Genomic DNA, 72,089 nt, shown 5'->3' with positions numbered 1-72,089 from the left:
TAAGAAATTTTTTGAAATAAAGTATTTGATTTTAGTGTTAAGGGGATTCACCTTTATGCACCTTCTAGGATTATGTACCAGCGTCTCACCTCGGTTACCATGCTTGCGCTTATATCACATACTAGTATAATATGGCATGTAGTAGCTAAGGTCTAATACTTCATCCTACCTTGTGGAAACACCAAATTACTTTCCCTACTTGGTCCCATATTGCTTGATCTTGGCCAGGGATCCACCTTAATTTTGCATGCTCCTTAGAATCATTGGTAACAATGTAATTTGTGTTGAAAAATGCAACAAGAAATTATCAATTTGATTTTTCCTTGATTATATTGAGAAAATTCGAATTTCCACATTAGTAGACAACATGGATGATATTAAATTGTGTGACATGGCTTGTGTCACCCAATTTCTTTAGTAAATTCAAGTTGGAGGAGTTAGAGTTTAGTTAAGCATGTGTGATTTTTAATTTGTAGCAATCAAAGTCATTTATCTCAAGTTGTTTTCAGTTAAACTGGTTCCAACTGTTGAAGGAACTGGTGGAAGGTTAGTTCTATAGTGAGACTTCAGTAAATATCAATCACCATCCAATTAACTAATTAGTTAGCCCAAAATAGCTAGTGCATGCAGAGAATTAGATTTCCCCAGTTGTGGTGGAGATTCCAAGGTAGTGTAACATCAGTTGTAGACTAGTCTTGAGTGTACAAGTGTTGCATGCAGTCAGATGATCAACCATGGGATTTGCACAATCAATTTCAGAGAAATTCCTAAATAATAGGGGCCTAATTTCTCAAGGAATTATGCAAGGTAATAGGGGCTCAAGCAGAGGTATAAATTGACTAAGTCTAGGTCAGAGCTTCTTAGTGAGCAGGGAGATAGGTTATTCAATTGCAGGTTGTTCTTAGTTGAGAAAATAAATTGTAATACATCTCTATTCATCAAATTAATGCAAGCATTCATTGGGGTTTTTAGTAGATTGCTTTACTCAAGAAAATTACTATGTGTATGTGTGTTATTTCTTATTTCATGTATGGAATTTTTGTTCTAAATTGTGAATTAACTTCCACAGAGAAGTAGAGTAGGTTTTTTTCTTGTAATTTTGATTAAAAATTCATGAGCAGTTGCAAATATACACCATAATTTCTACATGGTATTAGAGTAGGAATTTCGAAGTTGTTTATCAGGAGGTTCAAATTTTCAGTTCAATGTAACATGATTTCTTCAGAGTTGAGACGATGACCTTCAATGAGAGGATGCTAGAGTATGCCTTGGAAGGTAGATCTAATTTCATCACATGGAAGCAGTATTGGATGACAATGGATTGCTAGAATACATCAAGACAAATTTTGTAAAACCATCAGAATGGGATGCCCATAACCTTGCTCAGTGGAATAAATATGTACCCAAGGCGAGAAGAATAATCTTGGAGAGAGTATGGGATCACATTGTCTCAAATATCCATGGAAAAGAAACTTCGTTCTCAATGTGGAAAGCACTAACAAACTTTTTTGAGGATAGTAGTGACCACAGGAAGATGGCACTCAAGGATAAACCTTGAAGTATCAAGATGTAGAATAATGATAATATTCCACAGTATCTGAGTAGGTTCACTCAATGTCATGATGAAATTGGCAGGGTTGGTGTTATATTCTAGAATATGACTTGGTAAGCCTAACCCTTATAGGCCTTACCAAGAGTTGGCACAACTACCAAGATTCAGTGAAAGAGAGGGAGAAAATATCGAACTGGGAACGCTTATGGTCTAATTTGGTATAGGAGATAAGGTGGAAAACCAGAGATGGGACTTCATACAAGGGTGAGGATGTAGAAAATATTGCATTGGTTAGAAAGGGAAAGAAATGAAAAGGGAAGAAATCTCAATCCAAACCAGAGTCCAACAAAGGGGGCAAGAAGAAATATTTTTCCAAAATTAAATGCTTCCAGTGTCATGAATTTGGGCACTATTCCACAAAGTGTCCGAAAAAAAGGCAAGAAAGGACACCTCAGGAGGAGTAGGATGACCATCACAGTTCGAGCTTGACTTTATCCTTATCGCATGCATGGCCATCACAGTGATGGGGAGCATGTGGTACATGGACTCAAGTGCATCATTCCACATGACAAGGTGTAGATACTTTTTTAGTGACCTAAAGGAGAATATTTGGAGATGCACATTGAGATAGGGGATGACGAAAGGTACAACACAACCGAGATTGGTAGAGTCACCTTTCAGAGGGAGTAGGTTCCCCTCTCAAGCTCAAGGATGTCATGTTCATTCTGGGCCTAAAGAAAAATATCATCTCTATTGCAATTTTGGAAGACCATGTTTATGATGTGATCTTTAGCAAAGGAAAAGCATTCCTAAGACACATAGCCATGTAACAGGTGAATCATATTAGGGTTTGTGTGAAGAACCTATATAAGCTAAATGTGGAAGATTGTGTTGCATTAAGCACCAAGATGGAGAAAGTACAGGGTTGCGATGTCAGTGAACTTTGGCACAAAACAATTTGTCATTTCCATCATGGTGCCTTGAATATTATGCAACAAATAACCACTGGCCTCCCCAAAGGAACACTTGAGAAGCAGGATGTATGCAACAAATGTACTTTGTGGAAGTACACAAAATATACATTCTATGACCGGGACAACAAAGCACATCTAGTCCTAGAAAGGATCCACTCTGATGTTTGTGGACCTTTCTCAATGGACTCTACTACCATACACAAACATTTTGTCATTTTTATTGATGACATCTCAAGGAAGTGTTGGATATTCTTCATGTAGAAGAAAGATGAGACATTCTCCAAGTTCGTATAATTCAAGGCACTTGTTGAAAAAGAAACTAGCAGGAAGGTGAAGGCTCTCAAAAGAGAAAATGGAGGTGAGTACGTGTCGAATGAATTTCAAAAAAATTGTGCAAAAGAAGGCACTCGATGAGAATTGACAACACCACACAACCCATAGTGGAATAGCATGGTTGAGAGAAAGAACCACAACATTGTGGGAGTAGCGAGGGTGATGTTTCATGACCAAGAGCTACGTTTGGATTTGTGGGTTGAGGCATACAATGCAGTAGTCTATTTGTAGAATTAAAGTCCTCATCAGATTCTGGGCATGATTACACTTGAGGAGGATTTCTCGAGGAGAAATTTGGATGTGTCGCACTTCAAGATTTTTGGAGCCTTTGTTTACCATGTCTCCAAAGAATCAAGGAAGATGCTTGAACCGACAACAGATTCGGAGGTATTTGTGGGTTACACAGAAACTCCTCACAACTATCATGTGTACTTTCTATCCCTTAGAATGACAGTTGTATCAAGGGATGTAAACTTTGATGAGGAGAAAATGATGTAATGCTCTCTTTAGAGGGAGCTTCACATCCCACCAGAAGAGGAGCTTTTAGCTCCAAAGGAGGAACCTCAAGAATTTGTGGAGAAGCCACAAATTGAGGAGCAGAGATTGGAGATATCGACTCAAGTAGAACCATCCAGAGAAGGTAGAAAAACAAATAGGGAAGCTAAGAGACTTGTGCAGGATGCAAGGGAAATGTGGGTGGTCCTTGAAATCAGCACAAGAAGAGAAGGTCACATGATCAGTACACTGGATACCTGGCTCTAATGACTAATATTGTAGAGACTGAGCCATCCTCTTTTTAGGAAGTGGTAGAGAAAATTTTATTGGTTGATGCAATGGTCGAGGAATATGAATCCATTGTAAAGAATAGTGTTTGGGAAGTGGTCCCAAGACTAGCAGATAAATCGGTAGTGAGTTTGATATGGATCTTCAAGGTAAAGCAAGCAACAAACAGAAGCATAGAGAATTATAAGGCCACATTTGTGGCCAAGGGTACTCTCAAGTTGAGGGAATCGACTATGAGGAGACATTTGCTCCTGTAGAAAGGTAATCATCCATTAGATCAATTCCTTCTCTAACTGCATAGATGGGGTGGAATATCCACTAGATGGATGTAAAAACATTGTTTCTCAATGGGGACATTGAGGATGAGGTTTACATCGAGTAGCCATAAGGTTTTGAGACATTTAATCAAGCGTTTCATGTGTGCAGATTGAATCGAGAGTTGTACGGTCTCAAATAAGCACCACATGCTTGGTACACCATGATTTGTAGTTATCTCACTAGTTTGGGCTTCACCAAAAGTGAAGTAGATGCAAATATCTATCACATCTTGGTAGAAGGTAAATTGATTATTATTTTTTTATTCTTGATGATTTAATTTTAACTAGTGATGAGAAGTTGATCAGATCTTGTAAGGAGGACCTTGCAAGGGAATTTGAAATGAAGGACATGGGTCTCATGCACTACTTCCTCAAGTTGGAAGTATGGAAAGGAAATGGTGAATTTTTTGTCTCTCAAGACAAGTATGAAAATGAAATACTACATAGATTCTTCATGGAGAGTTTCAAACCCATGGAGACACCTCTAGTGACCAACTAGAGGAAGGAGGATGCCACTTTAGGTGAGGAAATGGATGTTAGCATTTATCAGAAGCTAGTGGGTTCACTCATGTATCTTGTGAACACAGGGCTAGACATGTGTTATGCAATCAACCAATTGAGCCATGATATGGTTAGGCCAACAAAATTATTTTGGAAGGAAGCTAGGCATGTTTTAAGGTACCTCAGAGGCACTACCCAGTTTGGACTATGGTACAGATGAATAGAGGGAGTGAAGATGTGTGGCTTCACATATGCAGATTGGGCAGGGAGTCCATCAAACGGAAAGAGTACATCAAGTGTAATTTTATGTGTTAGGTCCGCAATTGTTTCCTAGTACAAGAGGAAGAAAATATTTGTGGCACTCAGCTCGGTAGAACAAGAATACATGGCTGCAAGTCAAGCAACATGTGAGGTGATCTAGATGAGAAGATACTTGTTGGACTATTTTGTCAGATAATGTATCCAACTGTGATCTACTATGATAATAATAGTTTCATCAAGCTCTCTAAGAATCTTGTTTCTCATGATCAATCCAAGCATATAGATATCAAGTATCACCATTTACGGGGCTATGTTTTCAACATAGGAACAAGATGCTAAAATTTTGATGAAGGCCTTGTCAAGAGGGAAGTTCGAGTTCAACAAGTGAAAGATAGGGGTGGTTGTTAATCCCTTTCTTGGTGATAGGGAGTGTTGAAAAATGTACGAAGAAATTCTCAATTTGATTTTTCCTATATTAAATTGAGAAAAAGTGAATTTCCACATCAACTGACAACTTGGATGTAGTTAACTTGTGTGACATGGCTTGTGTCACCTAGTTTACTTAGTAAATTTGAGTTGGAGGAGTTAGAGTTAAGTTAATCATGTGTGATTTCTAATTTGTAGTAATCAAAGCCAATTATCTCATTTTTTTTTTTTTAGTTAAACTAGTTCCAACTATTGGAGGAACTAGTGGAAGGTCAGTTGTGTAGTGGGGCTTTAGTCAAACTCAATGATTGTCCAGTAGAATGCACAATCAACCAAAAATAGCTAGTGCATGGAGATAATTTGAGTTCCCCAGTTGTGGTGGAGATTCCAAAGCAGTGTAACATTAATTGTAGATTAGTCTTGAGTGCACAGATTTTGCATGTAGTCAGATGATCAAACTTGGGATTTGCGGAATCATTTTGGAGAAATTCATAAATAATAGGGGCCTAATTTCTCAAGAAATTTTGCAAGGAAATAGGGGCTCATGGAGAGGCAGGAATTAACTAAGTCTTGGTCAAATATTCTTAGTGAACAGAGAGATATGTTATTCACTTGCAGGCTGTGCTCAGTTGAGAAAAGCAATTGTAATACATATTTGTTCATGAGATTAATGCAAGAAGGAATTGGGGTTTTTAGCAGATTTCTTTCCCCAAGAAAAAAATTTGTTCTAAATTATGAATTAACTTCTGCATAGTAGTAGAGTAGGTTTGTGTCTTGTGATTTTGATTAAAAAATCATGACCAATTGCAAATATACACCACAATTTCTACAATTGGCATCAACAACAAGATGTGTACACAGATTTATTTATATTTTGGACCCATTTAATTCATTTGAGCTATTGTGAAATCTATTAGCACAAAATTTTATTTTATTTAGAGTTTCTACACAACGATGGAGCATTGCATGGTATAGCATAATCGTGTTTTTGGGGAATTATCTTTCAGGATAAATGGACCACTAGATTCCATTGCATTCTGGTCTAGCCATGTATTCTTGAAAGGTTACATAAAACATACATTAAACAAAATTATTTGAGTAGTTTGAAAAAAAATCATTAGCTATAGCCCATACAATCGAGAAAAAATGATTCAATAATTATAGGTGATGATCGCTAGAGGTTTTTTGGTATTTTGTAATGTAAGAGAAGGATATGGAACTTGGAACATAAAAAACATAGAGGAATAGAATGATGTGGAATCTTACATCATACAAAGAGTTAAGGCCACCTTAAACCATGAAGATAAGTTCAACACAAGTGAGAGAAATTATGTGTCTTTGATTTTGGATTTTTAATTCACAACATGTTCTATGAGGAAGATGCTCAAACCTATGACTTGGCTGAAGTACTACATGTATTTTTTTTAATTTTTAATTAGTCCCTAATTTTAAGGAATTCAAATCAATAAATATGATCAAAACACATGATTGGAAAATCTTGGGCTCATGAGAGTCTCCTATAAATCACATATTGAAATGGGTTCTTAGTATTGAAGTCAACAATTGATGCAAAGAAGGTGAATATTTTTTTGTTTTGTAGGAAGGTATGGAGTAGCACTATCAATTTTACTTTTGTTATGATAGATACCAATTATTTTATTATTTCAAAGCTATTTGATAGCATAAAAGAAGAATTGGAGAACCATTATGATTGAGCAAGCTACAGGTGCTGTAGTGTTTTCTTCTCAAACATATACCAAAAGTACCCACTTAAGATTGCGGATGACAAATAATCTCAACGATATAAATGGTTGCTAAACATTGTAGATCTACAGCAACTGGTAGAAACAAAACCTTCCAAGGCCCTGATCTATGCCACAATCATGGTTAAACAACAAAATGAAACAGTAATAACTCCAATCATCTAATGGAAACAAGATACACAAAGAATAATTTGTATTATAACACCTGTGAAGGGAAAAAATAAATGTTACCAGTCCCCCTCTATGGGATGGGTTCTTGGCTATCCTCAAATATCTTCAGCTTGTGTAGAGTCTCTCTCCTCTATAATGTGTAAACCCAACAAAAATATGGTGTGTGACAATGAAAATAATCAGAGTTACAATAGTGAGTGCAACAATGAAAATAATCAAAAGTGAATAATGAATGGAAAACCCTTCTATTTATAACAAAATATTGAATTGTCCTCAAATAATGAGCAATAATAAAATATTATTAACCCCATTCTTGGAATAACCACTTGGAATATTTTATTATATTTGGTTAGGAGGGAAAAAGTATTTAAACTTTTATTTAGAAATAATAAATAAATAAATGATTTATTTATCATCTCAAGGAATTGGTTAAGGAATAATAAACAAATAATGATTTATTTAATTATTCCTAAGGTATTTAGTCAAATTTGACATAGAATAATCATTAATTAGTGATTAATTAATTATTATTAGAGAAAAATAAAATAATTAACGATTTACCTGTTTATTTTTCTTGATTCGGTCAAATATGACAAGGAATAATAATTGAACAATGGTTTAATTGATTATTCCTAGAAGAAAATCAAATAAATAGTGGTTTATTTAATTATTCTTCATGGGTTTAACTATAAATTACTTAACAAAGGTGGTTTATTAAGTAATTTCCCACAGTGAAAGCAAATTTACTATGGTAAAATTGGCTTTACATGGTGTACTTCGATCCACCTAGTAAATTAGGCTAGATGATCAATTTTTTGGTGATAATAGATTGCCCCTAAATGTACGAGTGTTAGGAGAAAAACGTATGACCGAAGTACATTGTAAAGACACACTCACTAGACAACACAAGGGAGTCAGAGAGAGAGAGATAGACCATTAAAGTTGAAGCGAAAGAGGATAGGGACAGAGGGGGAGAGATCAACGCAAGTCTTCTTTTATGTTTTGCTACCGAATCTCAATGAGGCGGGGGAGGCATTCCTATACCCACCGAGATAACTTAGTACAAAATAATGGTGTGCCCAGAAACATAAAATAGAGAAATGAAGTACATGCTGAATGGTACATGACATGATGGCATAAGAGAGCCATAAAATAATACAATGTGTCCCATATACATAATGCACCTAGAAAAACATGAGCGAAGACTTAATACAATCATATCTGAGTACATGAGATACAAAGGCCCTTCCCTCAAAAAATGGGTGGGGGGGAGGATAAAATAACCAAAGAAGCCGAGCTGAAGAGGGAAGGGCTTTGCAAAACTAAATGGATCATCTGAAGGAGATGTGCATGCTATGAACACTATGATTGGTAGGAACTGAACTCGTCAGATATGTGGAACTACATCTGAGGATGTAGAATAATAAGAATGCATCCAAGAATGTGGGGGACTACCTGAAGGGCCACCCCCATATGAAGTCTACAACATCTCACACACACCCAAGAATCACTGGTACAATCTGTTGCATCACTGGATCATCAAGTGTATGGATCACGAATATGAAACAACCAAGTCAAAGGGAAATAATGAGTCCCTTTGCTTGATTCGAGGCACCAAATGAGAATGGAAGCTGGAACCAAGATACACTACCCTATAGGCCATTATTCTAGAATAAATGAGCTGATGTCGACATAATAGGGCCTGCGATAGGTGAGGCAATGAGGATCCTCAACTAAGGCACGAGGCAAAATAGTAATGTGACTGATGGACTGACACCAAGGGCAATGGAAAGTGTGGGACTGAGGGACAAATAGATGACTTCCATTGTTAGAGCATAAAGTGCATGGTTGACCTAGTAGTGACTCACTCAATTCTGGAGGGGATGTTGGACACTTTTACTGGAGGCCAACATGGGCAACACAGGATGAATGGTATGCAAATATGGATGGAATACTATGACATGATATAATGGGACGTGAAACAAACTCCATGGATGCAAGGGTGACTCATCGCGGATGCTTTGAACAAGGGTGACTCGATGACACTGCCACATAGAATAGGCCCGATGGGACCATGAAAACATGAGTAAATGATGGTTACTCATGACGAAAATCAACACATGGTATGACAAGTATTAAGAGGAGGTGGTCCTCAAAGTACAAGTGTCACTTTATGAAGAAATTTGATTTTTAGAGGTGACGAAGAGACCCTTTGTTATAGACATATTTTGGCAGTGCAACCCCAATCATATATGTCCATAAATCAAGGGCTTATAAACCCCTAAAAGTGTTGTTTCATACCCTAAAGGAACAAGGTCAGCTGATTACATCATCTCCCAAAAGTTCTCCATGAAAAACTACTTAGAACTAATCAAAATTGAACCATACAGACTGCTCCATGCATAGGGTGTGATGCATCTCACCTATTACACACGGGGGGTGCGATGCATACTGGAAATCCCTTCTATAGGGTGCGATGAGCGAGTGCAGACAAATGGCAGAAGAAGTTTGCTAGGTGGAAACCCAGAGAATCTTTTAGAAACTGCTCATATGACACTTGCCTCTGTGAATTCGCCCAGGGATGAGTAAGAGATCTGAAATATCCAAGTGGAACCAAGAACTATCAGTAAAATGACACTAATCAAAATCCCAAAAGCTGACTCACTCTCCTGTAAACATCTATATATGGATCCCTCATCCAAGAGATCCAGAGGCTGGAATTTTGTAATTTGCAAGGAAGTGCTGTTGGTTTCTCTTTGAAGACATTGTTGGGTGATCTTGCTTTGTATGACGTGAAGAGGGCTTTCATGCTGGGAGGATGATGCTGGATCAGACAGCTTGGTTGTAATCTTCTCTTCTACCACTTCTATCAAAAAAGTTATATGAGTTTTCCTCCATATGTTTGTATATCTCTGAATCTTGTATTTGTATATGCATTTATGTGGTTAATGTACATCTGATCCTACATTTCTTATGATTATAGATCTCTATGCTTTGATGGTATTTTGCTGCCTTGAGTCTACAGGTGTTCTTTGAAGTGGGACAAGCGAGAAAGGAGTGGCGAAAGCTCTATCAAAGGGGAGAGGAAACAAGCAAGGAGACTAGCGAAAGAATAAGGTTGGTACTCTCTATTTCTCTCTCATCTATCTCTCATAAAGGAAAACACAAGTAACTTTAGCTTGTTTGTTTCTAAGATAGCTACCTATCTTAGTGGGACTAGTAGCGCTGAATGGAAACTAGTTTTCCCAATAGCAAAATGGCAACTCCACCGGGGAGTGAATAGTTTGTTTGTTTTATTACTGTTGTTTGCTTTATAAACCATAGACGGAGCCTGAAGTTAAGCCAGGTAGCCTTTGAAATGATTTTGCTATGCAACTGCAAAGTAGATCAACGCTGCTTTAGTCAATCTCTGGGATGGTTTATGAACTGAACATCTAGCTTAAAAACATCCTAAGTGCCCTAGTGGTAGCTGAAATAACCTCATTAGATCAGCCCCTATACTTTGTGTTTACTAAAAATCATTAGCTCATCCTAAATCCTTGAACTTAGCTGCAAATTGTGAGTGAAGACCAAGCTCAGTCTTGTCCCTGATCCATCGCACTATCTCTTCTTGGAAAACTAGATGCATCACACCCCCCGTGTCTTACAGGTGAGATGCATCCCTGTTTCCTTGTGTTACAGGTGCGATGATTGAATGAGACTGTTTCTGCCTCCAAATTTTGGTTTTTCCTTCATTGTCTTAAGCTTTATTCAATAGTTTTTTTGTCTATGATCAATATATCTCTGTTGAAACCATCTTCCTTTACATTATTTTAGCCTCCATCAGAAGGAATTGTGAATTTTTTTTATGTATTTTTCATCATTTACAGTTCTCCTTTGTAAATAGTAGCTTAATCGAACTGTTGTTTTTTGATTTGAAAGTGTCACAAGTGTCATTTTCAGTCAAGAAAAAGAGTGTCACAAAGCATTCCTCTTTTAGATACTCGATTACACTTTTGCCATTGTATTTGATTTGAATCATTAGTATTTAAAGTGTCAAAAGCAGTTTTAAATTCAAAATCGCAAAGTGTCGTCTTGACCTTACTTTCATTTTTTTAAAAGAAAATTGTTAGTACTGTCGCTTTGAAAGAAAATAGTTCAGATCTATACTTAGTTTTCTTTCTGTCATTCTCACATTAAGGAAACTGAAAAACAATATATGCAAGTGCATTCGCATTAAGACTGCATGCTGAAGTTGATTTAGGAAAATTGCATCTAGTGTGTGCTCTCTGCTCTATGTTGAAATAATTTCATCTCTCTTTCCTTAGTAGCTAGGATTTTCATTGCAAAAAGAAAGTAAACAATTGTTTATCATCTTAGATTGGATATTTAGGAATTGTATATCTACATCATGCAGTGAACCTTAAAGGAAAACTTCCTAAGAAAGATCAACTGTAAAATAAACTTCAATGAACATAAAAATGCTTTGGAACCTAACGCACAACATTTAGAAGTCTAGGCTAGAGACGTATTCCGGCGTCATAAAGCCTAGTAACTATCAATTTTATCGTAGGTTGGGTGATTCCTCCTCTTTGAGACGACAAGTGCCAGTACGGACTTGTGCTCCCACGTACCGTCAAGTATATATTGGGAGACCACAATAGGCTACATCCTTTATCCTTAGGAAGCCATGTCTACCGCCCTATCGATCGCAATGCACTGAACACAGCATTTGGGAAGATTGACTACCATACCATAAAAAGTATTCTGTAGTTTTGCGATTGTTTTGGTAATCCCCTTTGTCTAGATTTCTAGAGTAGTCACTTTCGTTCCTTTTTAGACTCCTTAAATGAAAAGGTCCATTTGAGCACTTGTCACTTCAGGCTCATTAAAAATCAAAGGTGACTAGAGTCATCTTTAGCTTTTTCTCGACTCTTAAAAATTGAAAAAGAAAGTTGTGTCAAAGCGTCATAAAATTTATTTTAATCGAAATAACGTCATTGTTCCCTCATTGGTCTTAGGTTGAGAAAATGGAGTCTACTAATCAAGGATTTCCCCTTGGGGGAAATCCTAGTCCCTTCTCCTCCTGGGGGGATGTTGGTGCTCCACACATGGCCGCATTGTCCCTTCCAAGACACACAATTGGCCTACCAGTGTGGCTTTTCTCGACCTCTGTCATTCAAAACACCGCAATTCCTCAGCAATCCAATCAGCAACTAGATGAAGTTTCTCCCCAACCTTCTACTTCGTTTGTTTCTCCCTCTCCTTCTTCCTCTTCACTTGGTGAAGCTAGTCATGCTAAAAACCAAGTAACTGAGAAGAAGAAGAAAGGGAAGGAGAAGAAGAAGAAGAATCCAACAACAAAAGGGGGCAACTGTACATAATATGGTGAAAATCCACACACTGCACCTTCCAAACCTAAATATCCATGTGTCATTTGCAAGGGAGACCACTATCTTTGAGATTGTCCCTACATCCCACGGATCTTGAGGGACTGGTCTCCCTGCTTGCACAATCCGGTGTCTTCAATCATTGACGATCATGTTGAGAGCACATTTTCAACTAGTGAAAACAAAGTTAATGGACAAAAAGGAAGATCCAAATTTCCTTGTAGACTGTGTGAAGGCAATCATGCCCTCCACCATTGTCCCTTCCTAGACGAAGCTAAGAGAGTCTTGGATAACCGTCCTACTTCACCGCGGCGACTTCCTGCCAGGTACAAGAAACTCTTGCCGAGCCCATTGCTAGTTGAAAATTTGACTGACACACCTTTGTTGTCTTTTGAAGCACCTATCATTGAAGATAAACCCTCTGAGTCCTCACCGGACCAAATTCAACAGGTCGAGACAACAGTCAACCCAATCTTGTCTTCAGAGGGTCCACCTTCAGATGATACTATCACCAAGGAGAATTAGAACGACATCGTTCAAATTCTCTTCGTAAACACAGACTCCGATGAACATGGGGGAAATCTACCCATTCCTTTACCGCAGGAAGGAAGTTCATCAGAGATTTATCCGGCCGTTTATTTGGTCCCACCTCCAAGGAATCTAGTCATTTCCTTCGATTGGAATCTACTAGGTAGACCCTGCCTACCATTTAATGTACCATTCCAAATCATAGTACAAGCTTACAGAATGATCATGGTTGGTACTATCATAGATGAAGGGGCTTCTATGATTATCCTTTCGTCAACTGCTTGGAAAGCACTTGGCTCGCCATCGCTTCTGCCTGAGATTCAAAATTTGATAGGCTTCAACAAAGGAACCAATCGACCATTAGGGATCCTTCCAAATTTGCCTATAAATTTGAGAAGGAAAACCGTTCATCTAAACATGATGGTAGTCCAAGGACCTCTAGATTACAATCTACTCTTTGGATGTCACTACATTTATAGCATGGGAGCTATTGTTTCCTCACTCTTCCGAGTGACGTGTTTTCCACATGAAGGCAGAGTGGTCCACCTAGTTGACGAGCTTTCATTCCCTAGTTCAAACACAACTATTAGTCAAATGCCATCCCTAACTGGTATTTTTGCACAAGGAATGTCTAATCGATCTCCAGTCCATCCACCTGATGATCGCGAGTGATTCGGTGATTGTGACTAAAACCTAGGAGGCATGTGCCCTAGTCTGCTTCGGCAGAAAAACCCCAGAAATAAAGTAGGTTTCTGCGTAGGAATATCACTAGTTTGACAATCCTGTCCATTTAGGAAAATGGATCAGGCTGGAAAAATATTCCCTCATCAAAGGTTATGTGATTGGCACTGACAACAGTCACCTTTGTCCATTTCAATGGACATCGCCAAGGAAGTGTTTTGTCTACAACACGGATGGAACAATCTTGCTAATGCAAGAACTTCCATATGGTGACCTGGAAACTCTACTTTATACTTGGGGGCATGCAAACCTTTTGGCATGCAAGTGAAAAGCGACCATTTATTTTCTTAGTTTGTAGACTCTTAACCCTTTAAACTCATAGGTTGGTCGTTCCTAGCTTGCATAATGAAAGGCTCAGGAGCAAAGTTCCACATAGGGTAAGATCCCTAAAAAATGAACCTACTGATGAAACATCCTTATTATATGACTAGCACGAGCAGTTTTACGCAAAGTTCAAGCTCGTTAAAAAATAAACCTCGCCATGAGCAGTTTTACGTGAAGTTCAAGCTTGTTAAAAAATAAACCTAGCAATGAGAAAATGTTCCCATAGAGTTTAAGCTCATTAAAAAATGAACCCCACCTCTGGTAAATAACCATTGCAATCGCGTAATTATCATCTTTTGAACCTTGGTCATGTTCTTACCATCACCTCCACTCTTTTTTAGCCGATCATATGCCTCCATTTGATTGTTTACCCTTTTGAGGAACAACTGCGACGAGTGATTCTATTAGCCACCTTCTTTACACTACCGTGATTGAAAAGTTCCATACCTTACCTGGAACCAGTTGCTATCCAAAATCATCACTCGTTCCTCAAAAAACGAGTCTCCTTTAAGCTCTTTTCATTTGACTCGTAAAATATGAAAAGATTTCTGAGCAATTGGCCTCTCCAACTCGTTAAAGTGATTGGAAGTGCCATCCCTCCTCTAGATTCTAATCTTTTTGGACTTGAGGGATTATTACACAAAAAGATCGAGCGCTTGTCTTGTTCGGCTCATTAAAACTATTGAAAAGTCATCCATTTTGTATTATTTTACACTTTTTCGGACGTAAGGGATTACATTACAAAAAAGGACCAATGGAGTTGCCTTTACGTCTCTTTTTAGACTCTCTAAAATTAAAAAGGATCGAGTTATCTTTTTCATTAAACTCATTAAAACAATAGCAAAAAACTTGTCCAAGCAGACAAGAGCGAGTTTCACTATCGCTAGGCTCGTTAAAACATAGTGACAGGTTTTCCTGAAGGGAAATTATAGAACAAGAATATGTTATCCTCCTCAAGCTTGAAAAAAATAAAGAGGTACTGGTCAGCAATCACTGGGGAAAAAAGGGAAGAAAACTTGAATAGCTTAATTGGTAGCCGGTCGCTCTTGAACATGACAATTTCACTCCGTCACCATGATTAAGTCGGGTTGGGTTATTCTGTTCACTGGTCATATCACCATTGGTCCACCGTACCATCCATTTTTGGGGTTAACGCTACCAATCCATTTAAGTGTCATCGATATGTTCAAGAGAAGTCACTCAGATAATTCACCAACCAAGCTAATGCCTCATCCGATGCAATACCTTCACTCTCCATTTTTCATGACCACCACCCTAAACCTTGTATCATTAGATTGTTTTCACCTCCACAAAATCATTTGCTCCATTCCGTGTTGTAGATGTGGGATTCATTAAGGCCCTCCTACAATGGGTCACTTCTTGTTGACATCAGCTCATTATCTAGGAAGTTGACTTAAGGACAACCCTTTCAGTACTTTGAAGCTTGCATGCCTCAATGGCAAGTTTCTCACTTCCGGCGATAGGTTTACATCAATGGCCTTCGACCGAAATATTTTACGTGGTGTTCGAGATCAACTCATGTATTCACACCACGTGAATTGTACTACAATACCTTGAGGGTCATCATCATTATCGGTGATTCCTCTCGTGCCTGTTAACAGCTTACATCATTGGCTGGTAATCAGGCGATGTCTTTCCATGTTCGACATCAGAACATCTTTTCACATGGATCGACTTGTACTTCGGGCGAAGATTGAACGAGTTTGAAGACCCCGGATCTAGTTTCATCCATTCGGGCTGCGATATATTTAGGAAAATAAGAAATTAAGTGTACATCACAGCCGCACAAATAATCATCCAAACTAAAGGATGATGGCTCTACCAGAATCATCAGTCTGCCACACAGACGATTATCTGTCTTATGTACATGAATATGAATTTATAAAGTTGAGCATGGGAATGCCCGCCTCAGCTAGATCATGAAAATATTGTGAAGATAACGTATTGTATTGTATCTTATTACAGGTCACCTTCCAGTTCGAAAAACCTCGGATCCTCATTATAAAGCATTTCACCCCACATCAAAAGATTTACGACCTCATGCTTTAGGGGGAAACTGTTATAGACATATTTGGGCACTGCAACCCCAATCACATATGTCCATAAATCAAGGGCTTCTAAACCCCTAAAAGTGTTGTTTCATACCCTAAAGGAACAAGGTCAGCTGATCACATCATCTCCCAGAAGTTTTCCATGAAAAACTACTCAGAACTGGTCAAAACTGAACCATATAGATTGCTCCATGCATAGGGTGCGATGCATCTCACCTATTACACATGGGGGGTGCGATGCATACTGGAAAGCCCTTCTGTAGGGTGCAATGAGTGAGAGCAGACAAATGGCAGAAGCAGTTTTCTAGGTGGAAACCCAGAGAATCTTCTAGAAACTGCTCATATGACACTTGCCTCTTTGAATTCGCCCAGGGATGAGTAAGAGATCTGAAATCTCCAAGTGGAACCATAAACTATTAGTGAAATGACACTAATCAAAATCCCAGAAGCTGACACACTCTCCTATAAACATCTATATATGGATCCCTCATCGAAGAGATCCAAAGGATGGAATTTTGTAATTTGCAAGGAAGTGCTATTGGTTTCTCTTTGAAGACATTGTTGGGTGATCTTGCTTTGTATGAGGTGAAGAGGGCTTTCATGCTGGGAGGATGACGCTGGATCAGATAGCTTGGTTGTAAGCTTCTCTTCTACCACTTCTATCAATAAAGCTATTTGAGTTTTCCTCCATATGTTTGTATATCTCTGAATCTTGTATTTGTATATGCATTTATATGGTTAATGTACATATGATCCTACATTGCTTATGATTATAGATCTCTATGGTTTGACGGTATTTTGCTGCCTTGACTCTATAGGTGTTCTTTGAAGTGACATAAGCGAGAAAGGAGTGGCAAAAGCTCTATCAAAGCGAAGAGGAAATAAGCAAGGAGACTAGCGAAAGACTAAGGTTGGTACTCTCTGTTTCTCTCTCATCTATCTCTCATAAAGGAAAACACAAGTAACTTTAGTCTTTTTGTTTCTATGATAGCTACCCATCTTAGTGGGACTAGCAACTCTGAATGGACACTTGTTTTCCCGATAACACCCTTCTTGGAAAAATGACTTCTAGGTGAAGTGTCAAATCATCAAAAACTAAGGAAGACCCATTATAATACTCGATGAGAGCTTTCCGACGGTGCTAACAGCTCATCAAACTGAACTATGGTTTGTTCGCAATGGGCAATAGAAAAATTGTGGATTTTTATATGAAAGGACATTTTCCTTCCAATTTAGATTGATTTGCTAAGTGCGCTGTGGTAAATTTGGAGAGGAGGAAAATGCACTAAATCTTGTGGAGATCATAGTGGAAAAACCGACTGTTGGAATCAGGATATGCGACTTTTAAGTAAGTGACCTTACTCATCTCTTCAATTTTAATGGTTTATTTCTTGATTTTGGGCACCAGGAAGCTTCGTGAGAGAACCCTGCTCTTGGTCATGGATGCATTTCACTCTTTGGGCCCAGAAGTACAATATAGTTCATAGGAAACAACTGGAAACCTACGAGCTCACACTTTCTGTGCAAAAAATTGTGATTTGGGGTAGAAGAGAGGGTTGGTCTACTGGCTTGGTGGGGCCTATAGGCTGATCAATGTAGACCAATGTTTTCTTATCTGAACTGAAAAGGCGTGGTGTTTTCCGGGCATGGTAGAGCTAAAAATCAACTGGCATGAATGAGACTTGGACACCCTTCAAGCTGAGATACAGAGGGATCAGGCGGTTCGAGGGGCATTCGATCGTTATGGGGTTCTCAAGTTGGTAGAGAACCCATTGATGAGGGCAGGTGAGCCCTTGCTATCGAGAATTATTAGCTTTTGGGATCCAGACTAGGAGGTATTTTTCATACAAGGGCACAAGATTGTTCTCACATTACAAGATATTTGCTTCTTGACTAGACTGCCTCCCCTCAGAGTGGTGGGGGGTATTCATCTGGTGTTGCCTCATGGGAGGAACATTACTGATGTTGTGGAGCATCACTGCCCATGGGATGTACATGTCAAGGGTATGACTATCCCAATTGGTGATCTAGAGCGGTTAGAGATACAGGTTTTTGTCGTAGCTGTGCTATGGTTCTTGGGAAACCAGGTATTCCACCACATCACTGGTGGGCAGATGATGTTGGTAGAGAGTGTTTTGGTCGGGACCTACTATGGGTGGGCCCAGATGATGCTGTCATAAGTGAAATGACAGTTAAGTCTATCTAGGAGGTAGGTGAACTGTGACTATGCTTTTGGTACAATACTGTGTGCCTTCTTCTTTGAGAATATACTGACCATTCGTCCTCATATACAGATTCGAGATGGGGGCCCACAGGAGCCTAGGATGCACCGCTAGGGGCAACTACTACTGAGAGGAGGAGGAGGGGGAGTTGGACGGGTGTTCTGACCCAAGTTTTCCACACATTGGGATCATATGCTCCTCTATATTGACAATTACCCTTATAGCGGGATGAACTATTAGGGAAATCCTGACTTTCCACTTCCACCCAGGTGAGCATGGGGACTAGACAGTAAGTATTAAGTTTCTATCCTTATGGTGCATTTCATATTTTGGTCACATGTATATGGTACTGAGTGTAAAATATGTTGTATGCAGACATAGAACCAGTAAAACTGGCAAGATATGTAGGACGAGCCGTAGCACCTGGGGCTGTAGATCAGGGAACATCGTCATCATGAGAGGGTCCAAAGGAGAGTGTGCTACTCATTGATCTACATCATATATTTGAGGTACTTTTGACTTGAGTTTCAGATCATGAATCGCATGAGTTAGACGATCGATACACGGATGATTGTACTAGCCTTTCCTCAGAGTGGTGAGGTATCATGCGACAAATGGCTGGTCTGCCAATACATGATATTCATGCAGGTGGAGTAGAGCCTTTGGTGTGGGATTTGACAGACAATGACTAGATGCAGGGACATGTAGGTCCCTTTGATTTTTATTTTGTAACATGCTATGGGCATGCCGGATGTATTTAGAGCTATTGTCTCCAAACACTTATATGATACATAATATGATTATGCATTTTTATATGACAATGATGGTTCGCCATGTGTTATGTTTTATGGTTGTCTTTTGTCGTATACATGTGATAAGTGCCAATCTAGAATATTATTTGCAATTGTATCTACACATTTATTTTGGGCTCTAGGAACATGACTGAATGTAATGATTTCAAATTCATGTACGAATAACTTAACTCGTAGAATTTTCTAAATAGGACTTGGTTATGCACATGATACACACCATTCAATTGCCTGACAAGTATCAAGGAATCTAAATGAACATGAAGATGAAGGATGCGATGATAAAGGGAATCGACTAACAAACCTATCACTGCATCATATTTGGCCTAATTATTGGTGGTAGATCTAATGCACATGCCATTTGAAAGGACCAACGTATCCAAGGGGGTGAAAATGGCCAAGTATGTCGAGGCTAGATTCCAGGAGAAGTGACTCGGACCGTGGGCATGATCGATATACAATGTGGATGATGGATCCATCTGAAAGGTGCAAAAGACAATGGATGAGATGGTGCAATCTACCTAAATTCATGGCATAAATAAAGACATGAAAATCAAAGGGATATGCTATGAGCGAGATTTCTTGAGGTAGAGTGCACTAGGAGAATTAGGAAGGAAATGACTTTCAGAATCCTCTAAAAATATGTCGCCTTGCCTAGGTGCAAGGGTAATCAGGGGTAGACATAACTTCCATGATGTCCTCATGAGACTGGAATATGGACGGACGGGAGGAAGACTAACTACATGATGCAGCAGAATTACCTGGTGCATCAACCTGAGAAATAAGGTTCACATACACATTATCTTAAATGGTAGATGACGAGCTAGTAGATGGAGGATCTACGAATGTTGAGACCTGGGATTCTGTTGAAATAGGTTTGATAAAAGTGTGCGTAGAAACATCAGAAAGGTTTTCCTGTGAGGAATACAAGGATGACGACAGGTAAAGGATATGGCCTGTGGTGTCCATCATCTCGACATCGGGGGGAGGGATCACGATGGTGGGAGAAGAGCCCCCCTATTCTGGTTTAATAGTGGTACCAGAATCCATGGGTAGAGGAGTAGGTGTTCCACTACAAGTGGTATCGTATTTGCAAATGCTTCAAGGAAATCACGAAATTCATTGAGATGAGGGAAATAATGGGAATAGTGACCATGGTGATCACACAAGGCACAAGGGTGATTTTTGCACAATTTTTTGAGTTTCTTGGGTGGAACCTACAAGTTAACATGGACTTCAGGGATATTTGACTCAGAGAACATTTCATGAATCAATGGTTTGAGATGAAGAAGCTCAGGACAATTATTGGTGGCATGCCAAACAAATATACACAAAGTAGATGGAGGTGATGGCTTTGGGGACTTAGGGGCAGGAGGAGCTTGGAGAGCCTTGTCCTTCGGTTCTTTCCTCTTAGCTTTTGCCCCCTGTCCAGATGCTTGTGAAAAAGGAGTGGGTTCTTGTTGGGGTTGCGATGGAACTAAAGCAACAACAGCGGTCATAGGGACCAGTTGAACCGAGGTCGAATCATTATAAGGTCTTAGATGACCAGGAATAATTCTTGCGGGGGGATCATTGTATGATACTAGGACCCCCAAAGTCATGTTAGGAAGGACTAGTGAAGCCATGACATGGATAGAAAATACTCTCGGAGGGAGAAATAAGAAAGGCATCTGGCCTGCAGGGTAATGTCCTAGCAGAATAGCTTCTAGATGGTTGAGACCTGGAGGAACAGTTCTTGGTGTAAACATAGGAGTAACACCAAAAAATGGAGGAGGTCTTAGGGGGGTGGATCCAGAGGGCTCAGATGCGATGGTAATAGTATGGTGCTAAGAAAATGGTTGTTGATCGAATGTACTAAACTTCTTAAGAGCAGCCTATTATGCTTGTAACATGAAAAAAATGATAGATTTAGGCTCTGAGATGAGAGGGGGAGGACCAAGGAAAGCACCCAACAATGAGGAATCTTTATAGAATCGGGGTGAAACACCAGTTTGAGGAGTTGAGGACTGCTTATCTGACATCGATGAGATAATGGACTCGGGGGAGGTCACAAATGCCAGTGCGTAGTAATTCAAATGATCGATTGTGATGATCTCCCCTTCACCGGGGAAGCACATCTTGTAGAACACCATAGATGTGACAACTGACATAGCGTATATGTAACTACAACCTAAGCGAATATTTTAATCCAAAAGGGCATAAATAACCTCAATGTCGACATGGATAGTCTTGCCTATAAGGGTCACTGGAAAGTTGCGATACATGCCAAGAGGCTAGGAGGAGTGTTAGTACCAAGCACGCAAAGTGATGGTGGAGGGGGAAAAATTAGGTGACTTAAGTTGTTTCGAAATAGAAGCGAACATCACAAAGGTGGATGCACCTTCATCAATAATTCATCGGGAGATGATGGCGTTACGGACTCGAACTAGTATCTGGAAAGCAACGGAGGAAGGCAATGGGAGATGTTCTGGTGTTATAGGGAAGACAATCAAACGATCATCAAAAGGATCTACTACACCCAAAGCAGTTAGTAGAGTTTTATTTGGAGAGAGGCATGACTGGAGTACTTCCAACATCGACATGGCGGCAGGTGAATTCGCCAAGTCATCTACTATATTGTATGTATGGGAAACTTAGTTAGAAGTCACGATACGACATAATGGTCCCCTTGGGATCTTGGGAATGGCCTCAATTTTAGTTTGAGGGATCTGTAACAGACCATTTGGTGTCATAAGAGGCTCAACATATGCTTTGGTTTTGGACTCAGTTGTGCACAAAGTCGATGGCTTGTCATATTGACGCGACCAAGTTTGTAGGTTGATATCAGAGGGATTAACCTCATTAGAGTTCATCATAAGGATCTGGTAGTCACCAGGACCAGAAGGTTGGGGGGGATGGGATGCTTGACTTGGCTAAGGTTGAGCAACAACAAATCCTTGCTGAGGGAAAGAATTTGTGAGCACTGCCAGTTGAGATGGTGTAGGATTCTAAGGCGATTGTTGACCTCTAGAAGATGCTTGAGATTCCCACATTTGGCGAATCTAGGGTAAGAGAGGACACTCATGTGTATAATGGCCATGTACACCACAACATGCACAAGGCTTTTTCATACAAATAACCTTGTTCTGCTTGGGCTGGCTGCCCTGTTGCTGGTTGTTGGTGTTAGGCTGGTTCCTGTGGGGTTCACTAGGTTGATTACCTTGATTACCCTAGTTATCCTTGTTACCCTTCCCCTTATTGTTTTTCTAAAATTTTGGGGATTGGTTGCACTATGTTGTGCAAACACTTGACCCTGAGGGGATGGTGGTTACTAGGGCTGAGGATGGATGGGAGGCTACGATGTTAATGCTTGAGGGGCTGGAGCACTTAGCTATGCATAAGGAGGAGTAACGGTTTGGTAGACAAGTTGGGCTCCTTGAAATGTGTTGCTAGCAAGAGGGGCATAAGTGTTGGAGGAACTTGTGCCCCCTGCGGATAGACATAACTTTGTTGAGCATATGGCAAAGGGTTTGAAAGGGTTCCAATGATACCATCAATGATGTGAGATGCCCCTAGTGCATTGGCACTTCTAGGATGAGGGAAGTTTGGAATGACGATATAGACATAACCAGATTGTGCATAAATTAGGTCATATCATAGAGCGATTTGTAGAGCTTCTTCCTTGGTTTGAGGAAAATGGGATGTGACATCTTTTCCAACGGGTGATAAAAGGATCCTAAAAAACCAATCTAGGTAGACACGATCTTTGAAGGGCGGAGCACAGCATGTGTTTCTCCTTCGATGCCACCCTTCAACATGGTTAGAAAGGTGAGTGCCCAAGGATTGAAGGAAGGAGGTCAATAGCTCTCCACCAGTGTTGTATCGGAGAGGTAACTAGAAATATGAAAGGAATGCTTTAGCAAGCGTCATGAAAATAGAATGAGTTGCAGTGGGCTAGTCTACATACCATTTTGCATTATCTTCAATGAGCGTATGTTGGAATAGCTAAAGATGGATGGAGTCATCGGTAATGGAGGTGGACAAACACCACATGTGGGAGGATCAAAGATGGTTGGTAGGATCCTCTCCAGCATTACCCTCAAAATTTGGGATGTCTGAGGGAAGCTTAGTTGACATAGAAGGCCAACCAGCATTCATGTGTATGAGGTCATTTATAAACTCGCTAAAATACGGTAGACTTAACCCAACAATAAAGGGGAACATATGGGTTGTCAGAACGGTTCTTGAGACTATTTCGCTTGATGTGACTATCGAGATAGAAATGTTGCCAACACCAAGCTGGGTTCCTACACCAGCTATGGGTCTAGAAATGTTGGCGATATGTGGTGAAGGAGGCTCGGAATCAGATGAGGAATCGGATGAACCAGGAGAAGGGTCGATGTGGGGACTCGAAGGGCTATGAACTAAAACCTGATGGGGAGGGGTAATATGCCCAAGTCGAAACCGGGGGTGAAGGCCTAATAGTCTCTGTGACAAACGCCTTGGTGGCGCAATGTTGGTAAGACACATGTGACATGGAAATGGTGAAGGGAGATCAACAATATGCCTTTGTCTTGATGACAGGAGATAAATTTATTATGTTTAATCTTGGCTTGGTAGTGTAAACCAAGCGTGCTTCGCTTAAGGTGTGCTTGTGTGTACAAGTGGACTTATTGATTAAGCCCAGATCGTGTTTGTAAAAAAAGAAGAAAAAAGCTTACTAAAAATAAACTGAATTAACAACATAAAATGAACAACAAAACAATTAACTAAACCCCACCAAAATTGGGTTTGCAAACACTATGCCGGTTGGTGGCAAAATCAACTGAAAACCACACTAAAAAGGTTAAGAGATCTAATTGTCAGTGTGACTGCGATCAAGTGACACTAGGATATTGGAAAGTGGTGCATCAATAGCAAAATCCAGAGAGGAAGATTGCTGCAAAAATATATGGAGATGGGTGGAACACCTAGGAAAACCAATGGGACCCTAAGGGCAATGACCAAACAAGCTTGAATATGAAACCATGGATGGTGAAGCCTATATTTATAGATCTGAAACAAAAGGGTACAGATCTGGAAAATATGGCTGAAAGTGTTGTAGAAACTCAAACTACTCACTCAGCTAAACTCCTCCTATAAAGTTGGAAGCGTACTAGAAGCCCTAGGGGGGCTAAATTCCACTTCAACGAGTAAATGAGAGTAGATCAAGGCCTAAGAGGGATGAGTGTTGTGGGGAAAAGTATCCGATGTGGATGACCCTATCCCTACTCTAAAGGTGACAGTCTTTAGCAACAACTGAAAGTAAAGCTTTGATGTTTTCCTTTATGAAAGTACAGAGAGAAAGAAGAAATGATTAACCAACCTGGTGTCCTTCGCTTAGTCGATCTTGATCCTCTCTCTTTGTCTCTTGTTCCCAGCTCCTTACTCTCTTTGCCGTCCAGCTACACACAGATCCTGCACAAAACAAGAGAGGAAACTACAAGATACATGTACTCATAACTGATGCATGGATTAGAGTGAATCAAATATACATGTAAATACAATACATCAATGCAATACAAGTATATAGGAGAACATGCAAAACTTTATTGATAGAAGTAACAGGGTTCTGAGAAGGTTACAACCAATGATGGCTCCAATCCAGCAGCACCTCCCCAGCAGCAAGAACTCTCCTCTTCACCTCTAGTAAAACAATCACCCAATAGCTCTAACTGTAATCCAACAGCACCTCCTTGCTTTACACAAAATTCCAGCCTCCTTAGACCTCATAGAAGAGCTCTATATATAGGATAGAAGAAGAGAGGATGAGTCAGCTTGAGACTGACATGAAGCTGCCTTGTGTCCTCTCCCTCTTCAGTTAATCTTCAGTTCTTGAGTCCACTTGGAGATCCTTGGTTACACATGGTGATCAAGTACCTCTTACTCATCATAGGGCGAATCTTATGAACCAAGTGTCAGTTTGGAAGCTTCCTGGGCAGTTGACACCTTGCAGGATGACTGTGCCACTTGGCCAATCTCGCCCAGCGCAGGTAGCCTTCATTACTTTTGACTTCCAGCGCAGGTACAGAGTGGGACAGTTGCATTACAGCGCAGAAGCTCAGTTAAGCAGCTGACATGATCCAAAATAAGCCTGTTTTGAAGTGTTTTCAGGTGGAGAACTGATTGGAAGTGCTGTTGTTTGATGACCTTGTTCTTTTAGGGGTAAGAACAACATGTTTAGGGACTGAGGATCCCTGTAATTATTGACATTCCATGCTCCATGATGCGAGGCACAAAAATGTCTATAACAGTTGCCCCCTAAAGTATGAGGCCGTTTATCGGGTGAAATGCTTTATCTAGAGGATCCGAAGTTCGTTCCAGTGCTGAGGAGAGTGCCCTATAATACAATACAATATAATACATTATTTTTCATTCATCATTATTCTCATGATCTAGCTGAGGCGGGCATTCCCATGCTCAACTTTTTATAAATACATTTTGGTACATATGACAGACGATCGTCTGAAGATAGACTGATAATTTTCTGCTGAAATTATCATCCTTTGAGTAGGATGATCATCTGCTGCAATGATGTACATGGCAAATGCTTTTATATTTCCTGAATATATATCGCAGCCCAGATGGATGAAACTAGATCCGGGGTCTTCAAACTCGTTCGATCTTCACTCTAAGTACAAGTCGATCCATGTGAGAATTGCGCTGAAGTCGAACATGGAAAGACATCGCTTGATTACCGGTCAATAATGAAAACCGTTAACAAGCGCGAGAGGAATCACCAATAATGACGATGACCCTCAAGGTACTGCAGTACAATTCATGTGGCGTGAATAAAGGACTTGGCGTTGAACGCCACACAAAATCTTCTGGTCGAAGGTCATCGATGTATACCTGTCGCCAGAAGTGAGAAACTTGCCATTGAGGCATGCAAGCTTCAAAGTACTGATGGGGGTGTTCCTAGATCAACTTCTTGGATAATGAGCTGAAGTCGACAAGAAGCGATCCGTCAAAGGAGGGCCTTAATGAATCCCACATCAATGACACGGAACGGAGCTAATGACTTTAGTGGAGGTGAAAACAAACTGTGACATATGATTCAGGGTGGCGGTCATGAATGGATGAAGGATAATGTATGGCAGTGGATGGGACACGGTTGACACTTTCAGAATGACCCCTCTTGAACATATAACGACACTGATGCGATGGATCGGTAGCATTACCCCAAATGTGGATGGTTTGGCGAGGACCATGGTGATGAGACCGGTGAATGAAACAACCCAACCCGATGTGATACGGAGGAAAAGTGTCATGTTCAAGAGTGACTTGCTACCATTAAACTTTGAATGTTCTCCCAATTTTTCCCCAGTCATTTCTGACCAGTACCTCTTTATTTTTGTCAAGCTTGAGGAGGATAACATATACTTGTTCTATAACCTGCCCTTCGGGCAAGCCTATCGCTATGATTTAACGAGCCTAGCGATAGGGAAACTCGTTCTCGTCTAAAGACAAGTTTGTCGCTATTTAATCATTTTAACGAGTCTAACGACAAAGAAAACTCGGTCCTTTTCATTTTTAGAGAGTCTGAAAAGGTACAGAAAGTTAACTCCATGATTCCTTTTTCGTCAGCAAATCCCTTAAGTCCGAAAAAGTATAAAACAATACAGAAGGGATGGCTGTTCGGTACTTTTAACGAGCCGAACAAGACAAGCGCTCGATCCTTTTGTGCAATAATCCCTCAGGTCCAAAAAGATTAAAATTTAGAGGAGGGATAGCGTTCCGGTCATTTAACGAGCTGGAAGGCCAAAACTCGGAAAACTTTTCATATTTTACGAGTCAGTGAAAAGAGCTGAAAGAAGACTCGTCTTTTGAGGAACGAGTGATAAACAGGGATAGCTACCGATTCCAGGTACAGGTTGGAATTTTCCAATCACGGCAGTGTCACAAGGATGGCTAGGTGAAATCACTCTTCGCAGCTGTTTCTCAAAAGGGGTAAACACACAAATGGAAGTGAATGATCGGCCAAATGAACAGTGGAGGTGATGGATGAAAACACGATCAAGGTTCTTATGGCTGATGAATTTACGATCTCAAAAGGTTATTTACCGGTTCATTTTTTCATGAGCTTGAACTCTGAGGGAAACTTTTGCTCACACTTTTCTATTTTTTAACGAGCATAAATTCAGTCCTAAAACTGTTCGGATTTGCGTTTATTTTTTAACGAGCATGAACTATATGCTAAAACTGCTCGATATACCAGTCATATGAAGAACGCCTCTCGTAAGGACCAATTTTTATAGAGCTTATGCCTTACCACAACTGTGCTCACTTTTGGCAAATTTTACTTTTGCCCCACAGGCTTTCTTTCATGCAAGTTTGGAAACGGCTAATCTTAAAACCAGATAAATAACCGCCCCTAGCTTGCACTCCAGAAAGTTTGCATGCCCCCAGGTATAGGATAGAATTTCGAGGCTGCCCCTCCTCTCCCCTACTTCTGCTTTTCTTTGGGTGTTCACATTTATTTGTCATCTTGCTAATCTAATGCTAACGATACTTGTCTTCTCGTTATTTTAAGGGGTCTTACGCAGTACTCAGGCTTCCCGTCGGCCCACTTTTAACAAACAGCTATTTATGACAATAGAAGAACACTACTCAAAGATAAAACATTGGTATTATTGAGGGAGGCTTGCCTCTTTCTTATTATTCCAAAGACGGTTCGATTTGCTGCCGCAGATCAATCTCTTTCTTCGGCGGTGCCTATCATTGGGTTGTCCTAAGATGGTTACCCTCTGTCACAACAATACGGTCTCCTTCTTAATAGACTGCCCCTGCTTATCCTTCAAAACACATGTTTCGATGGGCGAGGCTTGAATTTAAAGATGGTGACTACTTGTTGTAATAAGGGAATTCCTACTCGGGCATTGCCCACTTTTTTAGACAAAGGTGAATGATTCCCAAACACATAACTTTAACAAAAGATCATTTTTCCAGAACAACCCCACTTCCTACGGACGGGGTACAGACTAGTCATGTTCTCCTGCGGAAATTCTGTCTTATACCCGGAGTTTCTTCTGCCCGAAGCAGACCAGGGTGCATGCCCCCTGGGTCCTAGTCTTTCTTTCCGAATCACTCGCGCTCATCGGGAAGGAGGACCGGGGGCGGAGGCGAATCTTGAGTGAACAGACCATTTAGGATTGGTATTTGACTATTTGCGATGCGAGATCCCGGAAATGAAAGTTGGTCTACGAGCTTGACCACCCTTCCTTCATGTGGAAAACACATTACTCTAAAGAGTTAGGAGACTATCGCTCCCATGCAATAAATATAGTCGCGTCCAAGGAGTAGGTTATAATCCAAGGGTCCTTGAACTACCAACACGTTCATCCTGACGGTCTTCCCCTTCAATGTAACAGGTACATCGGGGAGGATCCCTAATGGTCGACTGGTTCCTTTATCAAAACCTCAGAGATTTCTCAACTCAGGTAAAAGCGCCGGGGAACCCAGTGCTTTCCAAGCAACAGAGGAAAGGATACTCACAGATGCCCCTTCATCAATGATAGTACCAGCCATAATCATTCTATAGATCTGGACAATGATTCTGAATGGTACACTGGCTGGTAACCGGGGTCTGCCTAGTTGATTCCAATCAAAGGATACAACCAGGTCGCTTGGCGGTGGGACCGAATATACGGCCGGATATGACTCTGATGATGTTCCTTCCTGCGATAAAGGAATGGGCACATTGCCCTGATGCTCATCGGAGTTGGTGCTGATGAAAAGAACCTGGATGGTGTCATCCTTGTTCTCATCAGTGAGGGTGTCGCATGAAGACGACTCTTCGGCGACGGTGTCATTTGAAGACGGGTCTTCAATGACGGGGTCATTGGACGATAGAACCTCTGAAGGAAGAACCGGGCCAACTGCCGTATCGACCTTTAGACTTTCATCTAGTCTAGATTCAGTAGGTTCATTCTCAATGACCGACACTTCAGCTGACCACTTGAGTGGTTCAACCGGATTTTCAACTATCGAGGGATTAGGCGCGAGTTTTTGATATCCAGGTGGAAGTCGCACCGGTGACACCGGGCGATCTTCCAAAACTCTCTTGGCCTCATTTAAGAATGGACATTTGTGGATGGCATGATGACCTTCACACAATAGACAGGGTGATCTTGGTCCCCTTCTTCGTCCTTCACTCTCGCTAGTTGACGGAATGCAATCAACATGACAACCAGAGGTTGATGCTACCGGATTGTGCAACCTTGGGGACCAGTCCCTTAGTATCCGGGGAATACAAGGACAATCACGATGGAAATGGATCCCTTTGCAAATGACACATGGCGATTTAGGCCCGGTCGGTGCAGTGTGTGGTTTTTTGTCAGCTTTCTTCTGCTTGCCCCCAGTCGCCTTCGCCAGAGGCTCCTTCTGCTTCTTTTCTTTCTTCTTCTTTTCCTTCTTCTCCTTGGGAGGCTGACTTTTGCCAGCTTTACCTTGCGAAGACGAAGGATCAGAGGAAGTATCATAAGAAGTGGAAGGCTGGTGGGTAGTTCTAGATTGTTCTGACTGTTGATTCGAATGCTCAGGATTAGTGGCGATCTGGACTACATTAGTTGAAAAGAGCCATACAGGGAGGCCGATTGTCAATCCTGGAAGCGACAATGTAGCCATATGAGGCGCACCAACATCTCCCCAAGAGGAGAAGGGATTTGGACTTCCGCCAAGGTTACTTCCTTGGTTGGTGGGCTCCATACTTTTCAACTGAAAGATCAATGTGGGAATAACAGGTGATTATGTTCCGCTTTAAAATAAATTTTATTAACGACGCTTTTAGACACAAACTTGCTTTTTCATGTTTTAAGAGTCGAGAAAAAGCTAAAGATGACTCTAGTCGCCTTCGATGTATTAACGAGCCCGAAGTGACAAATGCTCGGTTGGACTTTTTCAGTTATAGAGTTTGAAAAAGGCCAAAAGAAACTGCTCTGGAGATCTAGGCAGAGGGTGTGCCAAACCTTTCGCGAAACCACAGAATACGTTTTACGGTACGGGTGGTCGATCTTCGTGAATGCTGTGTTCACTGCATCGCGATCAGTAGGGCGGCCGACACAGTTTCCTAAGGATAAAGGATAAAAACCTATAGGGGTCTCCTAATATACGCGACGGTACGCGGGAGCTCAAGTCCGTGTTAGTGCCACCGACTCTCAGGAGGAATCACCCACCTTCGTAGAGATCGACAGTCACTATGTTTAACGACGCCGGAACACGTCTCTACCTAGACCTCTAGATGTTTGCGTTAAATTCCAAAGCGTTGTTATGTAAATTGAGTTTATTTTAATGTTGATCTTTCTTAACAGTTTGCCTTTCAGGTTCGCCACGAGATGTATATATACAACTTCCTATATGCAATCTAAGAATGAGAAGCAAATCTTTTCAATCTTTCAACTTTGAAAACCTTAATCTACTTGAGGGAAAAGAAGGACACAACTTTTTCCACAGATCAAAGAACACACACTAAAATGCACATCTTCCTAAATCGTCAAGCATACAGTCAAATGCAAAATGCACAATGCATGTATTTCTTTTCGTTATCCTTAATGTTGATGCTAGACAAAAAGGAAACTGTTGTATGATTTTGAATCTAATTTCAAGTAGAAATAAACAAGCTTGTCCACAATCAAAAAGACACCTTATGATAGACTTGTTTAAAAACACAGGAAATGTATAGATTCAAACAATGAAATGCAAATCGAACAAACTCAAACAGCTATGAACAGTAATAAAACTAGCTCTTAAGATCACAAAGACACTTTTACAGTTCAGGATCTAAGAGGTCACAGCTATACTGGTTCGCTTTTCACAATGGGAAACTGTAACTGCAACAAGAAATACTGAAAGAACATTCACAGTTTCATCACACAACTGAGGCGGAATAATGTCAAGGAGAAGTGGCTTACAACAAGTACAATAACCAGCAAGCAATCAGCCAAAAACAAGTGCAAACAGGGCCAAGACACAATAGGAAGACTGAGCAAGACAAGGGCTAACTGGACCAGCGCAGGTTCTAGTCTGCCAATTCCACTCTCAGCGCAGTTCCCGAAGGGAGTACCTGCGCTGTAATGCAGGCTGCCTGTGTACAGCCTGCACTGACTCACGAGAGTTTCGTCTACAAAGTTTTCCGGGTCATAAAAAGCTCAAAAATGCACTGTTTTTGATGAAATAAAAAGCTATAGGTCAAGTACAGGCTAAGGTATGATCAAGAGGATGAAGATCTATCACAAAGAGTAAAGAGTCTTTTGTAGATAAGCTCTTCAAATCTTGAATTTGCTCAGCAAATGAGCAAGAGTAGCAGTCCCTCTACTTCGCTTTTGATATAGTCAAAAGCTTTTCGATTTGGTACTCTTTTCTTGAAGAAATGAATAGCAAAATACTACAAACACCAACAAGATACTAGGCTCCCCAGTGGAGTCGCCAGTTTGTTGTGGGGAAAAGTATCCGATGCGGATGACCCTATCCCTACTCTAAAGGTGACAGTCTTTAGCAACAACTGAAAGTAAAGCTTTGATGTTTTCCTTTATGAAAGTACAGAGAGAAAGAAGAAATGATTAACCAACCTGGTGTCCTTCGCTTAGTCGATCTTGATCCTCTCTCTTTGTCTCTTGTTCCCAGCTCCTTACTCTCTTTGCCGGTCCAGCTACACACAGATCCTGCACAAAACAAGAGAGGAAACTACAAGATACATGTACTCATAACTGATGCATGGATTAGAGTGAATCAAATATACATGTAAATACAATACATCAATGCAATACAAGTATATAGGAGAACATGCAAAACTTTATTGATAGAAGTAACAGGGTTCTGAGAAGGTTACAACCAATGATGGCTCCAATCCAGCAGCACCTCCCCAGCAGCAAGAACTCTCCTCTTCACCTCTAGTAAAACAATCACCCAATAGCTCTAACTGTAATCCAACAGCACCTCCTTGCTTTACACAAAATTCCAGCCTCCTTAGACCTCATAGAAGAGCTCTATATATAGGATAGAAGAAGAGAGGATGAGTCAGCTTGAGACTGACATGAAGCTGCCTTGTGTCCTCTCCCTCTTCAGTTAATCTTCAGTTCTTGAGTCCACTTGGAGATCCTTGGTTACACATGGTGATCAAGTACCTCTTACTCATCATAGGGCGAATCTTATGAACCAAGTGTCAGTTTGGAAGCTTCCTGGGCAGTTGACACCTTGCAGGATGACTGTGCCACTTGGCCAATCTCGCCCAGCGCAGGTAGCCTTCATTACTTTTGACTTCCAGCGCAGGTACAGAGTGGGACAGTTGCATTACAGCGCAGAAGCTCAGTTAAGCAGCTGACATGATCCAAAATAAGCCTGTTTTGAAGTGTTTTCAGGTGGAGAACTGATTGGAAGTGTTGTTGTTTGATGACCTTGTTCTTTTAGGGGTAAGAACAACATGTTTAGGGACTGAGGATCCCTGTAATTATTGACATTCCATGCTCCATGATGCGAGGCACAAAAATGTCTATAACAATGAGACATAGGTCAAATAGCCAAGCAGATAGATCTCGGAAAAACCCTAGAAACAGATCTGATAAAAACCCAAAAATGCAAAAATCGCAACTGTTGACCCATTTTCAGGTGAGATTGCCTTTTTGGGCTGAAAGGTGCACTTTGAAGTCCAGATCGTAATTTTTGGGCTAAGAAGTGTGATTTCTGCTCCATGAACCCCAGTCGACAAATCTCAGGAAAAACTACCGTCTTTGTTGTGAATGGTTCCTGTGACCTGTGGAAAAGACAAGAAACCTTGGGGAAGTCAGAAATTTAACAGATATAAGGTTAAAAATCTAGAAAGCAACATTAAGAGATTGAAAAAAGAAGAAACCCTAGGCTGAAAATTGAAGGTCACCCAGGTTTCTAGATTTGAAGTATAAAACCAGTGGAGTCGCCAATTTTGTTCTAGTGTGTGCTTCTCAAAGATGTACGAAAAGAACCCACTTAATATTGTCGATGACAAACAATCTCAACAATATAAATGGCTGCTAAACATTGTAGATCTGCAACAACTGATAGAAACAGAACTTTCCAAAGTCCTGATCTATGCCACAATCATAGTTAAACAACAAAATGAAACAGTAATAACTACAATCATCTAATGGAAACCAAATACACAAAGAATAGTTTTTATTATAACACCTATGAAGGGAACAAATAAATTTTACCAGTCCCCCTCTATGGGATGGGTTCTTGACTATGCTCAAATGTCTTCAGCTTGTGTAGAGTCTCTCTCCTCTATAATGTGTAAACCCAACAAAAATATGGTGTGCGACAATGAAAATAATCAGAGTTATAACAATGAGTGCAACAATGAAAATAATCAAAAGTGAATAATGAATGGAAACCCTTCTATTTATATCAAAATATTGAGTTATCCTCAAATAATGAGAAATAATAAAATATTATTAACCCCATTATTGGAATAACCACTTGGAATATTTTATTATATTTGGTTAGGAGGGAAAAAGTATTTAAACTTTTATTTAGAAATAATAAATAAATAAATGATTTATTTATCATCTCAAAGAATTGGTTAAGGAATAATAAACAAATAATGATTTATTTAATTATTCCTAAGGCATTTAGTCAAATTTGACAAATAATAATAATTAATTAGTGATTAATTAATTATTCTTAAAGAAAAATAAGATAATTAATGATTTATCTGTTTATTTTTCTTGATTGGGTTACATATGACAAGGAATAATAATTGAACAATGGTTAATTAATTATTCCTAAAAGAAAATCAAATAAATAGTGATTTATTTAATTATTCTTCATGGGTTTAACTATAAATTACTTAACAAAGATGTTTTATTAAGTAATTTTTCATAGTAAAAGCAATTTTACTATGGTAAAATTGGCTTTACATGGTGTACTTTGATCCATGTAGTAAGTTAGGCTAGATGATCAATTTTTTGGTGATAACAATAGGGATGAAAGGTGCTATAGGAAGTTGGATTGACATGTATTTCTCATGTTAATTTGATTCTTAAATTTCACCTATGACAAGTCAGAGATGTGTTAATGTGTGGAAAAATGATGGAGGTGTATCATTCACAGTGACAACATATGTATGCTAGATAGAAAGAAAAGTGAAACATTCCCAAAGGGTATGTTTTTTATTTGCATGCTCATCATTCCATTGAAAGCTTGAGTTGCAAACAATAGAAGGATTTAGTTTGGACCATGTAATAGAGTGAAAGTCAACTTGACATAAGGTATGAAAAAGGAAATTCAATTCCCAGTTTGATTTAACTACTCATGAAATTAGGGTATTTTTTATGTAAAGAGTTTTGGATATGTCATGAAGGTTTTATTAAGTAATAGTGAAAATCAAAGTTCAGAGGAAGCTTACTAATGTAATCATTCATAAGTCATAAGCCACTATGAGGTGGAAAGTAAATGTTAATGTATAATGTCAAAACTAAGATAATGCCATGATCAAGTTGAATTCAAGTTAAGAGTTTGAGCCAAAGTAAAGTGTAAGATAAATTAGTGCCATTTAGATTGTCATAATCAGAGTTCAAGTCATGTAAAATCATGACATTAGTGTGTCAATTAAGTGTCATATGAGTGTTGTTGGATGGAGATGTTCCTCCTACAAGAAACAATTTTATGTAGGTAACACGGTGAAAGACAACATGAATAATAGAAAGCAAATAAGAAGAATATATTAAGAATAAGATGAAAGAAGAAAAAACAACAGAAAACAAACCCATGAAGGACTACAACAAGATGAGTATTTTGAAAAAATATAATGGTCGAGGAAAAAGAAGGTTGAAGACTCTAGATGAAGAAGTAAAGCATAATTCATGTATGGTAATGAGATGTAAATAGGCCTATATTCTGGGCATATGATTACTACAACGGAGGGATGGTAACATTTTTGTTATTATAAAGACTTTTGTATATGTTTTGTATTAGAGTTGAAATGTTGCAATTGAGAATATGTGTTACATGGGGTTTATGATTGATTGTATCCTATACCCAAATATTTGCTCCATGTTGTAGAGGTCTAGCCATAGGCAAGTTGATCTCCCTTAGTGTTTTGAAATCCCTAATGATTTAGGCCTATATGAACTAGTGTGGTAACTCATGTATCATGTATCCCTCTTATGCATACAGATGATGTCACATCAATTTTTGGAGGAAAGAACTTGGTAGGTATGAGGGTCATAGGTGTAGTTGTAAGCTATCTTTATTTGGAATTGGAGAAGTTGAATCCTAAATTAAAAGGGGAATGTGAAATGGATAAATCTTAAAACATGGATGGTTGGGTTCAAGTTATGATTAAGAGAGAGTTTCATAAGTGAAAAAGATTCTTAGAGAACTTTGTAGGTATAAAAATGACACCCATTTATCTTGGTAGATGGATTTATTTTTATATGGGCATAAAGGATCAATTGTTTGCAAGAAGAAATAAAAATTTCATGTAATAATCAATTTTATGTAGGCCCAAAAAGGAGGAAGTGGAAAGTTTGATGATGAATCCCATGGTGAAGAAATCATTAACTTACATGTGTATATTTTAAATAAAATTTACATCATGATGGTTATTTGTCATTCAAGGACCCACAAAAAAATTGTGGCACTTTAAAACCCACTTTTTTTTACAGATAGAAGGTTGTGATCAGCTAGAAACAACTTGATGTGATGTAGGGTTCATGGAAATTAAAAAAAAACTAGAGAAATATAGGATAATTTATGACAAGAGCATGATATAAACAACAATACATCCAAACAAAAGGAAATCCATATGAAGACAAAAGCTAGAGATGAGGACATAACTCAAATGAATACCAAGAAAACAAAAATGAGAAAGTAAAAAAATATAGGATAATGGTGTACAAATAAGTTGAATTTTGTGAGGTGTGTCAAATAAAAATAGACTTGATCGTATTCTAATGTGAATCAAAATTTGTGTTTGTAGCAAGTTTAGGATCCATTAGTTTAAAAAAAAGTTATAATACTAGTATCTTTCTGGGACAGAGTACAAGAATTGTTTGAACTTGAGTCAATGTTGTTACAAGACTTGATAAGGAAAGGATAACCCTGTAATTTCATGTAATGTAAGGTATGTGGTAAGTTTAAACCACTTGATGGTCTATAGTGACCCAAAACTAGTTGCCATGACATAGGAAGATTCATGATCAGCGAGAAACTAGTTGATATGATGTATTGTTTGTGGTAAGTAGAAACTAATTGAGGCATGATGGTTGACAGTAATCCACAAAAATAAATAGGTGTAATGATTGAGGGTAACTCAAGAAAACCCAAATTATGGTTATATATAATCCAAATAAATCCATGTTGTGTTTCTTACTTAGCCAAAGAAAAACAAAGATAATGATTGATCATGATGGAAGGGAAGTGAAATTGTTTGTGATTGAAGATATGTTGTTGAACCATGTACAAGAAAAAATTTCCTAAATATCCAACATATATAGCAACTGGTGACCCATGTATTCTAGTGGATGATGAGTTTTTTTATATGGAATTCAACAAACCCAATGTTTATCTTTTGTAGAAAGAGGAGGAAAATGCTAGGTTGGACCAAATATAGAATTTGTTGATTAAAATTTTCTTTAGTTCATAGTGCTTGATGTGCTACAAAATAGAACATATTGATGAAAACCTCTACTAGATACTAAGAAAAGTAGTCATTAATGTGGATTGTTGGAAAATGGAACTGCTATGTGTCTTAAGTGCGATCATGATCGTGGATTGAAAGGATTATTGGTAATTATTTATCATTAATCTATATTAGAAAAATTTGATTATATATAATTGGTCTAATAAATATTTTACAATTAGTTAACATCATATGTTACAGTGTAGTTTAGATATTCCCTAAATTGGATTATTGTGTCTTCAAGATAGTTTTTCTATATTGGAACAAATGTTGTTGTATTTATATGTGTATCATTACATTATTTAATAGCAGTCATCAGTCATCATCTTTCCATAGGTAATAAAATATCTACCTTCCATGCTTCCTAATTGCCACTACTCTACATTAAATTTGTGTCACCACTCTAGTGGTGAATGTAGAACACCCATTGCCCAATAAGGTAGACGGTTGAGGAAGCATTGGTGGGTGAATATTGTAGCAAGTGTTTCTAACTTACCACACATGTATCTATGATCCCATTAACCATATTTTATTTCAATCAAAGGTGATAGAGAACGGTTTCTTTTCCATTTTTTTAAGATATAACCATAACTTTTTTACCTTGATAATCTTTGAAAAAGAATATTCTTATATATTTGGTGTATTAAAAGTGAAAATCTATCTATTTTCGAAAGTAAATATTTTTATTTTATCTTATACTTTAATGTATATCTGATGTTGACATATGTGGCTTTTATAGACGTGAGGATGTAGAGAAACCTTCTTATTATTATGCACTAGCACATAATAGACATGTAAACAATTTCTCTAGATTTATCACATAATGTTAATTCTTCTTACATAAGAAAATAGTTCGCCGTTTTTTTATCATACAATGTTAGTTTTGCATTGTTTTTATATAGAAGTCCAATTGGGTATTTGGTTTGAGAAATCTAATTGTAAGAAATTTTAATTGATTATGGTTTTATTAAAAAGGATTTAAATCTTATTAAATTTTAAAAAAATTGGAAAACGAAGAAGAAGATAATATAAACTTTTTAGGTGAAAGAAAAAGTTATATGACATAGGGAAAATAAAAATGAAGTTGAAAGGTGAAGTCACTGCGATAATATAAGTATTATTAATTTTAAAAGAAAATTGTGTCATATTAAAATAAATAAAAAAAATTAAATATAAAGAAATAGAAGAAAATGTAAAAGATATTGCAAAAAAATTATAAATATAAAGAAATAATATATATATATATATATATATATTTTATAATTATATTTATAATTTAATAGATATAGTTATTAAAAAAATTACATAATACAATGATGAGAAAGAAAGAAAAATGGAAATAAAGAAAAACTTGTTGATAAGCATTTTCTTTATAAATTTGGTGAGAAGTCTATATAAAAGGAATAGATTCCAAAAGTATTTTGAGGAGTATGTTTGATGTTGGCCTGTGGGGAACTCTAATGCACGAAAATTCTTGAAAATTCTTGAAGAATACAAAATTTTAAGAATGGGCTCAATTAAAGACCAAGTCATGGCATGGAGGGTCAAATATTTGGAAGGTGTTGGTGTCAGTGTTTGAAATAATTACAAAAGGTCTTGTTGGCAGGTAGGATATGGAAGAAAAATAGACTTAATAAATGATCCATGGATATGAGGTGATGGCCTCAAAATAATCTCATTGAATCCAGAAGTAGTGTTAAAGTACATATAAATTTATTTAATTTCTGAAGCGGTTGATCCCAATGGAAATGAGATGTCCTTGAGACCTTGGAAATCAACTAATGCTTTAGATCTGTTAGGAAATCTAACATGGGAATGGACACAACTTATCTTGTTAATTGTATATAATGGCATTAGATTGAGCAGAGACCTAGACAAACTCTTGTGGAAAATGAACAAATAATGTGGAGTGGTGATGGCGAAACTAGCTTATGAAGTGATGATGACTAAAAAGTAGATTCAGACCCTTTTCAGTGATATAAATTTGTTTGGGACTGGCATTGTCCTTTAAAGATACACCTCTTTCTATGGTTGGTGCTAAATAACACAGTCCTCATGTAGTATTGATCTAGATGGATATTGGTGACCACCCTACTATTCCACTTGGACCTCAAACATTGTTTTCTATCAATTTCTTATTTTTCAACATAGTTTCCTATTTCAGTAGTCTTCTAATTTTTGTAGTTTTTGGATCAGAAAATTATAGAGCCGTTTTGATGCCCTAAACGCAATTTCTTGGGGAAAAAATAAATAATAAGCCTTCAACTAACTATTGTAGTTGAAAGTTTTTGTCCTAAGATAGAAATTTCTAACGGTCTATTTTGCGTTCCAAACAAGGATCGTATGCCAAAGTTATGACCCCAAGAAGTTTACGTTCCAACTAACCCCATTGGGGCTTATACCTTTTGGTGCTTTATCTCTTAGGGTTAAGTTTTTGGATATTTAGGGTTTCTCATTATTTGTTCATGTTAAAAAGGCCTCCGAGCCTCATTATAACATAGTTCATAAGGCATGTAGCCCTCTCATCTCTTCTCAGAGATAAGCTACCATCGTCTCAGCTAGTTTCTTTTCATTCTACATGTAATCAGTTTTCAACATTTGCTATTTATTAATTGAAGTTTAGTTTCACCGAATCTCTATATTTCTACTTGAAATCTATATTTCATTTCATTCCTTCAGAAATCCAAATTAGTGGTATCAGAGCAGTCTTCTCTTTGTCTTTTTTTGTATGCATGTCCCCAACGAGGCCGAGGTATAAGGTGATGGGACTTAAATTACTTGAACCCTTGCAAGACCTTCCTTGCTAACCCCGACAACCTCCCATGGTAGAAGAAAAAAAATATGAGGAAGCAATATATCCTATCAAATTGTTGCTCGAAGAAGTCCTCGAGTGATAGAGGAACGAGATGATTAATATTTTTTCCCAAATCCTTCAACGGATACCAATGAGTTGTGATATCTTCTGGCTTGATTTTTTTTATGTAATTAATTTTGGATATGTGTGTTCCTTTTTAAATGTTTAAGTCTGAAATACATTTGAAGAATTTAGTTATGAGTAATTTATTATTGATAATAACTGATTATAAATCTGTAATTATGTTGTTTTGTTTTTTATAAATAAAAAAATATGGAAAATTATTTTTTTGAGTACATGTGGTTAAAAGAGATGAGGCTATAAAATATTGGTGAAATTAATTACCCATCAATAAGTCCTAGGCATATAATCTGGGTGATTATATTTATTGAGTAATTATGGAAATTGGTCAATTAATTATTTCCTAAAAGACAGGATGTTGTATTTTGGAGTGGGAAACATAATCTCATTAATGAGCTAGTATCTACTTTCCACGTGTGGGTAAGGTGGAGGAAGTTACCAACCACTAAAGAGTGGTAGATGGGTAATGGATAAAATTCTTTTTTTTTGCTTAGTTTTGTTTCATTCTGAGAAAAAGAAGAGAGATCGAAGAGAAGCGAGGGAGAAGAGATAAGAAGAAGATTTATGAAGGGTTACCCCCGCTTACACCCACAGTATGCATGTAAAATGCATAGGAACATTTTTCCCAGGTATTTAACTCACCAAGGAGTCAAATCTTCAACCATCAATGGTAATAATTCATAGACTAACCAACATAGTCTAACCCTCAGGTAATATCCACCTATCAGGACCTCAATTAACCCTCAAGCCTTCACATAAGACTTTATTAAAGCATTTAATTAATTCCTCCCTATTGGGACTTTAAAACCTTTCTAACTCTTCATTAACCCTTATAAAACCTTGCTAACCCTTTAATCGTATATAAATAACAATTCCCTTATGTAGGTTTTAACCCCGTACAGAAATTACCTACATACAAATTTTGCATACGAATTCCAAAACACAGAAAATAAATAATGCGAGAGCAGAACACATAAAACACATATACACAGAGATTTTCCCCTGGATCCCAAAACCGAGACTACTAGCTTGACTTTTTTCATTATGTTCCTTTCAATGTTACAATACATATTTATACATGCCGAAGCATCCAATACCATGGACCGAAAACCATCGCGTCCAATACCATGGACCAAAAACCATCGCGTCCAAAAGACATGTTCAAAAATCATGCACAAAACCATACGTGGGTCCGCCCAACCTAACATAGGGTCCAAAACCAAAATTTTCTGGGGCGCTGCCCCAGACCCGACAAAGTGGGTTTACGAGTGCCCCTCAAACCCCCTATTAACTACGTGGAAAGAATATAACACAACCCAACATTCTCCCACTTGTTGTTTTCTTTCCACAGGGGGCCACAAGAGAGCTTAGTCATTTTTCCAGCCCTGAAATGCCCATTGTCTCTCTACACCAAGAGAACTTCTCAGAGCTCTCAAATTTTGTCAATGCATCTACAGTATTCTTCAAAGTGTCCACCTTTACCAGCAACACCTTTTTGTCTTCTATCATATACCTCACAAAGTGATACTAAACATCAATGTGATTTGTCTTTGAATGATATGAGGGGTTCTTTGCTAAGAAAATTGCACTTTGGCTATCACAGTGTATCCTTATAGCTTCCTGTGCTAACCCCATACTTGAACACAATCTTTGAAACCAAACTGCTTCCTTGCTTGCATGAGTGGCTGCCATGTATTCTGCCTCTGTAGTTAGTTGATGGTCCCACTACATATTGTTTCTTACTCATCCAACTAACTACACCTCCAAATAGGTTAAACACATACCCACTTGTAGATCTTCTCTGATCCAGATCTCCAACCCAGTCTGCATCAACAAAGCCATGAATATCCAACACTCTGTCCAATCCTAGTCTTCCTTGGTAGCAAAAATCATAATCACTAGTGCCATGCAAATACTTGAAAACCCACTTCACAACTGTCCAGTGCTCCTTCCCTGGTTTTGACATAAAGTTGCTCAATACTCCCACTGCATGTGCAATGTCTGGTCTAGTATAGACCATTGCATACATCAGGCTGCTGACTGCACTTGCATATGGAACACAGGACATGTCCTCTTCCTCTTCTTGTGTCTTGAGACATTGTTTAGTAGATAACCTCACACCTACAGGAATAGGAACCTTCACCGGTTTACTATCCTGCATATTAAACCTCTGCAATATTTTCTCGACGCACTTCCTCTGGTTTAACCAAAGCTTCCTCTTTTCCCGATCTCTTTTAATTTCCATGCCCAAAATATAGTTTGTAGGACCAAGATATTTCATGTCGAATTTGGAGGACAATTGGGTCTTCAAATCCTGCATAACTTCTTTGTCATTTCCAACCAACAACATATCATCCACAAAAAAGACCAGATAAATAATAGGTTCACCAATTAATTTAAAATACACACAACGATTTGCTTTGCTTCTGGTGAAGCCAAGTCCCCGTATAAATGTATCAAATTTCTGATACCACATCCTTAGTGACTGTTTTAATCCATATAGAGACTTCTTTAACTTACATATCAGTTCTTTCTTACCCTTCACTGCAAAGCCTTCAGGTTGCTTCATGTAGATCTCCTCTTCCAAATCCTTGTGAAGAAATGTTGTCTTCACATCCATCTGTTCTACCTCAAAATCAAAAGCAATAGCAACAGATAAAAGTAATCAAATAGAAGTTACCTTGCCAACAGGAGAAAAAATATACCAAAATCAATTCCTGGCACCTGGGAATAACCTTTTGCTACGAACCGAGCTTTGTATTTCTCCACTTTTCCTTCTGCATTTGTCTTCTTTTTGAACACCCATTTGTTGCCAATGGGTTTCCTTCCAGTGGACAACTCCACCAGATCCCAAGCCTCATTTTTGTGCAAAGATGCCATTTCATCAACCATGGCCTCTTTCCAGAGTTTTCCATCCTCTGAATGCACTGCTTCCTTCAGAGTTCTGGGATCATCATCAGTAACGGACAAAGAAAAATTTGAACAAAAAGCAGAAGGACTATACCTTTCTGGCTGCCTTCTTTCTCGAACTGATCTTCTCACAACCGGAGTTTGTGGCTCTTCATCTTCTGATTCCTCCTCTAATGTAGAGTCTGATTCTTCCTCCTTTAGCGCAAACTCTATCTTCTCAGGTTCCTTTGGTTGGAATTCATGTTGAATAACATCTTTCACCTCTTTGAACACCACATCTCGGCTATACACAACCTTCCTTGTTACTGGGTTCCAAAGCTTATAACCCTTTAAACCATCCTTGTACCCAATAAAGATGCACTTTTCAGATTTACTATCCAACTTGGTTATTTTCTCCTTTGGAACATGTACATATGCATCACCTCCAAATACCCTCAGATGTGAAAGAGAGGGTTTCTTACCAGTCCATACCTCTTGTGGAGTCTTATCCTCCAACACTGATATAGGTGACCTGTTGACCAGGTAACATGCAATATCCACTGCCTCTGCCCAGAATTCCTATCCTAACCTGACACCACTGAGCATGCTTCTTGCCCTTTCCATAAATGTCTTATTCATTCTTTCTGCAACTCCATTTTGTTGAGGTGTATATGGAGTAGTCTTTTGTTGTGCTATACCACACTTCTTACAGAATTATTCAAATTCCTTCCTACAAAACTCTCCACCAGTATCTATCCTCATCACCTTTATCTTCTTCTCTGTTTGATTTTCCACGAGAGCCTTAAATTCTTTAAACCTGTCAAAGGCTTCAGATTTCTTCTTAAGGAAATATATCCACGTATTCCTTGAGAAGTCATCTATAAATGATACATAGTACATAGACTTACCCAATGATGGAACCTTCCCAAGTCCAAACACGTCACTGTGCACAAGTTCTAATATTTGTTTCGCCCTCTTACTACCAGAGGGGAAAATCACATGATTCTGCTTCCCATATACACAATTTTCACAGAAATCAAAATCCAGATAGCTATTACTCATACCTTCTACCATACCTTTACCATGAAGTATTAGAAGGCCCTTCTCTCCAATATTTCCAAGCCTTTGATGCCACAACATGGTCTTTTCTCCAGAGACCACTAGATTTTCTGCTCCACTTTTAGGAACCACGGAACTGTTGCACCCATCAACAATAGTGCTACCTTGTAGCTTGTACATAGTTCTAATCCTAAGTCCCCGCATCAATACTAGTGCTCCTCGAACCATCTTGCAGGTATCCTTCCCGAACACTGTTTTTACACCTGCATCATCTAGCTTACTAACAAAAATTAGATTTCTGGCTAATGCAGGAATATGCAGAACACCCAGAAGTGTTTTAACCCTTCCACCTTGTAGCTTCAACTTTACTTTTCCACGACCAATGATTCTAGCCTTCCTATCATCCCCCAAGAAGACATCACCACCATCATGTTTCTCATACTCACAGAACCACTCTCTATGGGGAGTGAAGTGAAAGGATGCACCTGAGTCAATCAACCATGGCTCATGATCTACATGTGTACTTGAAGAAGCCAAGTACACATCCCCACGTTCATCTGAGGTGGTTTTCGCCTCTGCAGAAGGAGCCTCATCAGTTCCCTTTCCTTTGTCAAGAGCTTTAGATTTACAGTCCCTTTTGAAGTGGCCTTCCTTTCCGCATTTCCAGCACACCACCTTTACAGGTTTTCTTGGAGATTTAGATCTCCCTATAGATTTAGATCTCCCACTCAATGACTTATTTTTGTTTCTGTTCTGGGACTATCCTCATACAGACAAGGCATCACCATTTTGGCTCTCCATATTTTTCCATCTCATCTCCTCCATAAGCAAGGCTGAGACTATTTCTTCAAACTACAAGGAAGTTGCATTGCTACCTATTACAATAACCAAATTATCCCACGAATCTGGTAGAGAACACAACAAACTGATGCACTTATCTTCATTTGAAATTTTAATATCAATAGATGCTAACTGACTTACCACAATATTAAATGCGTTCAGATGCTATGTCACCAAGTCTCCATCTTTCAACCTCAGGCTATACATCCTTTTCCGCAGGAACAATTTATTCACCAGAGACTTAGATTGGTACAAAGTCCCTAACTTGTCCCACAAAGCCTTTGTTGTAGCTTCCCCTGATACATTTAGCAATACTGAATTTGAGACACAAAATCATATTGTGCTCTTTGCCTTCTTATCCAAATTCTTCCATTCTTCATCAGACACTCCCATTGGTTTAGTACCTGGATCTACCATGATCCATTGATCTTTATCCACCAACAGATCCTCCATATTGAGTTTCCACAACTCAAAACTCTGACCATTAAATTTCTCGATCTCTATCTTTCCACCGCTCGCCATCTTCTTTCACCACCAGAATCAATTTCATAGATCTCCCACTGAACAGGGTCTACCACAGGCCCGAGCGAAACCTCTCAGCAACAACAACATCCCCTTGAAGCCAAATCTGCTCTGATACAAAATGTAGGTTTTAACCCTGTACAGAAATTACCTGCATACAAATTCTGCATACGAATTCTAAAACACAGAAAATAAATAATGCGAGAGTAGAACACATAAAGCACATATACACAGAGATTTTCCCCTAGATCCTAAAACTGGGACTACTAGCTTGATTTTTTTCATTATGTTCCTTTCAATGTTACAATACATATTTATACATGCTGAAGCATACAATACCATGGACCAAAAACCATCGCGTCCAATACCATGGACCAAAAACCATCACATCCAAAAAACATGTGCGAAAATCATGCACAAAACCATAGGTGGGTCCGCCCAACCTAAAATAGGGTCCAAAACCAAAATTTTCTAGGGTGCTGCTCTGGACCCCATAAAGTGGGGTTACGGGTGCCCCTCAAACCCCCTGTTAACTACGTGGAAAGAATATAACACAACCCAACACCTTCTTTAACCATTGGTTATATATAATTAACACATAAAACCTCCTTCGGCGGTCATTTCCTTTATAACCCATTTACAAAGGAAATACTCACAATCTTACCTTTTTACCCAGGACTTCACTTTATCGGATTACAAAAGAAGACCCAGCCAAAACACATAGACTGGACTTCAAAACCTTATAAACCCGCACTCATAATTGTCGTCAGGTCCACTCTCCAGTCCATCACCTTTATACTCCATCGTCCTTTCCTCTGTTCTTCGATCAGCAACTCGCACACAATCTTCCACTGTTGATCTTCCTTTATCACATCTGACAATTTACATAGGTTTCAGGTTGACAACACGCATAGGGTTTAATAGCTCGATAAAGTGGTTTTTCTATTCTTCCCTTGTGCTACGTGTCCTCCACTGAATGGGATCGGATGCTCAACACTCAATACCACTTACCATTTCTTTACCAATCGAAATACCACTTAAGGCTTATGAAACCACCTTTTCACTGTGTTATCTCCTCTGCTCTTTCACTGAGTGATGACCGTCAATCTATTGATCTGTCGATCGAACGGTCAACATATAATTTCTCTGTTATTTCTCCATCAAGGTTTTCTGATCCTCAGTGGTTGATCTGGACCATTGATCTATAAGATCTAACGGTTCCTGTGTATTGAAGCCTCACTTCTTTGTTCATCCCTTCCTTTATATTTTAATTCATTTCTTCAGTGTTTTTCCTGTGGCTCGGGTTTTTCTTCAGGGTTTCAACCTTCTTCTTCCACTGCTCAACTTTCTCTGAGCTTAACTCCTCTGCAAATTCTCACTTCGAAACTTCTCCAGAGCTTCACTCTAATCTTCAACTGGATTCAAAGATCCCTTTACTATTCCTCTGAATAATTCTACTCCTTTTTGTGTCCTTCATAACTCTGCCTGCAACCCCTATTACAAAACCTATGAATTCACAACTTATATGTAATTCATTCATTAAATACTCATTCACACAATTATACAGTTAGGAATAAACCTCTGTATATATAAATATGAACAATTGATTACATATCAAGACTCTCTGTCTCTCACAGGCCTAATCTTTAGTATCAGTGGCCTTCTCCTTCACTCTACCCATAGGCTTACATTTATACCAGAAAGGATCTTTTGAACTAATTGTGGTTCCAATCCTAAATCTACTGAACTGACTCCTGAATCCTCTATGTCCACTTCTAACTTCATTTAATTCCTACAAACTCTCTCTAGTTCCTCGAATCATGAAACTACCTAGAGAGTTGTAATTGACTTCAAAGACTCTCATCATTATTAACCACTCATGTTCTCCTTTATTTGAAAGCATTTACAAACAACCTCACACATCTAATTAATTCCTATTCTACCCACTCAAAAGCCTAAATATTACATTAAATCAACACTTAGTACACTAACTTCTCTAAAACACTTGACCCCCTATGTCTACTAAAGTACAATGATTTTCCTTGCATTGAATGCTCCTGCATCAGACTCCCAACGTAGAAAATATTCCTGATCTCCTGATCATGTGTTTTCATGTGTTAGAAACCTCTAGGGTCCCAAACTTTAGTTTGTAACTGTCTGAAAGCTTTGCACTTGTGTTGATGTTGTATGTGTGCTATTTTCTGTTTCATCTTCCTCTCCTTGTCAATCAAGTTCAAATTCTGATTGATCATGTTTCCTGTTGCTATCATTTTCCTTCCTATGGCTTGTTTCATCATTAGCTGCCATAATTCTTCAATCTCCATCTCCAGTAGATCCTTGGACTGGTCTATACTTTTCCACTTACTTTTTCCTCTTTCTCTTTGTTTCAAGTTGTTGCTGCTGTCCACTAACTCTTCAATCCACTGTTTTTCTTCTTGGAGTTGTCGAATGATATCACTTACTCTTACTCTTCCTCTCATTCTTACATGTTTTGTTATTCTTGTTGCCTCTCTTTCATCCTTACCCTCTTTCATGATTATTTTTGTCTGCACTGAATCATGACTTTCCAGCATTCTCTCCAGCAATTGAACATCTCTATTCCATGGATTAAATTCTTCCATAGAATCTTCTTCTTTCATTTTTATTTGGCTACTCATCTGTGCCAAATTTCCTCCAGCATCTGCAACAAAACCTGCACTCACAAAACACTTGTTAGAATAAAAAACATAAGGCTTTTGTGCCTTATCTTCCTTTGGCAGCAATTCAGTTTGCTACTCTGTTTCTTTCTCCTCCGTCAGCACATCAGTATGTTGTTTTGAGTTCTCAAAGGAATTCATGAGACTGTCAACTAGTTTCTCCTCCACAGCATCTGTTCTAACGATGTCTTACTACTCTTGTCCACTATAGTGAACTCCTTCTTCTGCAATCACACTGTCATACTCTAAATTTTCCAACAAATAATCCAGTAATGCAATTTCTCTATGACACTTCATAAGTACTTCATCATCACTTATAATCCCTGCATTTATAAACAAATTATCAATTTTAAAATCACAAGGTTCAACAGTCTCAACTGTTGCTTCACATATCAGCTCTTCAGACTGAATTTCATCTCCTTCTTTCATAAGAAATTCTTCCTGTGTTGTCACAGTTTCAAATATCAATGCATTATTAAGTTCTTTCCACTGCAATAAATCATTGCTTCTCTCATTTAAGAGACATTCTCCATCCTCCTTTACTTCAGAGTTTTTATCTTCTGAAAGATACTCTTCCATACTTCTAATAGTTTCAAAAGATTTCTCATCCTCTGCAAAACACTCCTTTGTTAGTGTTCCTTCTCCCAAGGTTAAATCCTTTGCATAGGTTTCTTCCTTCTTAACATATTTCAGTAGATTTCCTTCTTTCTTACTAACTATCTCAACAATTTCCATGGCTATTCCCATTGTTCCTATCATCATAGTGAACTGATGATCCTTTACTATGTTTTTAGCTAACATAGTCTCTTCTTCAAGTTTGACTTTAATCTCTTGTTGTTTACCTGCTCCAATAACTATCCTTGTCTCACCATCTGCATTAATATTCTCCTTCATTTGTTCTGCATCCATAGACAAACTATCAGTATTAAAAACATAAGACCCTGTGGTCCCACTTGATGTTTCAGCCATCATATCTCTTTGTTGTTCTAAATCCTTCATATGATTCAAAAATTCTTTGATGGTCTCCTCTTCAATCTCCTCAAGCCCTTCACTTGGTTGCTTGATATCTTTCCCCAACTGTATATGAGACCTATCTATCTCATCTTCTTCCCGAACAGAATTTATATTTTGCTTATCTTCTTCCTCCTTTACGAAAATATCAGCAAATTGTCCTTATTTACATGTTTCACCTGCAAACACACACAAATTGTCAAATTTAAAACCATGTGACCCTTTAGCCTCACTTGAAATTTCAATCTTCGATTATTCATCTTCACTTTCTCCCAGAATTTCTCCCTATTCTAGTTCACAAATGGACTCTTCCATTTCCAACTCATCTTCTTTGAGTTTTTCCATCAGCCACCTTACTTGCCTCTACTGTAGCTTCCTCTGCAACTTATGCCACTTCACTAGCTTCTTCCTCAAGATCCAACCTAGTCTCTAGCTTTTCTCAAGTATTCTCCTTAATGCATCGAGTTGTTCTTTTAAATTTGCAATCTCTTTGTCAAGCTCCTCTTGACTCATCCTCTTGCCATTTGTCTTGGCATCCTCTTTCTTCATCTTTCTTCTGTTGTGGTCTTCCTCAAAACCTCTACTATGACTATCAGTAGCCATCTTCTTCTCCTCTCTCTTCATGAGCTCCTCACTCACTCACTATGAGCTGCATTAAAGCCTTTGCAACAATAAGTCCTCCTTGTTGCAACTTACCTCACCAAGCTTTCCTCTGTACTTGGTGTCTTGGCAAGCCCTTGGTTCTCTATCTCTGGAACCTCCTTTGAGCACTTCTCTCTGCTCCTTCTAGGCTTCAACTCATATACATTTCTCAAGAACACAACTGTCCTCTTGTATTTAAATCACAATGAAATACTTGGTTCTGACCACCTCTTCTTTCACTTAGAAAGTCTTACCAGCTTCCATCATTACCTTAGAAATTCGACCCATATCCTTTGCGGAATTGCCCCTGTGATCTGCAACAATACTTCTACAGTAACAAGTCTCCTTCTTGCTACATATGCCTCACTAATCTTCTCTCCCTTGAGCTCAGTCTTTTAGCACCTCTCTAGTTCTTTCCTTTGGAACCAATTGAGCACTCCTTGCTCTAGATTTTTGCAACCTTCTCACATTCTTATGCTGTCACTTGCATATCAATCTATAAACACACATTCTTAAGTCAAAATAGAACATATCACCTCACCCTCAAGATCTCAGCATGATCTTGTTTCACCATTCCACCTGTATCTTAAATGGATTGTCCTCTGTTTCTTGCATCTGCAAGTTCTGCTACACATCATCTCTGTGTGCCTACTTTCTGTCAGATTAGAATATGATCCTTCCTTGCCTGCATAAACATCTTTAACACATAACTTTGTTCTAAATTCTTTCACATAGAATTTCTTTGTTCCATTTTAACATCAATTGTTTCAATTACAATTCTGCTCTGATACCAAATGATGCAGGGTTAGCCCTACTTACACCCACAATATGCATGTAAAGTGCATAGGCAAATTTGTCCCAAGTATTTAACTCACCAAGGAGTCAAATCTTCAACCATCAATGGTAATAATTCATATACTAACCAACATAGTCTAACCCTCAAGTAATATCCACCTACCGAGACCTCAATTAACCCTCAAGCCTTCACATAAGACTTTATTAAAGCCTTTCATTAAGTCCTCCCTATCGGGACTTTAAAACCTTTCTAACTCTTTATTAACCCTTATAAAACCTTGCTAACCCTTTAATCGTATATAAATAACCTTTCCATTCTTTAACCATTAGTTATATATAATTAACACACAAAACCTCCCCTCGATGCTCCTTTCCTTTATAACCCATTTACAAAGGAAATACTCACAATCTTACCTTTTTACCTGTGACTTCACTTTATCGGATTACAAAGGAAAACTCGATCGAAACACATAGGCCAGACTTCAAAACCTTATAAACCCACGTTCATAATTGTCATCGGGTCCATTCTCCGGTCTGGCACCTTTAGACTCTGTTGTCCTTTCCTCTAATCTCTGATCAACAACTTGCACGCAATCTTCCTTTATCACATCCAATGATTTACATAGGTTTCCAGTTGACAACACGCACAGGGTTTAACCACCCGATAAAGAAATTTTTCCCTTCATCCCTTGTGCTATGTGTCCTCAACTGGATGGGATCAGATGCTCGACCCTCAATACCACTTACTGTTTCTTTGCCACCTGAAATACCACTTAAGGCTTATGAAACCACCTTTTCACTGTGTTATCTCCTGCGCTCTTTCACTGAGCGGTGACCGTCGATCGAATGGTTGACATCTAATTTCTCCGTTATTTCTCCATCAAGGTTCGTTGATCCTCAGTGGTTGATCTAGACCATTGATATATAAGATCTAATGGTTCCTGTGTATTGAAGCCTCACTTCTCCGTTCATCCCTTCCTTTATATTTTAATTCATTTCTTCAACGTTTTTCCTGTGACTTGGGTTTTTCTTCAGGGTTTCAACCTTCTGCTTCCGTTGGTCAACTTTCTTTGAGCTTAACTCCTCTGCAAATTCTCGCTTCGCTACTTCTCCGGAGCTTCACTCTGATCTTCAAATAGATTCAAAGATCCCTTTACGATTCCTCTGAATCATTCTTCTCCTCTGTGTGTCCTTTAGAACTCTGCCTGCAACCCCTATTATAGAACCTATGAATTCACAACTTATATGTAATTCATTCATTAAATACTCATTCACACAATTATACAGTTAGGAATAAACCTCTGTATATATAAATATGAACAATTGATTACATATCGAGACTCTCTGTCTCTCACAGGCCTAATCTTTAGTATCAATGGCCTCCTCCTTCACTCTGCCCGTAGGCTTACATTTATACCAGAAAGGCTCTTTTGAACTAATTCTGGTTCCAATCCTAAATCTACTGAATTGACTCCTAAATCCTCTATGTCTAGTTCTAACTTCATTTAATTCCTATGAACTCTCTATAGTTCCTCAAATCATGAAACTACCTAGAGAGTTATAATTGACTTCAAACACTCTCATCATTATTAACCACTCATGTTCTCCTTTATTCAAGAGCATTTACAAACAACCTCACACATCTAATTAATTCCTATTCTACCCACTCAAAAGCCTAAATATTACATTAATTCAACACTTAGTACACTAACTTCTCTAAACCACATGATCCCTTATGTCTACTAAAGTACAATGATTTTCCTTGGGTTGAATGCTCCTACATCAAATATTGAAGACCTATTATGCTTAAGGTGGTATTGGTTGGATTGCAGTATCAAGGATGGGAGAAGCCAAATACTCCATTACTAATATTCTAGATATTTTATCCGAGTTAGCACACTAGACTTTTAACTATGTGTATGTAAATTTAATGTGAATGAAAGAACTACTTTTAATTTATGTTATTTTTATTGTAAGTATTAGAAAAAAACTAAACTATGAAAATCTGACAATTTTATAGATGCGATAGGAGGAAGAAGATTATCTATGTTATTTATATATTTACAATAGGTAGAAAAAAAAGGGTAATTATGTTGTTTTTACAACTGCAATAGGCCGTATAAACACCAATTACATGTAGATGAGAAAGTGACCAAGCATAACTATAGTTATCTACGAAAAGGGATTATGATAAGCTTTTAGAAAATTATATATATTACAGAGCAATGGAACACATAGAATATTGCATAAATATAAACACAGAAAATGCATAAAACCAAAGAGACACAGATATACGTGGTTCACCCAGTTTGGGCTACATCCACCCGAAACAACCAGTCCTTCCTTTTAGCAAAATGAAGAGACACAACCTACAACATATTTGCTGTAATATCCTCTGTTTTCTCTCACAGTCTCACCTCTTTGTTTCTCGCTCGGAGAATACACATCTATTACACAGCCTCAATACATTGCCCTCATCCAAAGAGAGGGGGTTGCCTTCTAGGGGAAAAAACCCTAAACTAAACATAAGTTCTACTATTAGATCTTCCGCCTAATGAACGACCCAGATTGACTAGAAATTACTATACTTTTACAAGGCAATTTTACATTTGTTTCTAGCTTCGGGGGCACTGCCCCCGAAACCCCCGTTGGGGGACTGCTGGCCCCCAGACCCCCTAGCCGAGGGGGATGGACCTTCCTGAACCCCTGCTGGGGGGGACAATTCCCCCCCGCACCCCCCCCGTGTGGAGGGGTGTACAAACTTCCTGGGGTATACATCTGGTTGAAACAAGGACCTATAAATAATCATGCTTCACACCCAACAAATTGAAGCTACTAGGTATATTCACATACATACACAAAATATCTAAGATTATTTGCACCATAAGTATTATGGATGCAAAAACATATATCTGTATATTTTGGAAAGCAATAATTAAAATATCTACATGTATATATATGACTATATATGTTATACATATAAAACTTTATAAATTAAATACACCAAAAACATAATGAGAAAAATATTGCACATTCCATAGGATCTGTTTCTTTTTAGGTGATTCTAGTCTAAAACTAATGATAAACAATTAAAATCTATTTCTCTAAAAAAAATAATAAAGGTTTTAAATTAAATAGTAATATATTCATACTTATATTGAAAATTTAATATACAAAAGTCTCTTAAAAAAGAAGGTAACTAGATAAATTTTGAAGATAATATGTCATTTATATATGTATTTAAATCACTTCAATGAAGTATAAGAGTCAAAGACTCAAAGTGTTATATGCCATTTTGTCACATTTGGTCAATAGGCCTACAAATTGGATCAATCAACATAAAATCCTTGTCATCATCCCTACACAAAGCCCTAAGCATGACCTTTCCAAATCCATGAGTTTCTAGGTATGACTACTTCAAATTGGGACTTTTAAGACCCATGACACCCTGCACCTTTAGAGACATGTGTTCAAAGAAAGTTTCTCCATTCTACACTGGTGCATATCAACAAAAACTTGTTCCTTGTTGGGGGTGCGTTGATTCTAGAAATTCAGGAAAAATAAGAAGCATCCAAAATTTTACATTTCTAGAAGCTTCCAAAGGTTATTTAACCATTTAAATTTGATAAGAAGTTTGAATCCTATCATATCCATCCTTGGAGATTTGACCTCTTACCCCTTGATCTCATCCTCCCATCTTAAGTGTATCTCAAACCTAGATTGGTAAATGGATAAGAATTCCTAAAATACCATCCCTCTCCTATAAATTTACTACCATCTACAACATCAAGGATGGATTTTTGGAGATTGATCATTCCCTCATGCTACTGCCTTAAATCTAAGAGAGTCATCATATTCATGTATTAGGGTGACATTGAGGTGCTCTTTGTGACAAGGAAGGACAAGTCAACTTGGGGAGATCTCTACAAGATCAACTATTATTCTTGGTTCTAAATTCTCTCCTATTCATATAAATACAAAGATTATACAATTTTCCTATATGTGTTATGTTACTTTTACATTTATGTATTTCAATGCTTTTTTAATCCATTGAATAGAGTACCTAAATTATGCTATGTATATATTATGCATCTTTGGCTTGTTTTGATTGTATGTGTAGGTTCTAATTGTAGCAATCAGAGCTACGATTGGAGCTTACAAGTCGAGAGGAAAGTAAATCTTGTGACGGATTCCAAGTAAGCCTCTTTACCATTCTTCAATTTCTTTAAGGGAAACTCTATATTCTTTTCTTTTTGTTGTTCTAGACCAATCCACTAGGTCTAGGGAAGATACCTATGTCCACAATCATAAATTCCACATAACAAAGTGGCGACTGCACTTGGGATTGTTTCTTCCCTTAGTGGTTATCTTGACCTTAGCACTAGTTTTACTTCTTGAACCAACCTTCATTGCCTCATTCAGATCTGGATTGACCCTAGGAAGACCCTTCTCTTATCTTAATCTTAGTTTTTGTGTCATAATTTGGCTAGATTTGTATTAGCACTCCTCGTGGTCTAGAGACAGAGCATGTTAGTGCACCCTAGCCTTCTTTGGACTTACACTTCAAAGCACTGATGCCCATTCTACGCCTATGTTGATCCCTATTAGATGTAAGAAATTACCTCTTGTGCCTTGCTCTCTGATTTAGTTTGGTCCAGCAAGTTTTCCTTGAGTCTCATGTAGTGTCCCTTCTTGGTTAGTTAGTTTTGGTGACACCTAGAGAGGGTGATTTTGATGGAGTGTATAAAAATTATATATGTCAAACTTATGTATATTATTCTACATTATAGAGCTGGTTTGGGTCACATGGTTGTTGCATGCGTATGATAATATCTATGGTTGTGTGTGTATAAGATTGATTTTTGGTTAAGTGCATACTATTGATGTTTCTCTTTTGGCATCCTTATTTTGACTTTGGTAAATGACATGAATGATGGTATATGATTCTGACATGAGAATGGAAGATACTATATGGAGTTGTTGATGATCTATAAATTACATGTTTATGTATTCTTAACTATGTATTTAGCAGGAATGTGCAAGGAACTTAGTTACTTGTCGAGAATGATGCTTAGATAATAAATGACTATGGAGGTCTTGTATATGGTTAAGTAAGATGTGATTGAATTAATTCATTATGAATTTTAATTGATGTGCTTAATATAGGAGGTTATGATGCATGTATGTCTAATGAAACATGACCTTGTCAACAGATCATCAGATTCATATGAGCTAACAAAAAGTACCTGGGGGCGAAGCATGAAGCTTCAAAGAATCATATATGAGAATATATGGAAAAGATAAGGGTGCAAAGTCATAACTTCATGAATGATCAAGGCATGGAGTCTTGGATCTTTGCAATAAATGAAGGTGTGGAGTCTTGATTCTACTAGGATGCAGAGTCCTAGGTACAGGGCAACGGTGCGAAGTCCTAACTAGTTAGGAGGTGCACTATAGGGGTGTAGAATCCCTATTCTCTGACTAAAAAACACAACTTAAGGGCTCACATCAACCATGTGAATTAATTTAAGTTAAACTTTGAGTTGAATTAACTCTAACTTACCCACTTTAGAGGGCCATTTAAAATAAAAATTATTTTAATACAAAATATTAATAATCTATTTTTGAAAAATAAATAATAGAAAATTATCTACAAAGGACACATGGGATGATGAATATTAGATAATTAAAGTAATTAAATAATTAAGAAAAAATGAGAGGTTTCCACCTCATGGGAGGGTGGTGAATAATATGAATTATTATAAATTAAAAATAGATTAATTTTTGCATGAAGGGGGTGAGGTGTCACTCCACTCAATTCTTATAAATATTGAATGATGTTGCTCATGTGGGGGAGATCATAAATAATAGGGAAATGCTGCCAAAATGACTACCCAATTCCTAAATTAAAATCCCAATAATTTATCCTAGTTTATTCAGACTAAGTGGTGTGAGAGGAATACATATATCTTCCTTAGTTTTCCAAAAATTTCTCGCTATTGTGGAAGTTGGTACTATTTGTGGGCTGATAGAGCTCAGGGGTTCCAAAGAAAAAGGTTTCCTTTGGATCTGCTTGGGTAGTAAATTTGACTGGTCTAGTAAATTTGACTGGTCTATTGGAGTTTGCGAGCCGAGCTGTTGAGCAAAGTAAAACGACTAAGTATCGGGTTAAATTTCCAGTTTGTTATATTTTTCTTTAATTAACCTTTCTTGGATGAAGATGTAGGTAGTTTACCTTTAAAACATTTCTTGTTGTTCTAAAATATCTATTCATAGCCAATGGTTTACCATTTATTTCTTTTGGTTATACATATGTTGAAATTACAAAACTACAAGAATATGTTTTTGTTTTAACTGATGGGTGAATAGCAGCTCCAATTAGTAATTCTTCATTTAAATGGGTTGTGAGTGAACAACATGGTAGTGTTAATTGTAGTCTCTATATTTTCTATCCATTATAAGTGTACTATTCTTATTTTCAATTTGTGGATCTCTTCTTTATTGTACATTTATGTTTATGAAAGCATATGTTGAATAAGAGTTACTATTCTGTTAATACATTTCTGTTTATGAAAGCATATGTTGAAGAAGAGTTACTATTATGTTAATTTTTGTTGGGGAAGAAAAAAAGAGGATTATAATTTAAGATTGTAATTCACCTGAGTAAAAAAAAAGCAAACCATGCTATCTAAACTATAATTGGTAGAGATGATGTTCATATTCCTATTCTCTGAGCTTAGTTGGTTTACTTTAAGGTTATATATTTATCTTTCATCTAATAATAGTTTTCCCCAAAATTATTGTTTCAGAGTTAACAGTCATTATTTTGAACACATTGGGTACATTGTTCCTGCTTTATGTTTTCCTAGAAATATAACACTTATTCTTTTTGCAGGAAAGGAAGTTCTCTTGAAATTTAAAATTTATTATTTTTGCAAAAAAGAAAATATTCTTTGAAATATAATGCTTATTAATTTTGCAGAAAAGAAAAACATATCTCTCTGCTTCATTTTTTGTTTAATAATGTTAGTGTGCTAATTTAGAGTGCCGTATCATTAAATCCAAAGGTGGATAAAGCTTTTAGCTTGATGGGTTTATATATTGGTGTGTTACATTTACTTTGGTTAATGCATGTGATAAATTAGTGTGGTAATATTTTGTAACTTTTACTATAAAACCTTATGACATAAATTAGTGTGGTAATCCTCTGTAACTTTTACTATACATATATTCTTAGAAAATATGGGTTTATGATTCCTCCCTTTTGCAATATTTAGTTCAAAGTTTTCATTATTGCCAAAAGTATCGATATGGAATAGTTTTTGAAAGAGGGTAACCTTGGTAATCTTTTATAACATTGGTAATATTTTATAACCTTGGTAATCTTTATATGCATTCTTGGCAAATGAGATTTTATGATTTATCAATTTCCATTATGTAGTTTAAAGTTTTTATTTTAGTAAAAATATTAGTCAAGAAGATAATATTAAACATTTTATACACTGGGATATCATGTCATTTTACCAATAGTTTGAGTTTAAATAATTTATTATTATTTTAATGTTTCACTCTACGTAACATAGAATCCTAGTACATGAGCTTCCACAAGGACTAATTTTGTTTGGATAGTGAAAGAACACTTTGTTTTAATCCTAGTACGTGAGCTTCCACACAGACTAATTTTTTTTGGACAGTGAAAGAACACTCTATTTTTTTTGGACTCTTGTTGAAAATAATACTTTGAGTCTTTCTTTAGGTTGGAAAGATTTACATTGATTTTTTTCATGCAATATGCAATGGTAACAATAAGAATATTTGGATCGAGAGCGGTCTGGAGTGATGAACCCTAACTCCCTGGATGCCGCCTCCGTTCCTTCGGCCGCCGCTTGGCCTCTGCTCACCCCCGATGCTGACGGAGGCGTGCGTTTCAGCCATAGGGCATTGGTTCTTGCCTTAAACGGTGATCTGCAGGTATTTCATCATCTTCTGAGTGCCCCCCTCTCTTCTTTAGCTTCCGTTCGGGTTTCTGGGGTTGCCAGATTGCGGCCCTCTGTGGCTGCTTCTGGCACCCGTCGCCCCCCTCAGACTGCAAACGTGATGGCTAAGGATGATCAGGCGGATTATTCTCACGCTTCTCCTCAGATGGCGGCTAATGGGAAGACATTCTATGATCCGGAAGGTTGCTCAACCTTATTATTACCTCCTCTGTCCCCCCAGAATAGCCAAAACTCTGGTTTTAATCTTCAGAATTCCCTCAGAACCCTGGATCTATCTGGATGGTCCATATGGAGGCTTGATGGAGCGGGATGCATCGACAATCTCAATGACGATGGAATACCCCCATCATCTCCTCTCATGCCCCTGTGGCAAGTTCAGAAAAAGAATGCCCAGCAAAGCTCCTACCTCCTCTCGTCTCAGATCTGCAGAGGAAAGAGGAACTCTGATCTCTTTGTCTCGTTTCAGATCCAAATCAAGCTCATCTCTGGCAAAACTCTGCTACAATGGGTGAACTCTTCGGATCTAATGCAGGACCTCAAGCATGCTCTGGATCTCAAGTTGGGGATCCCCTCGGCAGCTCAACGACTTCTCCACGAAGGTAAACAACTTGAGGATCTCTACTCTCTTTCTTTTTACAACATTAAGAGAAATGCTTCCATCAATATTGCCCTTCGTCTGAGAGGGGGAGCTGTAGGACAATCATCCTCAGCCAAGGCATTTTCATACAAGGATGCAGTCCATGCAAAGAAGCAGGAAAACACAGTTCCACTAGTTCAGGCTCCCAAACCTTTTCTGGTGGACAAACTGGAGGAAACCCCCTCCATTGAAATCGGGCATCCAACGTTGGATGAGAAAACTCAAAAGTATGCAGAGCATGGCATTATATGCAGGTTCAATGGGCTATGGCCATGCACAGCAGACCTCTACCAGTGGATTCAGTCTAACTGGACCAACAATTGTCAGGTTTTGTTGTGCTCAAAGGGATTTTTCATTACAGTGTTTGCTTTTGATGAGGACTACCAAAGAGCTTTAAAGGCAAGGCCATGGTTTTGGGGCTCAGCAGGTTTATTCCTCACCCCCTGGTTCCCATACTTCGATCCATCAACATCAATCATCACCAAGCTCCCAATCTGGGTCAGACTTCCTAATCTCCTGGCCCACCTATGGCACTTTGCAGTATTCCAAGGGATAGGTAATTCTCTAGGCCACTTTCTAGACACAGACACATCTAGAGGGGAAAAGGGCCTATACACCTTTGCCAGAATCTGTGCAGAAATAGACATGAGCAAAGGTCTCCCTGACAAGATCAATCTCAAGATTGGAGACTTCCACTGGACTCAGAACTTGGATTACGAGAACACAGCCTTCCACTGCCGCAACTACCATCACACAGGGCACCTTCAGAGCTCTTGTCCCTCGATGCCTGCCCAAAAGAAGAAAGCCAATCCTAAGCAGAAATCCAAAAGCTGGAAGCCTCATGACCCTCCCCCCATGGACGATTTTGATTTCAGCTCGGATGAAGAGGAGGAGAATGAGGAGGGAGTAGCTGCAAAGATGGCATAGGATCCGTCCTCAGCTGAGCCAGAAAATTTGTCCATCCATCCATTCTCTCAGAAAAAGAATCCATGAATCTTCTACCTTAGATTCAGATAAGGAAAACTCTCAGTCTGCCCAGCTCAGTTTGCAAACCATGCCAGCTCAGCAATGCCCTCCTGAATGGGTCAAAGTTGGTAAAAAGAAAGGGAAAAAGTGCCGAATAGTTGACTCTTCCCATGTTGGGTAGAATCCTATGCTACGCTCTCGCTCCCTGGTTCTTCTAGTTTCTTCTTGCTCAGCTCTACTCTCTTCTCTCTTCTTCTAGGAGCCGAGGTGGATAGCCTATCCTTTCCGGCTGCCTATGTTCTTGCTTCTCCTGGCTGTAACTTCCTGTTGTACTATACTTTCTATCACTAGATATAATCTTTACCGAGAAAAAAAAAACAATAAGAATATTTAGTTCAAATAGTACGGATTTTGGTAATTATCGGCAATAACTTATGGACACCATACTTCGTATCCTTCCTTGATAGGGATGCTTTTTTAATATTAAATTGAATTTATTTTACTAAGTTTGATATTCAATGGCATCGCCTTCTTTTTCATGTTTTCAAAGTAATATAAATATTACTATATTATTAAGTAATTAAACTTGTATGTAATTTATTAAGTATTGTAAATTGTGTTGTATTTATTCTTTTAGGATATATAAAAATTCCCTTGGAATATTTTGCATGTAAAGGTATGGTATTGATGAAATATTCTTAGAGTACATAAAGAGATTAATTTTAGTTGTTTGGGGTAAATAAGATAACTAATTTGAAAGTAAGATAAATGGATTTGAAATTAGTAAGATTATTCAAGTTATAGTATAATAGATTTAAAAAAAGAAAGTATTCTAGTGGGGTCAATAATATATGAGCCAAAAGAAAAGGCAGATTGCTTTCCATCATGAGTAAGAATCTCTAATGCCAGTGAATAAGTTATAGAGAAGAGGAAATGGAAATGAATCATCATGTTGTGATCATTTAACGGTTTCATAATGGTATCAAATATTTCTAAAATGGCAGAATTTTATGTTTGAAATATAGGGTATTGTTGCAAAGAAAGATTATTCAAATGAATGGATTAAATGTTAACATCTGAACTTTATGTTACATGGAATGAATATTTTAAGATATGATGAGTTCTTCTTCATTTTTGGAAGACTTATAATTTATGTGATGATTAATGTGTTTTCTTTTCATGTTCTATGGAAGGCCAAAAACATGAGACAAAGTCTATGTAAAGTATTGTTAACATATAGAAATAATATGAAAATATTTTCAATATTTGTATGAAAAATGGATGGGTTTTATGTAATAAAATAAACTTATATATATAGATATATATATATATATATATATATATATATATATATATATATATATATATATATATATATATATATATATATATATATATATATATATCTATCTATATATCGATATATATATATATATATATGGGGCATGCTTATGAGTATATATACAAATTAATTGTAAAACGAAACACCTATTTTCGGTAACTTGAGTTACTAACCTAGTTGATAGTCGAGGGATCTTACACTCTGAGTTTGTCTATGTCTCTAAAAAGTTGATCCCTTGTGTGAAATTACGTGTTTTTTCTTGTATTTTTGCAAGAAAAATCCCCCCCTCAATCACAAGGCGGTGGGCTAAATTGTGTATGAGTGTTAATCACCTCTGAGTGTCATCACCTTTTTTGATAAGATTTTGTTTCATTCTTTCTTTATTCTTGTCAATTCAGGTTTGTATGCATAGATTGATTGTTGAATTTGAAAAGTAACTTTTACATTACAATTAAAGTTTGTGTGGTTTCTTTTCATCAATGATCAAGTTGCATTATATGTTTCTTTTCATTTGAAACATTAAAAGAAAAGAAAAGAAAAACAATTATTTGCATTGCATACAGGGCTTTGATTTTTATTGGAATAGTGAAGTTGAGGAGATCGATTGTTGCATCACTTGTTTGTTGCATTTTTGATTGATTTCTCCTTCCCCTACTTAGTTAGGACTTTCATTGTTAAAAGGAAAATGAAAATATTTATTTTTATTATATTAGCTGCATCATAGGTGTGTCCAGGTGACATCAAGTTTTGATCCTTGAAAATAAAACCTAATTCAAGATAAACTCTAAAATTCATCTAAATTAACCAAAGGAGAATTTGAAACTTAACAACACACATAGAGGTCTAGGCTAGATACATGTCCTGACATATTTAAATGTAGGAGTTATCATTCTTTGTCAACATTATATTCTTGGGGTGATATCTCGTTCCACCTATGTAAGTGTATCAGATTGTTCTCCACATACCTTTAGGTATATTGGATGGTGCTCCACACATGATAAATATATGGGAACACTCTCATTGAATGGTTACACATTAGACAACACTACTATGAACTGCACTTCCATGTACCTCTAAGTATATTTTGGAAGTCCACACTAGGTTCCTATCCTCACCTTAGGTAACCGAGTTGAATTCCCTGCACATTGTGATACACTGAACATAGCATTTAGGGAGATTTCCTACCCGTACACGTAAATCCTTGGTTCATCAAGGTAGTATATTGAAGTTCGCAATTGCTTGGTAATCCCTTTTTCCTAGTTACCCCTTTGTTTTATCTTTTGTATTTAATTTCTAAAATAAATTAATTGACCATGGAATAACATCTTTACCATGGGACACCTCCTTCGTGGATCTTAGCTTGAGACTAATTGTGATAGTTATAGAGTCTACCAATCAAGGAAACCCATATGATGGGAATCCTAGTCCTTTTTCTTCTTTTGGAAATATTTGTGCTACTTATATGGCAATGTTGCCCCTTCTAGGATTTACCATTAGTTTACCAGTTTGGTGATTTTAGACCTCTTTGGTTCTGAATTTCCAAATTTCTTGTCAACCAAGTTATCCTCCACCTGAACAACATCAACCTCAAGTTGATCCTAAAGTTGACCCTTTGCCTTCTTCACTTGTTGTTTCTTCATCCCTTTCTTCCTCCTCGCCTTGTGAAAGTCTTGATTCTAGTAACCAGGAAGCTAAGAAGAAGAAGAAGAAGATGATGAAGCAAAATAAGTAGGGGGGCAACCAAGAAACCATTGCTATGGATGCAACTAATATGGAGGAACCTTCTAATCAACCCCACAAAGTTAAATTAACTTGAAAGTTATGTAAGGGTGACCAACTTCTTAGAGATCATCCAGTTATTCCCAAGGTATTAGAAGTGTGTTCCACCGACTCACATAAGCCTTTGTCGTCACCTTCTGGAGAAAATGCAGGTGACTAACCTTCAACTAGTGATCATAAGGTTCAAGGAAATACGGGTAAAGTTAAGTTTCCTTATAATTTATGTGAAGTTAATAATCCAATTCACCTTTGCATTTATATGGATGAAGCCTCAAAAGTGTTGGAAAACCTTACTGTTTCTCAACTGCAACTTCTGGTTAGCTATTGGAAGCTTTCCCCTAATCCTCCACTAGTTGAAGAAGTGATTGATCAGGATCCATATCCAGTCAATCCCACTCTCTATGAATGTGAATCCCATGAGTATGTTCTCGGCCAACCATCGGTTGAGAAAATGATTGACTCAATTCCACCTTTAGTTTATCGTACCTTTCCCATAGAGAGTGAACTCCATACCACTCAAGTTCTTCTCATTTCTTCAGATTCCAATGAATTTGTGGTGTGGTGGGGGGGGAGGGGGGGGGGGGAATACTCTCATTCCAACAAAACAGGGGGAAAATCCTTTGTTCTCATGACATGGGAGAAAAATCCTCCTATTCCCATGATAGAGGGGGGGAATTATCCCATTCCCATAGTACATGGGAGCAGTTCTCCCATTCCCATCACACCCGCTCCAAGTAGTATGGTCACTTCGTTTGATTGGAGTTGACTGGAAGGATATTTGTTTCATCCTTACGTGCCCTTCCATATCATAGTACACTATTATAATGTTCTCATACCTAGTATAGTCATAGACGAAGGTGCATCTGTTAGTATTCTTTCCTCAACTAATTGGCAAGCTTTCGGTTCTTCGCAGCTTATACCCGTTACCCAAAATTTGTTGGCTTTTAATAGAGGAACCAATTAACCGTTGGGGATCCTTCCTCAGTTGCCTATTAATTTGGGAGGAAAGACTTTTTATATCCGTGTGATGGTAGTCCAAGGCCCTTTGGATTTTAATTTACTCCTTGGGTGTGATTATGTTTATGACATGGAAGCTTTTGTCTCTTGTCTCTTTCATGTGATGTATTTCCTGCATGAAGGAAGAATCATGACAATTAACCAACTTTCATTTGTTTGTCCTCATTTTACTCTTAATAAAACAACTTCCACAAATTGTCCTTATGTGAAAGTGGCATCTCCCCTGCCACTGTTTTAATTATGTGGCAACATGTTCCATGCCTGCGTCAACTGATAATCTAGTAGGTGATGTAGCGCATCATATACCGGGGGCATTGGAGCCTGATATTTCCAATCCCTTGATGTGTATCCCTTTTAGAGCATTTTTATCCCATCTGATGATATTTTTTCGAAATAAATGGCCTCCTGGAGGTCATGAACAAGGTTCTCAAAGCAGAGTTATTTTTCTTATGTCAAGCTCATTAAAAAATGAAACAAGGTTCCTGGAGTAGAGTTCCTCTTCTTGTGTCAATCTTGTTAAACAATGAAACAAAGTCCCTTAATCATAGTTCTTTTCCTATGTCAAGCTCGATAAAAAATGAAATGAATCCCTTTCCAGTTCGATGATTTGATTAGATCTTGTAGATTCCTAGTCGATTCTTTCACTTGATCTTGTAAATGAACCTTCATTCCATCCACTTGTTAGTAACCACTAGTCTACTTAGGTGAATGAAATGAAGATAGGGGACACGCACATAGAATTGAGTCATTGTGCTTGGGGCATGTAAACTTATTTCAAGGATAGTTTTTCTCTATTTCAAGCTTGTGTAAAAATGAAACCACTCTCAAACACAATTTTTCTCATGTTTCAAGCTTGTGAAAAAATGAAACCATCTTCAAGCATTCTCAAGCATAATTTCCATGTGTTTCAAGATTGTGTAAAAATGAAACAATTCTCATCGCATCTCTTGTGATTGCCATTTTTATTAGCCTATTTTTACCAGATGAGCCTTAGTTTTCTTAGTCCATTGTCACCACATATCCTTGGCCAATCACATGATTTAATTTGGTTGTTTTACCCTTTCCTAAGGATCAGTTGTGATGAGTGGTATTATTAGCAAGCCTCTTGACCTCTACATGTTTTGAGCAGTTCCATCATGATCGAAACTAGTTGCCACCTGTTAGAAAATTATATATTACAGAGAAATGGAACACTAAAAATATTTTAGAAGTATAAACACATAAAATTCATAAAACAAGAGAGACAAAAATATATGTGGTTCACCCAATTCGGGCTACGTCCACAGAGAAATTTCTAGTCCTTCCTTTATATTATCCAACAAAACATGAAGTGATATAACCTACAACAAATCTACTGTAATTTCCCCTTTGCTCTCACACAATCTCCTCTCTCTTTTTTTGCTCAAAATACACATCTACATAGCCGAAATAAAATTCCCTCATATATAGCGAGGGGTTTCGTTCTAGGTAAAAAAAACCTAAATTAAACATAACATCTACTGTCAGATCATCCACCTAATGAATGGCTTAGATTGACTACAAAATTACAATATTTTACAAGGCAATTTTATATCTATTTTCAGCTTCAGGAGCACTGTCCCCAAACCCCCGCCATCGGGGGCCTCATAAAAATCGTCGTTGCCCCTCCTGGTGGCAAAACAAACGGGCAGCATTTCCGCCCCATTACAAACTGGGGCCTAATGTGGTGATACCTCTGAATAAAGAAGATAATCAGGATGCACACCCAACACTACCCCTTTATACCACTCATTCCTTGAGGAGGATTCCTCTTTTAGCTCTATTCAGACTCCCAAAATATGAAAAGATTGTTGGGCACTTGTATTTTTGAACTCATTAAAGTAAATGAAAATGCATCTACTTAGTATAAGTTTAACCCTTTTTCGGACTGGGATAGACTATTTACGAAAAATGAATACCTTATTCGAGCATGGCTAAGAGGTTCTCCTGAGTATTTTTTTCTACCTTTTCAGAATCAAGATACTATTTACTAAAAGGAACCTTTGGAGTGTTATTTTTCGCCTCTTTTTCAAACTCTCTAAACATGAAAAAGATGTTGAGTTGGATCTTTTATGGACTCATAAAAACATGAAACAATGATGGACTCGTTGAACATGATGGGACTGAACCACTCCTTCTCAAGGTTCGTTAAAAATACTCAGAGGGATTCATCTAAAGGATGAACTTACAGATCAAGCATACATTCTCATCCTCAAGCTTGTTAAAAAAATAAAGAGATACTCACAAAAAATGGTTGGGGAAATTAGGAAAACAATGTACTCCACCTATTAATGGAAATGATTGTCTCTTGAACATGAAACTCTTCCACTTCATCGTTGTGGTTGTTAGGTTTGGGATATCTACTTGTCCTTTTGGTTCATCACACCATATCAAAACCTTCACTTTCAGTTTTGGGTCAGTGTTGCCAACTCCATTAATTGTCACTGATATGTTCAAGAGAATTCATTCAGTTGATATTTTCTATGACAATCTTAAGCCTTCATTCCATGTCTACTATTCCTAAATCAGTTCCATACTGACATCATGCTTTCTCAAATAATGATAATTGTTTCATGTTGTTGATGGGGGATACATCAAGTCCCTCCTACGATGAGTCACTTCTTGTCAACTTGAACTCATTATCTAGGAAGTTGGCTTAGAAACTCTTCCTTTAGTACCTTGGGACATGCATACATCAATGCCAAGTTTCCCCACTCTCGATGACAAGTTTTTATCATTGGCCTTCAACCGGAAGATTTTGTCTTGTGTTCGACATAAACTCACATTAGAGGAATTTTGATGTCTAAAATGGGCCTCCTAAAAAAAATGTACAACCAAAATAAACTCTATAAGAACCAATAGGATTCAAGATGATGGTGTCAACCATGGGGGATGATTCTCCATTTTTGGAGTAAAAGATTAAAAAGATTAAAAAATAATAAAATAATAAAACTACTTTTTCAACTTTTATTTTGATCTCCTTAAGGTTTTACTCAAATTTCAAGCAAGAGTACCTGTTGGATGAAAAATTTAATTCCTCATCCAAGGAGTACCCATGTTGCATACTTTTTATGGACCCTACTACATGAAAAACAAAAAATATATAAAAAACGTGATTACAATCACATTTTTCATGTAGCAAGGTCCATCAAAATTATGCAACACGAGTACTCCTTGGATGAGGAATAAAATTATGCATCCAACAAGTGTTGCCGCTCGAAATTTGAGTAAACCCATAGGGAGATAAGTTGAAAATACGAATTGAAAAATAGTTTTTTTATTTTTGATGATGTAATCTAATCTCATTTTATTATTTCCACTATCATTTTATAATTTCCTTAGGAGGCCCATTTTAGACCTCAAAATTCTCCTAATGTTATTCAAATAATATGAATTGTATTGTTGTACCTTGAGAGCCATTAACTTCATTGGTGGTTTCCCTAGCATCTGTTAATGACTTACATCATTGGAAGGTAATCAAATGGTGTCTTCCATGTTCGATTTCAGCGCATTTATTCACATGGTTAGACTCATACATTGGACAATCGCGTGAACAAGATAGAATACCCCAGATCTAGTTGCATTCATCTGGGTTGTGTTTTCAAGTTTAATACAAGACTATAAAGTATGATAGTTATGATCATATAGACAATCATTCAATCATGGATCCACTATTTGACGTTAGTTGATATGACTTTTTCATCATTGTACATGTAATGTTAGCTAATGTGTTAAGCATGGTATGTCTCCCTCAGCAAAGATATTATGATGAAAATGTATTATAACATATGATGATCTCAACTAGCTTTTCTTGATCCGAACTTGTGACAAGGTAAATCCCTTCAGTCATCAGCTATCGTTTCTGACTTCTCATTTTAGGGGGAAATCTATTATAGGACATTTTGTCGCATCTAGTCAATAGGCATGCAAACCGGATCAATTCACATCCGTGGACACCTTGTCATCATCCCTACATAAAGCCCTAAGCATGACCTTTCCAAATCCATAATTTTTTGATTATGGTTGCTTCAAATCAATGCTTTTAAGGCCTAGCACACCCTACCCCTTTAGGGACCTGTGTTCAACATCCGGTTGCTCCATTTTGCACCAGTGATGATCAACAACAACTTGTTCCTTGTTTGGGGTGCATTGATTCTAGAAATTTGGGAAAAATAAAAAGGATCCCAAAGATTCCTTTTCTAGAATCTTCCAGAAGTTTTTTAACCATTTACCTTGGATAATAAGTTTGAATCCTATCTTATCCTACCTTGGATATTTCACCTCTTATCCCTTTAGCTCATCCTCCTAGCTTAAGTGGATCTCAAGCTTAGTTGGGTAAATGGATAAGAATTATTAAACTACCATGCCTCTCCTATAAATTTACTGCCATCTACAACATCAGGGTTTTATTTTGGAGATTGATAATGCCTTCATGTTTCTACCTTGAATCTAAGAGAGTCATCATATTCATGCACTGGGGTGAAATTGACGTGTTCTTTGTAACAAGGAAGGACAATTCAACTTGGGGAGATCTCTACAAGATCAACTATTATTCTTGGTTGTAAAATCTCTCCTATTCATATTAATACAAAGAGTATACCATTTTACTATATGTGTTATGTTACTTTTACATTCATATATTTCAATTCTTTGTTGATCCATTGAATAGAGTAATTGAATTATGCTACGTAGATGTTGTGGATATTTGGCTTACTTTGATTGTATGTGCAAGCTATAATTATAAAAATCAGAGATATGATTGGAGCTTACAATCCAAGAGGAAAGTAAAGTTTGTGACAGATTCCAAGTAAGCCTCTTTCCCATTCTTCAATTTTTCTAATGGAAACTCTATATTATTTGCTTTATGTTGTTTTAGACTAGTCCACTAGGTCTAGGGAAGATATTTTTGTCCATAATCATTAATTCCACATAACTCATAGTCTACAAAAAAATAATATGTCAAGGGTTGGAGATAACCCTTAGGAAAATACTGCATTAAAATTTGAGAAATTTATTAACAATATACAATATATACATGGAAATTGTGTTTTCCACAGAAGCTATTATTACAGTAGAGGCTCGAAGCCTTAGGAAATTTTTTTCCAATTTTTAGGAAGAAATTATGAATTCAAAGAAAACATAATAAAGTATCACCTATTAAACATTTTTAGAGTCAATTATTTTGTAAATTGGTCTTTGAACACTACAATTTTTCTAGGAATAACATAAGGCCAAGGGTTGGAATGTCCAACCTAGAAAGAGTAGTTGAAAGTTTACATAGTCATAGAAGTAAATCGAGTTTGGAAATGTCGAAGGAAAAGGAGAATATTGTTGGGAAAGTAATGGGTTGCCTAAAGAAAACAGGAAATATGGATTAATAAATAATATGTAGGACTTTTTCTAAAATAAAAAGGAAAGACAGAAGAACAAAATTAGGAAATGAAATTTTATAATAACCTTCAAAGAAAATTAAAATTAGGCCTTTTTGAATCCTTAGGAACCTACAATATTAAAAGCAATAATCCTATTAATACAAGTATAAGGAAAATTTGTAAAATATAATATAAACTAGGAATATATATATATATATATATATATATATATATATATATATATATATATATATATATATATATATATATATATATATATATATATATATATATATACATATACATACATACATATATATATATATATATATATAGATAGATAGAGAGAGAGAGAGAGAGAGAGATGGATGTTAGATGTTTTCAATTATTAATTTGAAAACATATTGAACAATAAAATAAACCAGGAGAATGTTTGATCTCAGATTCTGCAAATAATCTAGCAGAGCAACAAAAATAGCTATCCCTTTCTTTTTATAAATACATAAATGATAAAAATTAAAAGAAAACAAAGACTAGCATTGGTTACGACAAACACAAAGTTTGTATTCTACTATACATTGAAGTATGTAACTGCTAATGCATAATTGTATGAATGAGCCTTTAACATCTGGTAGGGTACCTTTTCCAAATGAAAACTTAGTATAATTATATATAATATTTATATTAAATAGAGCTATAGTCAGGATTCGACTGTGGAAATAAATTATAACAAAAAATAACTCAATGGAACCTAAAATGAGAAATAACACTAAGAAACTTCCTCTAACAAATTTTAAGGGATAGAGTTTTTAAAGAAATTTGAAAAAACTAAATTGAATTGGGTAAATATGAACTCATGGAAAAAAATAATGACATTTGCAACTTATTTAACTATAATGCAAATTACATAGGGTTTTTGTAACAAATTATCGGTCTTTTGGGATGGTTTAGCTTGTCAAGCTACACACTCTTGCTAGTGCACAACCACTTTCTGGAAGTTGAAGGAAAAAACTAGGTTCCCATTCATCCAAGAAGCATCATAGGGTTCCTCTATAAATAAACCTGAAAAATCATTAATAAACCCAAAGTACATGAATATAAAAGTCACATTTCCATTCAATTAATAAGAACAAAGACCAAAATACTAAATTTATCTAGGTTGTGATAATATTGTAGCGGCTACAACCACCCTCCAAAAATTTCCCTTAGCTTCATTTTGGAGCCTCCCTACCAGCCATCCTAGTAGCATGTCTTGCATTGTCAAGTACATAGGCTTCATTTGTGATTCAATAGCTTTCCAGCCCGTGAATGTTAGTTTTCTTCTCTTCCCTCACAGGGTATCTTTCTGGACTTAGACCGAGTGCTCGCCAAGCATCTCCCCCAGAAAATTGTGCAATTCTAGAGGGGAACCAACCTTCCCTCCAAAAATTGTGCAAATCAACCTGGCAGCCTACTAGGCTCTAGAATTGCACAAAGAAGTCAAGCAGTCTTCCTCCCGAAAACTGCGCAATCTAACCCAGAACTGCTGCTTAGCCCAAAAATTGTGCAATTCTAGGAAGCAGTCACATGCTGACCCCAGAAATTGCGCAATCCCTCTCGGACATATAGCCTAGCTTAGCCCAAGAATATCACAAATTTCCATCCCAGGCTAGCAGACCGATGCATGTGCCTTCAGGTTGACCGGTTCCCTCCACGACAGAGAAACACTGATTTGCATGCATGGACTGCTTTTCCCAAGGAAGCATGCAAAGACGTCCCTAGATTTCGGGATCTATTTTTAGTAGCTAGAGGTTACATGCAAGGCTCATTTTAGAAATCTCCCACCAAGTGTCACCTTTCTTAGATTTGTGGCATGCACATCATAACCTCGATTCTATCAAAACTTATGACTGGATGTTGCAGAGCTCATTCCTCACATTGATCTTACATCTCTAACATCACACATTGCATCTAGGAGTCATCAGCACATTCAACTCAGTTGTTTCAGGGTAAGCCCACTTTACATGTCGTGCACTATATTTCTGTTGCTTTTTGTATTTCATCTTATGCAAGTGTTGTCTGCTTGATTTCAATGAGTGCCTGCTATTGTTTGCATGTATGTTAGCTTGTATAAGCACTGTTTTAGTTTTCATTTGCATCTCACTATTGTTGCATGCATGACACTGTTTTTGCACCGACGATCATCGTTGCTGCGACTCACTTCACACACATGCATGCTTTCCCGTTTTCTGAATCATGCACTTACTGTTTCCATGCATGATCATTCACTCTTGTTTACATTGATTCTCACCATGCATTTAGACTTCTTATGTTTTGAGTTGCCCGTTGACGAGTCTGGGCTGCCTTAGCTTGGACCTTGCCCTGCCCAGCTAGCATTGCACATTTCTATAAGTGAAGGCTCTGCCTTCCCTTTAGAAATTCCACAAGTCTGGAACATAACTAAACTCTCGGCTTAAATTATGCAATTCTTGGAGGAAGTACCTTGCTGGCCCAAGAAACTGCACAATGTAGTTTGCTGGTTTGCATGTCACTACTCACTGAAATTAAAAATTGCATAGTTTGAGTCCTCAGCAGGCTAGGATGGACTATGCATTGTGCATTTCTAGCAGTCAGTTAGCTTCCTGATAGCCTAGACTGTGCCTTGCATAGTTTTGGCAGTGTGTCTCCCAGCCTCTCGGTGAAAATTGCGCAATCTCCATGGACAGTCACATAGGTATGTTGCATGTTGGTCCTCCAGTTTGTTTTTTTTTAAACT

The sequence above is a fragment of the Pinus tabuliformis genome, chromosome 2_2 (genome assembly GCF_031772625.1).
Source record: "Pinus tabuliformis cultivar Carrire ecotype Pingquan chromosome 2_2, CPIR1, whole genome shotgun sequence".
Lineage (NCBI taxonomy): Eukaryota > Viridiplantae > Streptophyta > Pinopsida > Pinales > Pinaceae > Pinus > Pinus tabuliformis.
Note: the sequence above shows the minus strand (reverse complement) of the source record.